The 60,948-nt window shown below is 47.1% G+C and overlaps 1 pseudogene; it reads left to right on the forward strand.

The window, feature by feature from the left end:
- Positions 1-27,672: 27,672 nt before the first annotated feature.
- On the forward strand, positions 27,673-60,051 carry LOC144160759 (uncharacterized; annotated as a pseudogene).
- The last annotated feature ends 897 nt before the right edge of the window (positions 60,052-60,948 follow it).

The following is a 60,948-nucleotide window of genomic DNA, read 5'->3' on the forward strand; positions in this document are numbered from 1 at the left end:
TTCGCTCTCGAATGGCGTCAACCCCCTTTTCAAGAGTAGCAAGAAAACCTAATCTTTACCAGGAACACATGTGGGGGTTCCCATTGTTCGCAGGTGCCTTAATATCCTTCACGTGGTTTCAATGCTTGATTTGTGTTTTTTTATTTACACAAACACTGAGATCTATGCTGTATGCCTGATTAACCTGGCGCATTCGCCCGGAGTCTTGAGCGAGAACTTCTGGGTCCTGCCTGAGTATTTTGTTAACGACACGAAATTTTCCAACCAACGACAGCCTAACAGCTTCGCCGTAAAAGGCATAGAGGCATCGCCGACCGCTACTGCATCACAAGCAAATCTTTCCCACGGGGCAACGCGGCACAACTTCGGTTGCTGCTGCCGTGCCGGGATGTGTATGACGGTTTGAAAAATCACTCCTCATTCACCTTGCCTGGACCACCGCTCTTCCTTCTCCGCGACTTCCAGCGGCAAGTAACGCAGTGTGTCTGGCGCTTTCTGCCAGCTCTTCAAACAGTTATCACAGTATCACCCGTACGTTACGTGGGACCATGAGCGGCGACTGCAAACGGGCCGTGCTCGCTTCTGTACTGCGTGTGAGTAGCCCGCGCCATTGCCTCGCCTTCCGCAGCTCCGCACAAGAACGCCATCCACGTACACGGCACTAACAATACCACCGAGCACCGAAGCAGTTTCTCCTAGCTTCTTTGGGGCGGGATGATATGATTGACTTTTTCTGTTCCAATCTATACGTTCAACTGGGGTAATTTCACGCCTAAGAGGAGGTTCTTAAGTAAAAACTCGTGATTCCAACCCTGCTAATTACCTACCTCGATCATTCGTGACAAACTGCTCGCTGTTCTTCTATCCCGTACTCTATGCTGAAACAAGGGATCCTCTAGCCCTCCAGCTATCAGCAGCATGACGGGCGACCTCGTTGAGTGCTGGGGCGATGTCGTTCCGGGTGATCCGTGCCGGGCGATCTCGTCGCCACCGACACCCCCGCAGCCCTGACTAGCAGTGAAAACGGAACTGCGCCAGCGGATTCTCCGTCATGCCTTGTTCCCGTCGTACGGGTCACTCAGGCATGCATTCTCGGTCTGTCTCGGCCGCATCCTGCCTCAGCAAACCGCTCTTTAGGACTACTCAGGCGCAATGTGAAACAAGCCCCATCTCATGTAAAAAGACTTTCATACGTCACCCTTATTCTTCCAAAAATAGAATATGCCTCTGCAATCTGGAATCCTCATCAAGCTTATCTCACAAATAACCTCGAGTCATTGCAGAATCGGGCTGTTCGCTTCGTCTTTTGTGATTATTCTACATTTTAAAGCCTCAGAGAATGAAAACAGCCTTCTGAACTAGATACGTTGTGCGTTCGTCGCGCATATGCTCGCCTGTCCTTTGTACATAAATTCTACTTCCACCCAACACTTCAGAGCGATTTCTTTCAGCCTCCATCAGCCATTTTTCTACGCAGGGATCATCGTACAAAGTTAAGCGCGCACTATGCCACTCGTTCTTGTACGCAAACTCATTCCATCCCCACACCATATCTGACTGGAATGACTTACCCTCACATATAGCAACTCAAACTGACATAGCTAAATTTCAAGAGTTACTTCACCAATTGTGATTTGATTTCTATTGCTCATTGAAATGTAATATTGTGCACCCACCGCTCTTCTCTTTTTTGCCCTTCAACGTGTATTTCAATGTAGTTAACTAGTTCCGTAGCCTAATTTTCTTGCCATCTATAAGTGCCTTCTTGCGCAGGCGCAATGCGCTTATTTTTTAATTATTTTTCCTGAAACACATTGCATTCCTGTCATTTTTTGTAGAAATTACATTCTCTTTTTTCGTTTTTTTTTCGTCTGTCTTCTTTTTTATTGCACCGAAGTTTTCTTGTTTCGTTCTTCACTATATCTTTTCTCTTTTTTTCTATTTTTATATTACGTCTTTCAACATGTGTATTTTCAGTGTCTGTTGCCCCCCCCCCCCCCCTCCGCCTGTGCAATACCCTCAATTGAGAGCCTTTAAGGGTACTGTGAAATAAATGAAGATAATAAACAAGTAAATAAATGGAACTGAAAGCGCAAATTAGAAACGAACAAAGAAAGGGGACAACAGGACGAGCGCTTCCCTGTAGCACTCGTCCTGTTGTCAGCTTTCTTTGTCCGTGTTTAATTTGCGCTTTCAGTTCCAATTATGCATCACCAACAGGCCCAAACCATGACACTTTTAAATCAATAAAAAACTGAGAACGAGTTTTAGCCCTCAAAACTCCAACAACACATGGACATAACCCCTCCAGGATGTCTCACGACTGATCCCTCACTCATGACAGCGCGATATAACTGACGTACAAGACCATGCGAGCAGCGCACCGCCAGCTCATCGCATAATCATAGCACCTGCTGCGATCCACAGTCGGAACGCTGACCCCTGTATCTCAGCTGGTGCACCAGGCCGAGTGACGTCCACAGCCAGTGAGGGTGCGCTTTAGTTATCCCGCCTTGACTTCTGCTCCACGCGATTCCACGAAAACTGCAAGCACCCCGTCTCTAGTTACGCAGAGCAGTAAGATGTAGCTGGTGGGGGGACTCTTCTGAATATAGCAATCCCTGCACTCCGGAAGAGGCTCCAGCATCACAAGGATCAGCAAACTTCCCCAGGGAAACATTTCGCAACGGCTATCGTGTCACCAAAAACAACTACTAGTACTACTCGCCGCGGTGGCTCAGTGGCTAAGGCGTTACGCTGCTGAGCACGAGGTCGCGGGTTCGATTCCCGGCCGCGGCGGCCGCTTTTCTGATGGAGGCGAAAAGCAAACACGCCCGTGTGTACGAGATTTCGGCGCACGATAAAGATCCCCAGGTGGTGAAAATTAATCCGGAGCCCTCCACTACGGCGCGCCTCATCGCCTGCGTTGCGTCGGCGCGTTAAACCCTACAATCAGATCAGACAACTACTAGTACTGCGCACTAGCAGCTCATTTGTCACTGTCGAAAATGATTGCCGTCACCAGGCTGCAATTATTAGTGCCAACGGAAATTCAGGGAAACAGGCACAAATTCGGAAACTGGAGCCGAATGAAGCCCCTTTACTCCGAACGGCCTCCACTGAAAGCTTTTATGAGGATGTCACCGTGCCCATTGAGGCGTGTTTTTTATCCGGAAGCTTAATGCTATTGAGACAGCATGCGCTCGGAACCAAAACAGCGACGTTTCATAAGCGTAGCCACTCAGGTGCTTGGTACATCACTGCACCGTACAAGAATCCCTGCGTCATCTAACTCTTCGACTCTTCCTGCGTCCTGTGAGTGGCCGACTCTTGAGCACCCTGGCACAACCACACGAAATAATGGCAATTCAAGAGACATCTTCAATGGTCTGATTCGGACTGGGCAACAAATTTGTAAACAGCGTACAGTTCATCCTTCCCCTCACTTCTTGACTATGACTGGAATGAGCTTATATAGAGTGCATTAGGGCATGCGACCACTTTTGTTGATTTCCTGTTCTCTCCCGATCAGTACCGCGACCAAACCGAAGGCGTAGAAAATGTAGGAGATCAATGGCGTTTGCGAGGGAGCTCGCTCCACCGGACCAGTGCAACGCGTGATTGCACATCCTGTCACGAGACCTGAGCAACGAGGCATGAGTCTCGAGACCAAAAGCTGAAATCCAGCCACCTACCCGCCAACACCCTGCTGGCATTCTGGCATTCAGAAACAACCACCGTAGCCATGACTCGCCGGTCTTCGCCTTAGTTCGCCTTCTGCTCATTGCTGGGCGCTGCCGACTAAATAAAGGCGGCACGTCTTCCGGTGTCCCCTTCATACACATCTAACTGTTGTGTAACCGTCTGACTGAAGCTTGTTTTAGTTTAATATAACTCAGGTAATAAATTCCTGTGTATAAATTGAAACAAAGTTTTTTTTTTATTTTAGTGACAACCACGTATTACGTTAACACTGGGTGCATGAGATATATCGCGTCACAATTCTACAAAAATCTCGAATGTCTTCCCAATTGAGTTGCGAAGAGTGATAAAACTGAGGATCAGGTGGTCTTCACTAGCCTTAACTTGACTTGAATCGAAATCAATTCTTCGGTGTGCCCTTTTTTATAAATAGGATGGTTAAAACGAAAAGCTTTCGCCATAAAAACTGAGTTAAATCAAACTTCAAAATCAATCTTCCTAAAGAACAAAATCTGAACGGCGAAACTACGAAGCAAACACACACAATGAACCTCCCCCAAACTGCTACACGTCCCGAATGCCATGACCGCGCAATTCGAAGGACGCCAGTTTCATAACGCAAGGGACCCAGGTTTGATTGCGACAGTGGGGAGCGTGATTTCCCTGGTTTGTTTCATGCAGGGCCTGTTCCCGAATAGTTTTCGGTTGTGCCTATTTACAAGGGTCAGTTTATCGCTTTTTATCCAGACCGATCACTGCCTTTTCTTCCCGTCTTGTAATGGGGCTGCCTGGGAAGACGTGATGGAATGGCTTTTGCAGGATATGGGTGCATAGATTTATTGTTAGGCTCGTTTATTTTCAATCGCAAATCTGTTGAGCCAATCGTTTGGATATGGTGTCACCAGTTTTAAAATACCGAGAAAAGGCCGCGCGCTCGTGCACGTGTTCGTCGACCGCTCGTGCACGCGTGCAAGGAGCGCACGTTTGTCAGGCTAAGCATACCAACTTCGGGAGAGTAAACATTGGCAACAAAAAGCTCCAGCGTTCGCCTTATCCCGGCAAAACTTGCTCGGAACAAGACAGACACGTCATGGCGTACGTTCTTCGTTCGTTCGTCCTCGTGTCGTCGTTCGTATGCTCTCGGTATCGTAGAAGATCCGCGACTATAATGTTGACTATACTGTAGGTGATCAGACTCCACATGACGCGGCGGCGGATAGTTCGCTCGGCTCAGGAAGAGGCCGCGCTTCAAGAGGCTCGGCGTGCAAAGTATCCGGTACAGTCGATATGTCGCTCTTCCTGAGTTGCATGAGAAAACGTCGAAAAAAAACGACGAGCTCACTCTGGACTTGGTCAACGTAAATTTTTTGAAATGGCATGCCGCCGATGTCAATAACGAGCCCATAACTATAATAAGAGCCAACTCTGTGTCTGTCAACGATCACCTACAGCAGCTTCGCCATTTACGTCTTGCCCGTTAGTGCAAGCTTTCCTGTTTGTTTTTCTTCTAAATGAGCCGATTTCACTCAATAACGTTTCTAAATCTGGCATTTCTACCTTGGAGGTGTGGTGCACTGCCTCCCAACCATTTACTTCTCTCCAATTGGCTGCACATGTTGTTGTTCCGAGACGCTGCGGTCCCATACACCTCGTGCCTTAATGGTGGCAGAGTGGTTACGTTGCCGATTTCACGGCGTAATGGTTTCGTGTTGGGTTCCCGCGACCTACCTTACCTGATTTTCCCTTGATGCGCACGCTCTCAACACCTGCTCGTGGGCACCTTGCCTCCTCCTACTCCGCTCACACCTTTTGATTTGCATTTTCCTCCTCTTCCATTCACACCTGATGATAGCTTTCTTTTAACAATCGGGATGGACTGAAGAAGCCTTACACAGCTCCCCCAATAAAAGAGCACTTAGGTTTAGGACCCGCAATAAAATAAATCGCAGTTATACTTGTTGCGACCGCACAGCCGTGGATGGCGGCCGACGATTTATTCCTACTCAAGAGGTAGGAACACTGGCAGTAGTTTGGGCGTCAGAGAGAGCAGTGGCAGGGTTCGACGCGTGAGGCGCGCTCGTACCACAGAACACAGTCTCTGTTTCGCGCGAAAATCATCGTTGTCGTGTTCTGGCGACATATCAATTCTTCCCCCCTTAGAGAAAACAACTGAAAACAAAGTCTCGATAGCGGTCTGGAGGCTGCCTAGGTTCGGGTGGTAGCAGTTCCCGGGTAGTCCCTGCTTGACACGTCTAGGTCGATGGTTGCGAGGGAACGCCAGGAGTATCCAACAAGTCCGGTAGCAGTGGAACAGCAGAACTCGACGGCATCTCGTGCGTTGTGTCATCGAAATCGTCTGCTGTGCTCCAGTCCATTAGCGTCCTGCACTGGCTCGCTATCCTCATGTGGTTGAGATGGCGGTTAACATTTCCAAAGGCGCTTTTTACCAGCCAGGATCGCGGTCATACGCGGCGCAGAAGTTTGCCTTCAATCGAATCTGGCTTTCTGAAGAACTGTCGGATGACCACCCTATCCCATTCGGCGAAACGACGTGATTGTTTCAGTGTCAGCTGGTGATCAGAGGACTGCGTTTCCTTCTCTGGCTTGAGCAGAGCGAGGGGACCAAAAAGTTGGCGGATAAACATCGCTCTCGCACGTGTCACTCCTGTAGCTGTGTGCACCGTAGCATGCTGCCGATACGGGAACCTTGCAAAACGACACCGTATGGAGCAGTGTTTATCCATTACGAGTGCTCTCTTCAGTTCGTCCACGTATCGTTCCGCTTGCCCGTTTGTTGCAGGGTGACACGCTGGTGTCGTAATAGCTTTCATGCCATTCAATGCGTATAACTTTATCTCGGTTGAAATAAATGTTTTTCTGATGTCCCAGACGACTTTTCGAGGAATGCCGAACGCACCCAAAAGAATGCGAAGGACGTCAAGGACAACTGCGGATATTTTCTGGGTGACACGATGGACTTCTACCTACTTGTTATATGCGTCCACAACAACCAAATTCATGCGCCCGAGTAGTGGTCCGCGAACATGCAGTGTGTGCCATTGTGTCTGAGGACGATCTCATGTGGGAATCGGAGCTTTTTGTGGGCTCTCCTACGTTGATTGGTATTCAGAGCACTGTCGCACCGTTTCTTCGATCATCTTGTCGATACCGGTTATATCGAACACGGGTATATCGAATTATTGTCTATATCGAACTCATAAATTATCCCCTTGAAAATTCTGTGTAAAAGTATAGGAATTCGTACGTTTATATCGAACCGTATTTTTCCCGAGATTGGGTATATCGAACGCCGCGCGAGCTGGAAGGTGCTCTTCGGCGGTCGCTGCACCCCCGATTGACGTTGAGGTCTTGAGGAGGATGTGGAGGAATGCGCGGGCATGGCGAAAACTGGCTCGTGGAACTAATCCCCCCTACCGGAACGAATTTGCGCTTGCCCAGTCGGGCCCCGCTACCGGCCGCCGTAGGGTTAGCGGACGGAGCCCGGTATGCTAAATCTCTCTAGGCACACAAGCCCGAACTCTCAGAAAATGTGACAGTGCGAGGTAGGGATGCCCGGACTGCGCACGTCCTTTTTTTTTCGGCTGCGTACGTTCCCGGCTTGCGAAAAAAGTTTTTTTTCTCTCTCTCTGCGTCTGTCTTCCCCGATGTCGTCTCTGGAAAGGGAAGAGGGAACGAAGGCGCTGACGGCATCCTCCTTCTTTTGCATTTTGCTGCTGTTGCTGCTGTTTGGCGAGTTGTCCCGCACCTTTCGGAGATCACTGTTTCTCTCGGAGATGACCATCGCGAGCGCTTTGTTGGAGTCCGTTCAGAGAGCCTTGGAATTGTTACCTTCAAAGTTCTTGTGGTACGTGCGCGCTGTTCTTCTTTTGCGTGCGCGTTGTGCATGGTGTGCGACGGCGCAGCGTACTGCTGGAATTTCCTAGTTGTGCAGCCTCGAGAAGATCGAGACCAGCGTATTCAATTTCATTTCCAGGACGAAGAAGCAGGCCAAGATCAGCGATTTTTTTTCACGGAAATAAAGCGTCCTGTTGCGTCGTGAGTGCAGAATTAGTTGTCATTCTTGAATGCGACGATCGGTAAGTGATTGTCCGCCATAGGTGAGGTCTCAGAGCCCATATTTTTATATCGAATTTTTCATATATCGGACTATTTCGCGATCCCCTTGGAGTTCGATATATCCGTGTTCGACTGTATTCCCAAATGAAGAGACCAGTTTCGTCCGAGGAGGTTACATCCTGATCCGTAGACTATCACAAGTGGTAATGTCAAAGTCTTGCCCTTGTGCGCACTTCTACCATTGCACAGCCGAGCACTGAAAGAGACGCGCCTGACCACTTCCGTTGGAGAATGTTGCTCGTCCGAAGCCGAGGTGGGTCATTCGTCCACGTGGCTCTGAACGTTGCCTCACTGATAAGAGTGCAGGCTGTACCTGAGTCGACTTCAAATTTCAAAGATTTGCCATGTACGCGTAGCTGCATCGCGACTTTCTTTGTGCTGGATGTGTCCAATAAGGTGTTGAGCTCATAAAGTGGCTTGCTTGGCGAGTCTTGAGAGGTCGTGACCTGGGCTGAGGCTGTTGTCGAAATTCCTTCACGTGGATATTCGATACTGTTGCTCCCCTTCGTTCTTGCCTGTTTTCGCTTTTTATTACATGCTTTTCCGATGTACCCGCGTTTCCTTCAGGAGTGGCAGGAAGCTGTCTGGAACTCGCAAGTGTCCGGACTATGTTGTGCGTCACAGCGCCAACAACGTTGTTCCTATCGACGTAGCTGCTGAAGCGACCTGTCCTTTTCGGATTGCCGGTACTTGCTCTGACTTTGTGGATCTCTCCCCATTCCACCTTCACGTTTTTCTGGTCTTCAACGGCGTTTTCAGCTCTCAATGGAAAGTCAAAAGCTTTCTTGAACGTCATGTCCTTCTCTTCAAATAGCCGCTCTTGCACCTGCTCGTGCCGAAGACCACAGACAAAACGATCACGCAACATTACGTCAAAGGGAAGCATAGACGGATTCGCAGCCGTATCTGTGCTGGTGCCAAAATTACAATCCGCTGATAGTTTTTTGAGCGCTGCCACGTTCTCAGTGACCGTTTCGTCGTACCTCTGGTCTCGTCGTTGGAAGCGTGCCCTGCAGAAGACTTTAGATGGTTGCGCATCAAAGCGAGCCTTGAGCACCTCAACGATTTCATCGTAGTACACTTCGATGGGATGCTTGGGTTGAACGATGGCGCAGACGATGTCGTATGTCAGTTCCCTGCACAGCGTTAGCAGGTGACCGCGTTTCTTGGAAGCGTCCTTGGTGTCCCTGGATTCGAAGACGAATTGTAGCCTTCCATACCAGGGTATCCAGGAGCCGGAGCTGGCGCGGAATTCGGGTAGACGACCGAAGTCGCACGCCGCCATGTTGTTCCGTTTCTTGACGTCGGTGAACTGTCTGTGAAGAGCCGGTGAGTCCGCATCCCATCCTAGTCACCAAATTGGTGCGTCCGCACAGCCGCGGATGGCTGCCGAAGATTTACTACAACTGAAGAGGTAGGAACATTGGCAGTAGCTCGGTCGTCAGAGAGAGCAGTGGCCAGCGTTCGACGAGGGAGGCACGCTCGGGCCACAGAACCCAGTGCCTGTCTCGCGCGCACATTATCGTTGTCGTCTTCTGGTGGCATATCTATACTATTGCGTCTTCGCATTAGGGCATACTGTCTCTACATAAGGGAATACATATTAGATGACATGCAATAAAGAAAATGGTAACCTGCATGCGGCAACCTGCATGCGGAGAATATATCCTTGACCCTACGGCCGAAGGGACAGCTGCTTTGAATCGCTCGTTCGGTAGTGGCCACTGAGGTGACGCAGTGTGCTTATATCCTCCTGGAGAGGGCCTGTTGGCGCAGCGACGCCGGTTGCCCAGCAGAAGTAACTGCAGCTGATGAGGCCGCAGATGCCGAATCGCTGCAAATCCATGAAAAGGCATGCGCAGCTGTGACCGACTTTCCAGGCAGTAAACTCGGTTGGGCAACCTGCGTGCGTAGATTATATGCGTGAGCCCACGGCCGAAGGGTCTGCTGCATCGAATCAGTCTTTGGGTAGTGGCCACTGAGGTGACACAGTGCGCTTATATCCTCCTGGAGAGGGCGTGTTGACGCAGCGACGCTTGGTGCCCGGCAAAAGTTACTGCAGCTGATGACGCCGCAGATGCCGAGTCTCTGTATATCCGTGAACAAGCATACGACGCTGCGACCGACTTTCCAGACAGTAGACGCGGTGGGGCAACCTGCGGGCGTAGATTATATCCATGACCTCACAGCCGGAGGGACTGCTGCCTCGAATCACTCGTTGGGTAGCGGTCAGTGAGGGGACGTAGTCCACTTGTATTTTCCTGGAGAGGGCCTATTGACGAAGCGACACCTGCTGCCCGGCAGAAGTTACTGCAGCTTGTGACACCGTAGATGCCAAGTCGCTGCAAATCCGAGAACAGGCATGGGCAGCTGCGACCGACTTTCCAGGCAGTAGACTCGGTGGGGCGACCTGCGTGCGTGGAATATACCCGTGAGCCGATGGCCGAAGGGACTGCTGCCTCGAATCGCTCGTTGGGCTAGGCCGGACTAGTGTCACGAAATAGAGCAGTTCTTGCCCAAGACGCCGAAGCATGTGTAAGGCGAGCAGGGCCCCGCTTGTGCCGCCGGACAAGCCGGGCGTAGTGTCAGTAGATAACACCTTAGAGTACCGCCACCGAGACAAGCAAGTCGGCAACGGCGGCCCTTTTTTCGTTCCTGAGTGTGGTGAGATAACGCATCTACTGCCGAGCTGTTAACTTCGTCCATGTCGTTTGTTAACAACACTACCGAAGACGCAGCCAAGCGGCATCTTTGGCCAAACTTAGGCCACTGAAATGCTGCTACAAGCGTTGTCTTTCATTCTCATTCGGAACGACCGCACTCGCGCGCAGCTGCAGAGCAGGGAGGACAAGCTGAAACTGCCCCAGTTGACCAACAAAAACGCATAAACAACAAAATGGCGCCGCACACGAACCAACGCAGTGTAAACAAATGTCACGTAAAGAGATCAAAGCGGCGAAACGGAACAATACGAGAAAAGAGTGCCGATAGCCTGTGCTTTTATCAGGTGACGCTAGGCGAGCGCACGCGACAAGCCCACCCAGATGGCGAGAAAAAATTCATACCTTCCTCCATCACCGTTCGTGGTGCTTTACCACAGCTTTGCTGGACATCCGCTTCCTTGTGGCGGGATGGTGAACAATTCGTTTACTTTTTTTGGCGTCCTAGTTTGGCGGCTCTCTCCTGCAGTCCACACTGCCGACAAAAAAGTCTTCCGCTCTCTCTCCTTTTTTTTGCTTTTGGTAGCTTGGTCACCTGACTCTTTTTTTTTCTGACTTTTCCCCATCCCTCCTGGCGCAAATTCGGTTTTTGCTGCGGTTTACATATTTGTTTTCCTGTGGTCGTGTGAATGCCCCTCGGCACCCGCTGGTGGCCTGAATGTCCAACGAGACGAAAGGTCCAATTCTTCACGTGATCAGCAAGCCTGAATGTCCAACGAGACGAAAGGTCTGATCGAGCCTGAATGTCCAACGAGACGAAAGATCCGCCGAGTCTGAAGGTCCAATCGAGCCTGAATATCCAATGAGACGAATGATCCAACGAGACGAAAGGTCCAATTCTTCACGTGATCAGCAAGCCTGAATGTCCAACGAGACGAAAGGTCTGATCGAGCCTGAATGTCCAACGAGACGAAAGATCCGCCGAGTCTGAAGGTCCAATCGAGCCTGAATATCCAATGAGACGAATGATCCAACGAGACGAAAGGTCCAATTCTTCACGTGATCAGCAAGCCTGAATGTCCAACGAGACGAAAGGTCTGATCGAGCCTGAATGTCCAACGAGACGAAAGATCCGCCGAGTCTGAAGGTCCAATCGAGCCTGAATATCCAATGAGACGAATGATCCAACGAGACGAAAGGTCCAATTCTTCACGTGATCAGCAAGCCTGAATGTCCAACGAGACGAAAGGTCTGATCGAGCCTGAATGTCCAACGAGACGAAAGATCCGCCGAGTCTGAAGGTCCAATCGAGCCTGAATATCCAATGAGACGAATGATCCAACGAGACGAAAGGTCCAATCGAGCCTGAGGATCTAACGAGACGAAAGGTCCACTGAGACGAATGGTCCAAAAATACTAAGGCCCCACATTTTCATTCAAGATATGCACTTTTTTTTAGATTACGTCGATAGCGATAGGTTCAAATGTGTTGTGCCAAACGTTACACTACGTTAATGAAATTAGCGTTGTGACAGTGCAAGTAATCGTCTGCAGGCCTCACGTTTGCGTCAATATAAAGCGTTGGACATGAACGTGCCGTACCATATGGCTTCCGTCAACCTCCTCAAAATAGTTTCACCACAAAACAAAAAAAGTTGTATTCCGAGTATGCAAAATTTGAGTAATATTTTGAGTATGCTCGCGGCGCAGAGCACCATCGTATGTGTAAATGGCGTGGGAAACTGACCCAGAAATCAAAACCTTTCACCAATTACTCTTAAGCTAGAAAAACGACCTTCTGCTCAGTTGATTTTTTAGCAACGTATGGGCTAGCTGGAGTTAGCTGGAGCACTCCTAATGGTTGACAAGAATCAACGCGCACACAAAATCATCTAGACCGCCTTAAGAATAAATAATTGCTTTCGAGCAGCATCAGCGGCTGGCGCTCTCTCTCATGTTCACTCCTTCATTTCAAGTATTGTTGTCCATCCCCCAATAGTTGTACGTCACTACATCCGAGAGCGATCTGAGAGTGACATCCGACAGCGGTATCCATTATCCCGATATCCATTGTGTAAATATTAAACGTGTTAAAGCAGGGATTTCGGAACAAAATATACAGCCAGTATTTTGCGAACAGCCGTGCATGCTGGAGAGCTACGGATTAGTTAATGATGCCTAATGATCTATAACGTGTGCTCAAATGCAGACACACTGATGCTTTCCGTCTCCTACGCTACCCTGCGTTGTCACCAACCGCAAGTTTGTGCTCAGTGCCGCAGTCAGTACCTTGCACACTGAGTAAATGAAACACAAAGGGGAGACGAGCGTAGTAAATTAAACGTATTGTGGGGATGTGCGCAATGAAGCACTGTGGTGATCTTGAACCGAAGAGGCCGGGTATTTATCTAGTACGTCAACGCTGTCGTCGTGTGGCGTAAAATTTGAATGTTTTTTCAATTGCTCGTATTGCTTTTCGGTTAAAAAACGTATGTCAGGGCTGGTATGGAGTTCAGTGGGTGACCAAAGGCTGGCTCCATCGAATTTTGCGGATGTATTTGGCCTTCCTAACCCCTTTAAAAAGAGACCGCTAAAGACCCGAACAACTAAAAATGAAAGAGAATTATGAAGACGTGGCAGAACGTGACTGAAATTCCGAGTATGTATGTGTACAAGTTGCTATTTCCTATAAGTGTTCCCACTTGGCGCACAATTTTCTACTAGTTTCTTTGTTACGCTGGTCGACTGAACACAAGCTAAAGGTATCTGCCGTTAATTCAGCTTTCCGATGCGTAAGTGCTAAATATGACGGGTAAGCGTTAAGGACGATTCCTTCTTTGTTCTAAAGCTCATACCTCTCGGTTACGCAGAAGTGTAAATAGATAACACTACTTCAAAAAAGTATTTACCGGCATTAGTGCAAGGCGTGCAATATGCACAATCAAGAGCAGCAAATATAGTTTTACCGAAGGCTTGAAGCAGCTCTGAGCCTATATGATCAAAATGTTTGCCTTTTGAGCTTCCTGTGTGGTAAGATGTCTAACGTAGGAACATATTTGAGCCTAAATAGAAAATATCTCTTGTAGCTGTCTATTTTTGTTCCTTTTTCTAGCATGCATTTTACGGCTAACTCTGGTCATCGCATTTTTCAATTAAATGTTTTTGGTAAAGCTATAGTGTAAAACTTTTGGAAAGATAAACGCAGACTGTTGGTGTACACCATAAAGACTTTTTGGCCCAAGGGAGCCTTAGAAAGTTTATCATTTCTTTTATATGTTTTCTTTAAATATTATTTCAGAAGTTGCTATTATGTGAACACTATATTTCAAGTTCACTCAATAAAAAGTGGTTGGTTAGGAAATAGGGCAGGCCTTAACACGTGAAATGAACCAAAATATAGCGACACATTACTGAGATACCATGAGTCCGCCTTGGTGAGAACGGGAGCCATATCAAAATTTGTGGCGCGATTATACTTGTTGAGTTTTCTTGCGCACCCCATAATGAGAGAAAAAAAATTGTGTTAAGTTTTACTAGAAATCAGTATCACGCAGAACTTACGCCGAAACCACCTACGCCGAAACCACTCGCCGAAACATTCATCCTGGGAAAGACAACAATAAAGAATTCAAAGAAGCGCAGCGCATGCACAAGATAAGCGTAAATTGCAGCATGTTCTGTCTTCGGTCTTACTCTTGTTCGATTTATATAATGCTTCATTCCACTCGCTGAATAATGACGCCTCTAGGTCAGTCTCGCTGCTCGACTTTCTTGTACTGCTTGCTGGCAACTTTTCATTTGTTTGCCTACTGTTATATACTTACCATATTGTGGATGCCCATCAGAACAGCTAGTAGACAGAGTAAGCCATCAATGAGCTGCTTTTCTGACGCGCCCTCAAAGTCTTCTGAACTCTAACAACGCATCCAAAATATTTCGCGTGCGCATGATCAGAATCTGGGCTCGCTCTTGCGACAGCGTGAAGCACAATAACATTATTTGTATAAGAGGACGCGAAATTTAAACAAAATACCAGATATTCAAGTTAGATGTGAAATTCTGGATGACAAATGACACATCAAACTGACGCCTTGATGAGACCGAACTGAGATATACAACCCTCATGCGCAACCCCCATACGGGCTGCGAACAGTTGACGGACACTCGCGCGCCTACGCGGTGGGTGTCAGGCGACGGTCGCAGCACCCTCCTTTTTTTATTGAATATCACGTGACTGTTTGCTCGTTTGCTTAGCGCTCACATGCCGGCGATGCGGATGAAGCTCGGGAACATTACTTTTTCGCTGCTATTGCACACCAAAAAAACAAAAAAACCCTAGTATGCCGGAATGGTAAAACAGGTCCTAATAAAAAGAACTTAAGTCCTATTTAGACAGTCTCAGCAACGTACTCGCGACCAAGCTTAATTTCGTCAATAGCGTTGCAAGCACACTCAAAGTTTACGACGGAAATCAGAGGTGCCAGGCGTACATTTTACTTCAAATTTCCGTGTAAAAGTTATTGAATGTGAAAATGCGGAATGTCCCACAACCATATTGCGGTAGAGGGCATTCAAGGTAAAGTTACAATGCTCCGGACATTCATTTAACCGTAAGAGCATGAATGTCCAACAAGACGATAGATCTAATGAGACGGAAGGTCCAATCGAGCCTGAATGTCCAAGAAGAAGAAAGATCCAACGAGACGAAACATCCAATCCAGCCTGAATGTCCAACGAGACGCAAGATCCACCGGTATGAAAGGTCCAATTGAGCCTGAATGTCCATCGAGACGAAAGATCCAATGAGACGGAAGGTGCATTCGAGCCTGAATGTCCAAGAAGACGAAAGATCCAACGAGACGAAACGTCCAATCCAGCCTGAATGTCCAACGAAAAGCAAGATCCACCGGTATGAAAGGTCCAACTGAGCCTGAATGTCCATCAAGACGAAAGATCCAATGAGACGGAATATCCACTGTTGGACCTTTCGTCTCGTTGGATCTTTCCTCTGGTTGGACCTATAGAACCTGAATCCTTCCACCCTGCCAAAACTACTACGTTCGCTCCCCAGAATGGATGGCAGTGGTGGTCACCCCGAAAGTTGTTCGTTTCTACCGATGAATACATGCAAGGCTTTTCGCCTTAAGCGGATCTTTCCGCATTGGACCTTTGCAAAACCAAAAAACGGTCCCACCTTGTTGAGCATAAGCGACAATTAGTCTTAACCGAGTTTTTCTCAACGGGATTTAACTGTATACAGTGCCGTTGAACTCGGGTATAGCTAATTTGCTCCCTACAGCGTCGACGCGTTTCTTGATTACGTAATGTCGCTTCTACACTCATCAACGCAATCTAGCGATGTGGCCAAAGAATTTTTTTATTATACAGTTACCTTTTCTGTGTATGCACTCAAATGCCAACGACAAACAAGACACAGGGCAATGGGCCTCCAACACGTAGTGGCTACTCCTAATAGTTCGCAAAAAAGTGTGTCTTGGTCGGTGTGCTTTCGTCCAGACTGGTTAAACACATGAACGTTCTACCCCTGGAGTAGTAGGCGTCCATGGACCAGTCGTCCGAACGGAACTTATAGTGACGCCAACCCGCAAAAAGCATGTTGGTTCGTCAATACAGCATTATATGCAGGGTACAAATTGGCCGATTCCTCTTTCAGAACTAGCGGCCGAATTTGAGGGAAGGTTGAAAGCTGGGCTAGTGGGAATTTACATATTCTTGGATAAAGCCAGCGCGAAGTCAGACGAAGACAAAAGAAGTAACCACAAGGACAGCCAGCGGCTGTCCTTGTGATTACTTTTTTTCATCTGCGTCTGAATTTGCGCTGGCTGTATCCAAGAATGCCTAATTTGAGCATATTTTCCTACACTGAGCAGCTCGGTGAATAGTACGACAATACAAACGACGTTCGAGACAGATTGCCGAAAATATGAGCCAGTCCTACAACAACATGTTCCTATTTTGTGCTGGGTTAAGCAACTAGATGACCGCACGTCGCATGGCTGCTACTGGGAGCATAACGTTTACAGATACGACATGGCATAATATAGGACGTTTGCGGGCAGCGAAACGGCCATTCGGTTAATTTGCATGTCAGCTGATGTGAGGAACGTGAGGTCCTATTCAAATTCTGAAGGTGAGTCGGAAAATTTGGTAAGAACCCGAAAACGGACAATGTCGTGTAAGTAGCAGAAACACATTTGCCATTTCAGGCCGTGATCATATTGACCTTAATCCAATGAAAGGCCGTTGGCGCTTTACGTATACCAAACGGCATAATGTTGAATTCCTAAATTCCGCCCGGAATCAATATTTTTGTGCGTCCGGAAAGACACAAATGCATTTTGCGCCTGTCAGTAAAAGGCATAGATTCTTTCGAGCGCAAATATAATGCAAGCGCATGATAATGCAAGCGCATGATATAATGCGAGCGCAAATATAATGAACAGCATGTTGCACCTTCAGGAAGTTCAGCGCGTCATTTATTTGAGTTAGTGGATAGACGTCCTTTCCCTTAATATTCTTTAAGCGTCTATAGTCAATGCAAAACGAAATAGAGCAACTTTGCGCCGAGCGCAACTGGAGAAGTGCAGGGACTTGTGGAGAGTCGATTAATGTCTCCCCGAAGCGTGCTGTTCACTTTTACGCCGTGAATGTATTGTGCCGGCAGAACAGATTACACAAATTATGGTTTCACCCAGGAAATACTTTTCATGAAAATAGTTTTTTCTTTTTTCCTCGGAGTTTTTTTTTCATCAAGAAAATTACCGTATTTACTTTTCGGCTAACTTCACTTAACTTAGTGCTAGGAAGTAGTGCCTACCATTGGCTTAAGAGCAACCTCTACACAATTCTAGCCTTCAAGTGTAGCCGTACGCACAACCATGGACGGAACCTGTCTAATAAATGACATAAACCGAATAACTGGCACCTTGTTGACCTGGTTACAAGGAAGTCTTTCCCACAGCTTCTTGCCCCCACCCCAGCGCCAATTCACCTGAATGGTTATGAGGGTTGTGTCCAGAAGAGTTCTAATGTCCAAAAAAGTATACCAAGGAGCAGAAAATGTTAGGCTGGTAGACCTTGCCCGTAATCTTGTGGCACTGGTCAGATTTATATACTTACAACTGAAAAAATGGTTAGACTAAGACAAACAGCGCAAAATACAGGACGCAGAAAGGGATGACAAAACCACAAGCGCTGACGAACAAGTGAGTGCTTTATTGCAGCAGAAAACATATATTGTGCTTGTATTAGTGATCTGCCAGTTTCACTTCTAGAAAAAGAAATGCTTTACCTATCTTGAACATTTTACGTTGTATCGGTAGGTGGCGTATTATCCTTTTTACAAGACGTCGTTTTTTTTTTCGATGTGATATCTCTCTTAGGTCTTTATCGGTTCTTTTGGTGTTTTAGGTTTTCTATATATATGTTTTCTGCTGCAATAAAGCGCTCAGTTGTTCGTCAGCGCCTTGCTTTTGTCATCCATTTGTTCGTCCTGTCGTTTGCGCTGTTTTTTTTTATTTTAACAATGTTCGAACTAGCCCGTCAGCAAATGCTTATAAAAATTTGCATTTGCTGCGACCCTAAAGAGTAATGAAAAATTCTGACAAATCCTTATCTAGAAACTAACCAAATTCCAACACCGGGATGGGTTCTGTATGTTGTGATTGCGTTGTTCCTCCACTCAATGAGTACGCAAATGCTTTAAAATAGACGCAGTGCACCATACTTTATTTTAAGTAAAGGAGGCATAAAATAAATTTATTGTTTTCATTGTTATTGTTGTTGATGATATATTGAGATGAACCACGTTACAATTTCTAATTGACAAATAAATTCGTGCTAACTTTTAAATACTTTAAATGTCATTCAGCAACCTGGCGTTTATTAAACAGAGGCTGTGACCTGGCAAGGTATCTAAGAAAATGTTAGGTTGTCGAAGTACAAATGTCAGGGGAGCCCAGTATTGCGGCTTTGCTGCGACGTGACAGCACATGGCTGTTCCTGGGGCAATGCGGTTGTTTACACCAGAAAGGCAGGGGTACAAAATAGCTGCTTGCGCCAATCTTTGGGGGATAGCCAGATGTTTAGTGCCGGCTCTTTTTCTTTTTTAGAGCTTTGCTAGGAGCCGATGACTAGAGCGATTTATGAGGTGCACGGCTGCGAAAGAGACACTGGCGTTGACTGGTAGCTTTCATTGCTGTGGTTCTGCTTTGTGTTGCGGCTTTGTTTCCTTTTGTGCTCCCACCTAAAAGTGTACAAGTATGTTTAAACTTTGTAACCGCGACGGCTTTCCCCTTGTAGTCATTCCGAAACCACAGAAAAATTATTTTACAAGTCCCGCCAATATAATTTAGCAATTTTGTAACACTAGTTCATATCACGCATAAGGAAATGTTGCGACAATCTTTGTGCCTTGGCCCAAATGACGGCCGCAACACTGGTTAACTTAGGCAAATTGCGTGGATCTCAACTACATCGTGAGCATATTCTTGCACGGTGGATGGGGCATATAGTATAAATTAGAGGTGTTCGCCTTGCAGTTTAGTGTGTGGCCGTATTTTTCATATAATTCTGGTATTCCAATGTATTTTTAAGGCCGTTTTCATCGCCGTTGCTCGTTTCTTCAGTCATATATTTCCCGGTTGATTTTTCAATGCCTTCTTGCATAGCTGCTCTTCTGCACAAGTCAGTTTTGCATGAAAGTGAGGCGGTGCAAGCGATACACAGCTACTCTGGTTAATGCTTAGTTGAAATCAATACTGCGACGAACACCGGAGTAAATCAGTAAGATAAAGTTATCTTTACTATAATATCGTGCAACTAGCATGGGCTTATAACGCAAATGCAAGCACATACTTTTAGAAAGGTTGTTATAGTAGCTTGCAAAAACAGCAGAGACAACCGCGATTTATTATTCTTTCGAGAGCATTTCCTAAAACGCTTCCAGCGCAGAACGCCCATATTTTTTACTAAGCGGTTGCTTGTGAATAAAATCAGCTGAACCTGCAACTGTTTTGGGCGATTGCACGGTGGGCCGGGTAGAGAGGGTGTAATTTGATCAAGTCGGGCATGCTGCATAACTTCCAAAGTAAGAACTCCTTGGAGTTGAACCTGTACTTACCCGCGCTAGTCCTTTCCAACGCAGGGCAAGATGTCACGCCGTGTGCTTCCACTGCGCGCACCACCTGGATGCACCGTACTTATATGGCGCGGGTATATAAAAAGTGACGTGTATATATATATATATATATATATATATATATATATATATATATATATATATATATATATATATATATATAAGAGAAGAAAAACTTCGAACAAGATAAAAGCACGATTGTGGCCTACGTTTCAGCAAAGAGAACTTGCTTTCCTCAGGGACACGGCCAGGGACACGGCCCTGAGGAAAGCAAGTTCTCTTTGCTGAAACGTAGGCCACAATCGTGCTTTTACCCTGTTCGAAGTTTTTCTTCTCTTGTGTTCTCTACCATCTTCAAAGTTCTACTACTCCCTATATATATATATATATATATATATATATATATATATATATATATATATATATATATATATATATATATATATATATATATATATACTTTGATTGCGAGAAGGGCTGTCTTTGGTTGCCGTAGCAAATAGTAAAAAATGGGTATAGCTTCTAACAACACTGTTTATTGGTCGACGTTTCGATCTGGATGCCGTACTTTCTCAAGACATTTCGTATTTCTGTGCACGTATTTATAGGCTCGTCGTCCAACGACGCCGAAAAAAGAGAGAGGGGGAATTGGTGAGAAAGGTTGCAACAAACACGCTCTCGGCGAGGTGAGGTGAAGTTTGCAAAAAAGAGAGAGAAAAAAAAAGGAAAAGAAAGAAAACGCAAAACAAAAACAAACCTAAACATGCAGAAAAGAGAGAGGAGTACACAAATCTTTCAAAAACGCCGTCCTCCATCGTTCGTCAGCTTGTAGAACGAGTGACAAGTAGCGCCCGCTTCAGAGGGCGGCCGCTCTGCTTAAGAAACGAAAGCGCAAAGCAGTAACAGGGACGCTCTCACACCATCACTGGGAGGCACAGAATTCAAATGGTCACTGACATTATGGGAAGAGTTGACAGGAAGCGGTCGCAGCCGCACACATTTCTCAGTGACGCCAACCCTACAAAACAAACAGGCAGGCTCGTTAAGAGTGTAGGTACGATCTCCGCACTGTGGCTCAAAGCATGCACGATTCCGCCTACCGGCAGGACGGGCGAGCGCCATTCATCATTCTTAGCTCTATTCTTCTGCCCTGTCCGGGCAGCCGACAAGGTCGTCTTTGACCATGAACCAGGGAGATGGAGGTTAACTCATCCTCTAACCGCACGCGGGAGTCGCGCGGGTCCTTTGTTGGAGTAAAAGGCGGCGGGCGCCTCGATGTTGTTTGTGGCATATGCCGCCTGTGCGGAAACCCCAGGAAGGGAATAAATAAAATAAGAATAGCTTGATTACTTGTTTAAACAACACATAGACTTACAATTTAGATAGGGGATTATTCTGCAGCCAGATTATCAACAGCATGCATAGACGACATAATGCCCGGGCTAACATTCATTCCTGCCTTTACGGTATTGAGTTTGTAAATAATGTAAGATTCACGTTGTTGGCGTTCTCTTGTAGTTGAAAATCCACTCTGTAAAAGTGTGGCCCTGATGGAGCCGAACGGGTGGTTTTCGGAGTCAATATGTCGTGATAAGGGTAGATCCGGGAGTGAACGAACATGTGCGCGATGGTTGTTGAAGCGCATGCGGAATGCCGTGTCCGTCTGGCCAATGTATTGGATGCCACAAACACCGCACTCCAGAAGGTACACCACATTAGAAGAGTCGCAGTCGAGTGTCGCGTGAAATAAATGCTTGAAATTTGAGTTGGTGCTTTCTGCCACCGTGGTTGTCTGCATGTGTTTACATATGCGGCACCGTGCCTTTCCGCATGGTCGACACCCATCTTGGGTGCCCTTTCAGTTTTGTCGTGTACAAGGTAATCTTTAATATTTTTGGGGCGCCTGTACACGACCCGAGGAGGGGTGGGGAAGATTTTCGAAAGCCGTTCACTCTGTTGTAGCATGTTGAAGTGCTTTTTCAAGATTTTGTTTATGTTTGGGGAATTGCCCCCGAACGTCAAAACTAGGTTGCCTCTCCCCTTCTGGTTTAGTTCCTTTTCATGGTGCAGCAACTCTTGGCAATCAAGGTTGACCGCTTTGCAAATAGCGTCGTTGACTATGGGTAGCGGGTATTGTTGCTTCGCGAGTACATTGCGCAAGTTTTCTGCGTTTGCCTCGAAGTCTTCGATGCGGGAACAAATTCTCCCAAATCTGTGGGCCTGCGAGTATGGGATACTCGTTGTGCAGTGGCGCGGATGACAACTGTCGAAGTGCAGATACTGCTGCCTATCGGTAGGTTTTTTGTACACGGTAGTGATCAGTTCTCCTTTGCCTGTATTTATATGCACGTCAAGGAAATTGATTTCTGTGGTTGAATAGGTATAAGTGAATGCGATGCTTGGATGGGCCTAGTTGAAACACTCGATGAAGTCGATTAAGTCGTCCTCCGTAACGGTCCAAATAAGGAATACATCATCCAGAAAGCGTTTGTAAAAGAATAACTTAATTTCCCGGGTTGATAGAAATTTTGTTTCGAGATCGCTCATGAATATATTAGCGTAGTTGGGTGCCATTCGAGTACCCATCGCCTTGCCGTTTATTTGTAGGTAATACTGATTGTGGAATTCAAAGCCATATAATTCCAGCACTAGCTTGGTGAAAGTTTCAATGACTTGTGGGCTTGCGACTCATGGTCCCGATGTATGCTATAGGATTCAACCAGGGCTTCAATCCCATCTCGGTAAGGTAGATTTGTGTACAGAGAAGTTACATCTAGAGTTACAAGGAAGGCGCCATCAGGGATGTTTATGTTGTCGATTTCCCGTAGGAAGTGGTTAGTATCACGAAGATACGACGAATGGGTAGCGGGTATTTTCTTAATCAGGGAGTCTATGTAGCTTGATATTGGTTCAGTGAGATTGCCTCTTCCCGAAATTATTGGCCTACCAGGGTTCCCTTCTTTATGAACTTTAGGCAGCATGTAAAACCTTCCTGGCGTTGCGTGTGCAGCTGTAAGTGCTTTACAGAGGCGTGGATCTTTTCCCCCAATTTTGACAAGATTATTTAGTGTTATTGTTATTATTTCCTGATGTTCAACAGTTGGATCCGCGTCAAGTTTTTGGTAGAAAAATTCGTTATTTAACTGACGGTGGCCGTCTTGAATGTAGTCTGGTTTACTAAGTATTACAATACCTCCACCTTTATCAGCCGGTTTTATGACAATGTCTGTTCGATCACCCAGTTCCTTAAGTGCCTCGCGCTCCTCTTTAGAAAGGTTCTGGGCCCCTGGTTAGCGAGCGTTATAAGCCCGCAGGACGTCTCTTTGAACGGCCTCAATGTACGAGTCCAAGTGTTTTTCCCGCTCTGATTTCGGTGTCCACTGCCGCCCTACTTTGACGGAGGTTGGGGCAGTGCGCTCTTTGTCCGGCTTATCGAGACAATATTCTCCTAGGCGTAAATTTCGTGAAAAATTGTCCAGATCTTTCAGCAAGCTAAACTCATTGTATCGGCAGCTACTTGGGCAAAATGTCAGCCCGCGCGAGATTAACGACCGCTCATGAATAGTAAGCTGTACCCCGGAGAGGTTAATTATGTTTTCATCAATGTTCTTTTGAGCTTTTTACATTTCTTTCGACATGCAGGGTGGAATTGGGGGTGTAATTTTGGGATTTTCAATGTCTGTGTGGTGCGGAGCTGAATTGATTTGAGAAAATTCGTTTGAGTATGAAACTTTATCCCTTGACAATTTTTCAATTCTGATTCTCATTATTTCATCTGTCTTTTTTTACTCGAAAAGTTCCAGTTCGCTGGCCTCAAGCGCAGAAAGGACAAAATTATTCTGAGCACGAAGCTCCTCCGCCCTCAGAGACGGGAGTGTATTATCACAATGATCCACTACGATTGTAGTTAGTTGAAGTGATGCGGATTTAAGAGTGTCGTTCCAATTTTGTGTTTCACGTTTGTTAAACGTATGCATCGATGGTGTTAATGATAGAAGAAGGCCCCGGGGGGCGATCCCAGACTTTAGATATATTTTGAGTGTACGCACATGTAGATCATGGCGCACCCGCTTGTCAATTGTTTTCCTTATCTTAAAAAATTAGGCGTCAAAATTTTTTTACATGTACGTACACTGAAAATATATCTAAAGGCTGGGATCGCCCCCCGGGGCCTTCAACTATCATTAACACCATCGATGCATACGTTTAACAAACGTGAAACACAAAATTGGAACGACACTCTTAAATCCGCATCACTTCAGCTAACTAAAATCGTAGCGGATCATTGTGATAATAGACTCGCCTCTCTGAGGGTGGAGGAGCTTCGTGCTAGGAATAATATTGTCCTTTCTGCGCTGGAGGCCAGCGAACTGGAACTTTTCGAATAAAAGAAGACAGATGAAATAATGAGAATCAAAATTAAAAAATTGTCAAGGGATAAAGTTCCATACTCAAACGAGTTTTCTCAAATCAATTCAGCTCCGCACCACACAGACATTGGAAATCCCAAAATTACACCCCCAATTCCACCCTGCAAGTCGAAAGAAATGTCAAAAACTCAAAAGAACATAGATGAAAACATTATTAACCTCTCCGGGGTACAGCTTACTATTCATGAGCGGTCGTTAATCTCGCGCGGGCTGACATTTTGCCCAAGTACCGGCCGATACAACGAGTTTAGCCTGCTGAAAGATCTGGAGAATTTTTCACGAAATTTAGGCCTAGAAGAATATTTTTTCTATAAGGCGGACAAAGAGCGCACTTCCCCAACCTCCGTCAATGTAGGGCGGCAGTGGACACCGAAATCAGAGCGGGAAAAACACTTGGACTCGTACATTGAGGCCGTTCAAAGAGACGTCCTGCGGGCTTATAACGCTCGCAAACCAAGGGCCCAGAACCTTTCTGAAGAGGAGGGCGAGGCACTTAAGGCACTGGGTGATCGAACAGACATTCTCATAAAACCGGCCGATAAAGGTGGAGGTATTATAATACTTAGTAAACCAAACTACATTCAAGAAGGCCACCGTCAGTTAAATAACGAATTTTTCTACCAAAAACTTGACGCGGATCCAACTTTTGAACATCAGGAAATAATAACAACACTAAATAATCTTGTCAAAATTGTGGAAATAGAGTCACGCCTCTGTAAAGCACTTACAGCAGCACACGCAACGTCAGGAAGGTTTTACATGCTGCCTAAAGTTCATAAAGAAGGGAACCTTGGTAGGCCAATAATTTCGGGAAGAGGCACTCTCACTGAACCAATATCAAGCTACATAGACTCCCTGATTAAGAAAATACCCGCAACCCATTCGTCGTATCTTCGTGATAGTAACCACTTCCTACGGGAAATCTACAACATAAAAATCCCTGATGGCGCCTTCCTTGTAACTCTAGATGTAACTTCTCTGTACACATATATACCTCACCGAGATGGGATAGAAGCCCTGGTTGAATCCTATAGCATACATCGGGACCATGAGTCGCAAGCCCGCAAGTCATTGAAACTTTGACCAAGCTAGTGCTGGAATTAAATAGCTTTGAATTCCACAATCAGTATTACCTACAAATAAACGGCACTGCGATGGGTACTCGAATGGCACCCAACTACGCTAATATAATCATGAACGATCTCGAAACAAAATTTCTATCAACCCGCGAAATTAAGCCATTCTTTTACAAACGCTTTCTGGATGATGTATTCCTTATTTGGACCGGTACGGAGGACGACTTAATCGACTTCATCGAGTGTTTCAACAAGGCCCATCCAAGCATCGCATTCACTTATACCTATTCAACCACAGAAGTCAATTTCCTTGACGTGCATATAAATACAGACAAAGGAGAACTGATCACTACCGTGTACAAAAAACCTACCGATAGGCAGCAGTATCTGCACTTCGACAGTTGTCATCCGCGCCACTGCAAAACGAGTATCCCATACTCGCAGGCCCACCGATTTAGGAGAATTTCTTCCCGCACCGAAGACTTCGAGGCAAACGCAGACAACTTGCGCAATGTACTCACGAAGCAACAATACCCGCTACCCATAGTCAACGACGCTATTTGCAAAGCGGTCAACCTTGATCGCCAAGAGTTGCTGCACCATGAAAAGGAACTAAACCATAAGGGGAGAGGCAACCTAGTTTTGACGTTCGGAGCAATTCCCCAAACATAAACAAAATCTTGAAAAAGCATTTCAACATGCTACAACACAGTGAACGGCTTTCGAAAATCTTCCCCACCCCTCCTCGGGTCGTATACAGGCGCCCCAAAAATATTAAAGATTACCTTGTACACGCCAAAACTAAAAGGGCACCCAAGGGTGGGTGTCGACCATGCGGAAAGGCACGGTGGCGCATATGTAAACCGATGCAGACAACCACGGTGGCAGAAAGCACCAACTGAAATTTCAAGCATTTAATTCACGCGACACTCGACTGCGACTCTTCTAATGTGGTGTACCTTCTGGAGTGCGGTGTTTGTGGCATCCAATACATTGGCCAGACGGACACGGCATTCCGCATGCGCTTCAACAACCATCGCGCACATGTTCGTTCACTCCCGGATCTACCCTTATCACGACATATTGACTCCGAAAACCACCCGTTCGGCTCCATCAGGGCCACACTTTTACAGAGTGGATTTTCAACTACAAGAGAACGCCAACAACGTGAATCTTACATTATTTACAAACTCAATACCGTAAAGGCAGGAATGAATGTTAGCCCGGGCATTATGTCGTCTATACATGCTGTTGATAATCTGGCTGCAGAATAATCCCATATCTAAATTGTAAGTCTCTCTGTTGTTTAAACAAGTAATCAAGCCATTCTTATTTTATTTATTCCCTTCCTGGGGTTTCCGCACAGGCGGCATATGCCACACACAACATCGAGGCGCCCGCCGCCGTTTCCTCCAACAAAGGACCCGCGCGACTCCCGCGTGCGGTTAGAGGATTAGTTAACCCTCTTCTCCCTGGTTCATGGTCAAAGACGACCTTGTCGGCTGCCCGGACAGGGCAGAAGAATAGAGCTAAGAATGATGAATGGCGCTCGCCCGTCCTGCCAGTAGGCGGAATCGTGCATGCTTTGAGCCACAGTGCGGAGATCGTACGTACACTCTAAACGAGCCTGCCTGTTTGTTTTGTAGGGTTGGCGTCACTGAGAAATGTGTGCGGCTGCGACCGCTTCCTGTCAACTCTTCCCGAAATGTCAGTGACCATTTGAATTCTGTGCCTCCCAGTGATGGTGTGAGAGCATCCCTGTTACTGCTTTGCGCTTTCGCTTCTTAAGCAGAGCGGCCCCCCTCTAAAGCGGGCGCTACCTGTCACTCGTTCTACAAGCTGACGAACGATGGAGGACGGCGTTTTTGAAAGATTTGTGTACACCTCTCTCTTTTCTGCATGTTTAGGTTTGTTTTTGTTTTGCGTTTTCTTCTTTTCCTTTTTTTCTCTCTCTCTTTTTTGCAAACTTCACCTCACCTCGCCGAGAGCGTGTTTGTTGCTACCTTTCACCCAATTCCCCCTCTCTCTTTTTTCGGCGTCGTAGGACGACGAGCTTATAAATACGTGCACAGAAATATGAAATGTCTTGAGAAAGATCGGCATCCGATCGAAACGTCGACAAATAAACAGCTTTGTTAGATGCTATACCCATTTTTTACTATATATATATATATATATATATATATATGTATATATATATTGTGAGCATCAGGGATGTGCATTGAGACGGTCCTGGTATCATCATCGTCCATTCTGGTCACCAAAGGGTATGCTCCTCAATCACTCACAGCTAGCCGCCCATCGTGATTATCATCGGCGGGTAATCATCTTCATCGTGGGTTCGGCCTCCTCGGAACGGTCGGAGTCAGCAGCTAATAAAGGCGGCCTTAAGGAACAACCCGTCTCTCTCAAGTGGTGGAAGGTGCTTTTCGTCCCGCTGTCTACCTCTCGCAGTCGCACCACTGGAGCTCCGTTCAGGTCGGAGGTTGCTTCTGCCCACCACCCCCATGCAGCACGAGAGCAGCCAGTCGGGCAGCACCGCTGCGGCCACGGTCCAGCCAGTTTTTGTCCTCACCGGCCGTGAGCGCGAACCTCCGTTTTTCTCTGGTCTCCGCGGTGACTTTGTTGAAGACTGGCTTGATCAGTTCAACCGGGTAAGCGCATTCAACCGATGGGACGACAGATTCAAACTTCAGATCATCTCATTTTCTCTGATCGAAGCGGCGAAGACCTGGTTCCGCAATAATGAGAAAGACATGTCTGATTGGGCCTACTTTGTCTCAGAGCTGCGTCGTATTTTTGGGACGTCCTCGAACCGGTCGGATGAAGCCAAAAGGCAACTGGCGGTCCGTGTGCAGCTCCCGAACGAGGCGTACGCGTCGTACATCGAAGATGTCATCGCACTGTGCCGTCGGGCTGACAGTAACATGTCCGAAACAGACCAAGTGCAGCACATCATGAAAGGGATCGCCCATTTCGCCTTTAATGCTCTGGTGGTTCAAAACCCTACCACCATTGCGGATGTACGCACGATCTGCCAGCGTTTGGACCACCTGCAGTCTATTCGCCTTCAACATGATTGTACGCGTTCTTGCTCCCTTCCGGATTCGGAGCTCCGTACTCTAATCCGAACAATCACACGAGAGGAGCTACAGCAGCGTGACACTACCTGCTCCCAGAACACTCCCGTACAAGCCCGTGGGCTGCGTGACTTAATAAAACAGGAGCTAGCGTGCATGACCGACGTTCCACAGCCTTCTTGTCCTGCTCCTACGCACGTCCATTCGTACTCCGAAGCTGTTACGAGACCATCCCAGCCCATGGAGCGAATTCCACCTCCTACTACTCATGGCCACTTGACGGCTATTTCTGCGCCTTCGCCGTCGCCCCCTCCATTCCCAGCGTGGCGACCACCGTCTCCAGCAAGCGAGCGTCCAGTGTGGTATTACTGTGGCAACAGAGGGCACATTTCGCGGTTTTGTCGGCGACGCCAGCTGGACAAACGCCGGGGCTACGCACCGTATGAGCGCGACGCCTACTTTGGATACGCCCCTCGTCAGCGCCTGTAGTCGCCACCTCCGCGCCAACCTTCGCCCGTTCATGACGGTAGAAGCTTCCCTCGCGATTCCCGCCCGACACGACGTCGTTCCCCTTCACCCTTCCGTCGTGCTCTGTCGCCTCTCCGTCCTGTCTCCAACTCAAATGTCCCCACCCAACACCAGGAAAACTAGACGATGCTGTTTTTGGAGAGAAAACTGCATTTTGTGGACCGACTACAACTCCTCCCGAACTTCCCTCTAACCTGTTAGCTGTTCTCGTTGAAGGAATTGAAGTGGAAGCGTTAGTGGAGACTGGAGCTAGTATTTCTGTGATTGATGCTGATCTGTGTTCCCGTCTGCGAAAGGTCAAGACTCCGTATGGTGGTCCCTATTTACATGGCGCAAATAATCAGGACATCAGGCCCTCCACTTATTGTACCCTGCGCGTATTCATTGGAGAACTCCGCCATTCTATTCAATGTGCTGTTCTTTAACCATGTGCTCACCAGCTTATCCTCGGATAGGACTTTCTTTCCTCTGCCTTTGCCGTTATTTCCTGCCGTGAACCCGCCATTCGTATTGACGACACTGAAAATCCCAGTTGCCTAGATTCGCCACAGCACACACTCAAGCTGAAATGGGATCATGTTTCGGAAGCTGGTTGTGAGGGAATTCTGTCGGTCTCCTCGGATGAAATTAACGCTGGTGATGTTGTGGTGGTGCCCTCTACCCGGTTCTTACACCAGGGAATCGCCATCCCAACCTGCCTTGTTTGGTTTGCGCGCGGCTGTGTGGTGCTTGCTACACTGAACACTACGAATGAGGCGATATTATTGGCCGAAGGAACCACTATAGCTTCAGTTGCCGACCATGCCCCTGCGTCAGTAGTTTCCGGTGACGTGCCCCCTTGCAGTCAGAACTTATTTGGCCCGCTTGATAATAATTCGGCTCTTGCGTCGACTATCAGTCAAGACCTGACGCCTAATCAGAGAAAGTCATTACTGGACGTCCTAACGAAGCACCAAGCCTCTTTCGACGCACACTCATGTAGCCTCCCACAAACACCTGCAGCCGAGCACAGAATTAAAACGGATGGGTCAGCTGTGAACCGCCGCAGGCCATATCGCGTCTCCTCGTCTGAACGGAAAATCATCGAAGACAACGTCGCTGACATGCTCAAGCGCAATATTATTCGGCCGTCGACTAGCTCCTCGTCTTCCCCAGTGGTACTCGTTCAGAAGAAAGACGGTTCTGTACAGTTCTGCGTCGACTACAGGGCACTCAATAAGATCACGCAGAAAGACGTCTACCCTATGCCCCGCATAGACGATGCCTTCGATTGTCTACAGGGGGCCGAGTACTTCTCTAGTCTGGACCTTCGGTCGGGGTACTGGCAAATCCAGATGCATGAAGCTGACAAAGAAAAAACCGCATTTACCACCCCCGATGGTCTTTACGACTTTAATGTAATGCCATTTGGACTATGCAATGCCCCGGCTACATTCGAACGGGTGATGGACACTGTGCTTCGTGGCCTAAAATGGAAAACTTGCTTATGCTATCTGGACGGTGTTATTATCTTTTCGTCCCCATTTTCACAGCACCTTGAGCGCCTTGACGAGGTACTTAATTGCCTGTCCAACGCGGGACTTCAACTTAACACAAAAAAATGCCATTTTGCGAGCAAGAGTATTAAGGTGCTCAGACACGTCGTCTCCAGAGATTGAATACGCCCGGATCCGGACAAAACAGCTGCCGTTGTTAATTTCCCTCGACCCCTTGAACAAAAAGATCTGCGAAGCTTCCTTGGCCTAGCATCATATTTTCGGCGTTTTATACGCAACTTCGCCACCCTTGCGTCTCCCCTGCATCAGCTCTTGCGCACCAACGTGCCCTTTATATGGACGGATGATTGCCAAGCCGAATTTGAAGCTTTGAATGATTCACTTACGTCTGACCCCGTGATGTGTCATTTTGACGACTGAGCGCCTACTATATTACACACTGATGCCAGTGGGTGTGGCATTGGTTCCGTTCTTCTCCAGCGCGACGCTCAGCTTCGAGAAAGAGTCATAGCGTATGCCAGTCGTTCACTGACGTCCGCTGAGAAGAATTACACCATCACGGAACAGGAATGCCTCGCTGTCGTCTGGTCTATACAAAAGTTTCGCCCGTACCTCTATGGTCGTCATTTCACCATCGTTAAAAATCACCATGCCCTCTGTTGGCTATCCACGATGAAAAACCTATCTGGGCGCCTCGGCCGATGGATACTGCGTTTGCAGCAGTTTGACTTAACGGTTACATTCAAGTCCGGCAAAAAGCATTCGGATGCGGATGCCCGTTCGCGATGCCCGTTATAATCCCCGTCGCAAGCTGCGTCTTCCGGGCCACGGCCGCCACGTTTACCCATGGCACCCCTCAACCATGCCGCAGTAGAGACGGTCACCGAGCTGCCTTCGCTTCAGCGGGCCGATACATACTGCCGAACTTTATTGGACCGCCTGAGTGGCTTTGCGCGACCACCCAATAGCCGGCTGCGACGCCAACTGAACAACTTTCGGGTTATTGATGGCGTGCTCTACCGCGCCAATCATCATCCTTCCGGCCATAAAGGGTGCCTGTCGTTCCTCGTCAACTCCGCCTTCGCATACTCGAGGCTTTTCATGATGACGCAACAGCTGGGCAACTTTGCTTTCAGAAGACTTATGACCGTGTTCGGAGTCGATTTTTCTGGCCTGGCCTCTCCACGAGCGTCGCCAAGTACGTCGCCTCTTGCGCGTTGTGTCAACAGCGCAAGCGACAAACGACACCTCCTGCCGGTTTTCTGCAGCCGGTTCCTTGCCCTTCTGTTCCATTCGACACAGTAGGCATAGACCTGTACGGGCCGTTACTATTAACATCGACTGGATGCCGCTGGATCGTGACTGCTGTCGATCACTTGACCAGGTACGCAGAGACCGCTCATTTACAGTACGGGTGTGCTCACGAAGTCGCCGACTTCCTCCTGCGCAACAGTATCCTGCGACATGGAGCACCTCGAGTTTTGCTCAGTGACCGCGGCAAGACGTTTCCTTCACAAATTGTTGCAGAAGTTCTTCGCGCTGCCAATACCATCCACAAAACTGGTTCTAGCTACCATCCGCAGACGAATGGACTTACTGAGCGGTTCCACCGCACGCTCTCTGATATCATCTCCATGTACGTCAGCCCCGACCACCGAAGTTGGGACATCATTCTTCCCTTCCTTACATTTGCTTATAATACCGCTGTCCAGCGCACCACCGGTTACTGGCCCTTCTTTCTCGTTTTCGGCCGCCTCCCCTCTATTGCGCTCGACACCGTTTTTTTCTCTGCCCCAGTCTCCGCTACTTCGCCACTTCATGAAATGTTCATCGATCGGATCGCCCATTATCGACGTATGGCGAAACAAAACACAGATGCGAGCCAGCAAGACCGAAAGGGCAGATATGACGACACCCATCCATCCGTTAAGTTCTCGAAAGGTGAAGAGGTCCTGCTTTGGACACCTGTTAGAAAACTGGGACTTTGCGAGACGTTTCTGCACCGGTACATTGGTCCGTACGTCGTCATCGACCAGACTTCTCCAGTCAATTATTGCGTGTCACCAGTTCACCCTTCTTCAGACCGTCGCTGTCGTGGGACAGAGATAGTGCATGTCTCCCGCTTGAAACCGTTCAACCGGCGCCAAACGTAACCTTCGGCGGGCAGGCGCCCGCTTTCAGCCGCGGGGGGAAAAGTGTGAGCATCAGGGCGGTTCCCTGATTGAGACTGTTCCCCGTGAACCTGGCATCATCATCATCCATTCAGGTCACCAAGGGGTATGCTCCTCAATCACTCACAGCTAGCCGCCCATCGTGATTATCATCTGCGGATAATCATCTTCATCGTGGGTTCGGCCTCCTCGGAACGGTCGGAGTCAGCAGCTAATAAACGCGGCCTCAAGGAACAACCCGACTCTCTCAATATATATATATATATATATATATATATATATATATATATATATATATATATATATATATATATATAGCGAATCAGAATGGGGAATGAGGGGCTCGTCGAAAATAAGACAGAAAGACGAGTTGGCAGTCAAGAAAACCTCGGAAAGCAAAGGGGAGGATGTGGTAGGTCATTTCACTGAAAGAATTTGGAAAGAAAGAAAGAGAGTGGAGCAAAAATGCCCGCTAGGTGGGATCCAAACCAACGACCTCCAGAATGCTGGTCTGGTGCGATAACCACTACGCTACCGGTGGGGCGATTTTCCCCTCCACTTTCTGGGGTATTTATGTTAAGGTATTTTTGTTTCCTGTGCTTGGGGGTGGTAGCCAGTGCCACTCGGACTACTCGGGGTGAAGGTGACCTTCTTTTGAACCCCAGGGCCGTGACTCGAGTGTCTACGACATGTCAAGAGTAGCCGACCAGCATTGAACCTTCTTAAGCTTCATATGGCACCAAGACTGCCAGAACTGAGGCCCTCGCTATGCATGTAGCGAATCAGAATGGGAAATGAGAGACTCGTTGAAAATAAGAGAGAAAAAAGAGTTGGCAGTCAGAAAAACCTGGGAAAGCAAAGGGGAAGCTGTGGTAGGTCATTGAAACCGATAAGCAATTTGGAGAAAAAGAAAGAAAGTGTAGGAAAAAAAATGCCCGCCAGGTGGGATCCGAACCCACGACCTCCAGAATACCGGTCTGGTACGATAACCACTACGCTACCGGCGGGGCGATTTTCCCCTCCACTCTATTTATTTATGTTATTTATGTATTTATTATGTATTATTTATTTATTTATGTATTTATGTTAAGGTATTTTTGTTTCCTGTGCTTGGGGGTGGTAGCCAGTGCCACTCGGATATATATTTTTACATATATATATATATATATATACAGGGTGTTTCACCTAACTTTAGCCAGACTTTAAAAATATTTTGATGCACTCTAAGATGTTGCAACCAAATGCATGTTGCTACCTTTTCTATGTAGTTTCTCACGCTATTTTTTGTACGTTGCCTAATTGGGTAATTAGTCAATTTTAATTAGCCAACTTTCTAACCAACGAAGCTAGGCAAAAAATCCCAATTAGGAAGTTGCAGAGCGGTATTCAAAACCTCAGAATAAATACTTTCTGTCATTATATCCAGTAGGCGTTAGTTTTTTTTCAGCGTATTGAACATGCCCGCGAAATACAAAAAAATACCACGTGATGTGCCGGCGCGCGCGTCTTGATAACAGCGCTTCCAAACTTTGCTCGCACAAACTACCATCCGCGCTCCGCCGTTTAAAAAGTGACAGCGAAGATGATGAGCCTGTTGTTCTGGCAGAACAAGCGATAACCGCGGCGTCTGCTAATCGCTATCGGCGGTCTGTCGCGAGAGAAGCACATCGCTGGCGCAAATGGCACAGCCAACGCCTACGTTGCTGCCCTGCCGCCTTTTAAGCGGAGGCTTGCCTGTGGTAGTTCGTGAGCGCAACGTTTGCAAGCACTGTTATCAAGACGCGCGAGCCGGCACGTCACGTGTATCTTTTTGTATTTCGCAGGCATATTCAATACGCTGAAAAACAATAATACCTAATGAATATAATGACAGAAAGTGCTTATTCTGAGGTTTTGAATACCGCCCTGCAACTTCCTAATTGGGATTTTTTGCCTAGCTTCGTTAGTTCGAAAGTTAGCTCATTAAAATTGGCTAATTACCTAATTAAGCCACATACAAAAAATAGCGTGAGAAACTACATAGAAAAGGTAGCAACATGCATTTGGTTGCGTGGTCTTAGAATGCATGGAAATATTTTTAAACTTTGGCTAAAGTTAGGTGAAACACCCTGTATATATATATATATTTACATAAACACGTATATTCATTTCAAACCACGCGCCGTATAATGCCTGCCCCTAATGCATATGCCTGATTTTATCGATGCAAGTCCTGTGCTTCAGTTCGAACTTCCCTCCAAGGCATTGAGTTGCGCATTACATTTGGCCATTAGCAGTTGTTTCAAGGCAAGTAAAATGAACATAAGAGTGCTTGGAAGTGCAAGGAGAAGGTCAAGACCATTTGGTCTTTCAGTTTATTGGTGTGTCAATGGTTGTGGGCACAAGTTCGCCCTCTGAAGCAGACGGCAGTTAGCGTCTAGGCATTTCACTCGCAACCGCAGTTAGCTCTTATTGTAACATTTTGTACCTCAACGTTATGGCACATGGAATAAGTTTTGTTGATCAGTAAAAATATATTTTTCAGCTTCTTCAACTATACAAAACCTTCCTATGAGTGGCCATGGAGAAGTGCGGTTTTGTACGTGAATCCTAACGAAAAAAAATGGTTGATGTTTGCACGGATTCTAAATGCCATTGCAGGACTAATGTTTGAGCATCAACGAAAAGATCGAGATAAATATGTAGAAATTATGTGGGATAACATAATTGATGGTGAGTAATGGCGCCATTTATAAATAGTTCTGCCATTTCTTTTCTCTTTTTTTAATTTCTGTTGCAAGTATTTTGGCACTGCTATGTTGTATTGGACAAAATGCGAAAAATTAACACGAACGGATAACTCGCCGTTGAGCGAGAAAGTTGTTAAAGATCAAAAGATAATGCATTGGCAAATTTGTCAGCTCCATGCCGTAAAATCTGATTATTTGTAAATGCTTTCGGGCCTCGACTAACCAGCAATTCGTTTTCCACATGGAACGTGGCGAGTTACGTTATTTATACTAAGGACCGAGAAAATTGCCTGTCTCACTCGTTTCAGAACTCTTATTGCACCTATATTTCCACCTGTGTGTCGTTAAGCGGCACTTGATTGGTAATACAATTATTTGGCACGGTAATATAATTACGGGATCAATAATTTCTACGCTAGTGGTATAGAACGGGGTGAAATCAATGCCCTCATGTTGGGCGTTACTTGAAACACCAACACAAAGTAGCCATTCGTTATATACTTGTTTAGTACATTGTAGCGCAGAATGAGTTCATTATAATTGGTGCCCGTCATCAAGGCGGTGGCTCTTGCTTGAGTCGTGTTATATTTCACACATAGCCACCTTGAAACAGAACCACCGCATCATAGTGAGGACATGGCAGCCCTCCCCTTATTTGGAAGTTTCCGTGCAAGAGTTCTATGGAGGCTGCGTTCACTACCCAAAAAGTAATAGCGAAACAGAGGATTATCTCTCGAGTGTTCTGCAGACATGGAATATTATTATTATGACTTAGATAAGAAACTTGCTACCGTCCTGGAATGTTATAATAAATTTATTCACATCAGGGCCAATTTTCAGAATTACGCTGTCTTAAAGCATTCAATTTATCTCGAAGTTCAGGAAGGTTTTATGGTATTTGTAAAGGCCAAATGAATAGCCTTCTGAACGAGAGCGAGATTGGGTGCTCTTTGAGTGCGGTAACACTGGCACAAGTCCGCAATATAGTAGTTTCCAAGCATGAATTCACAAACGCTAATTGAAAGATTAGAAGATCAAGATGAAACCCAAAACTTTGTAACAAATAGGCAAGAATTGCACGAAACTAGAGAGTGGGATCCCGGTGGCTTCGTAATGCATTTTAAAACAGATTGCGGTATTACTTACCTACGTACCCGACAACGCATTCTAAAGGACATAGTATGCAGAAGCACCGCTTTTAGACCGCCAATTATCGCTTCGGGAAGAAGACGACGCTAAAAACGTTTGTTTAGTTCGCAATAAATAAATCAGAACAATTCACCTTTAACGCTACACTGAAGGCAACAAGCCGCTGGACTCAGACGAAAGTTCAACTACTTAAAAGTTCAACGTTCATTCGGCGGCGAAAGATGCTTTAATTGCACCGAAATTTGCAATTTAAATAACCGTTTCTTCCATCGCGCCTTTTCATGACGTTTTCGCGTGACGTAAACGGAAGCCGGAAGCGCGTGATACGGTGGTTTGGTGTAGCAGGAAAACTAAAACCTACTGAGCGTACCGTCACTGCCGCAGCAGCCATTGGTCGCACTCTCGGCGTTTGCGATTTTACTGTGGCGACAAAACGTCTAGCGGATAGCGCAACCGCAGTGATACTGACGATAGCTAGGATAGTTTTATTTGCATTCTTGTGATTTATTGTCGGGTTGTAGTCGCTCCGAAGTACTCAGCCTGAAAGCGTGACGCCATCTGTTAGTTTAACATGTAACAGTGCCCATTGCCTAGTGGGAAAACGACGCCTAGGGACACCGTTGTACGAGCACCTGAATGACAGCATGTGTGACTGCGCGCTATTACTATGCAGACGCCCGTCTATAGTTTCATCAGAAAACTCGCCAGTCTTAGCATACCTTTTGATGCTGCTGGTTTTGCGTGCGTGCAACGCTAAATGTTTTGGCCCGCTTCTTCGGCGCCATGATGCGAGAGTTTTAGAATGTTTCTTCTGTTTTCAATCACGATATGGTAACGCCTATTGCACCTTCTTTTTAATGGTTTGAGGAGCGAGTTGTTTATTAGCCAATCTGCGGGAGCTGTGTCTAGAGCACGGTGTAAGAATATTTTCAGATGCGAAATGCGACCTGTAACTACGGCGTAAAAATTTCGACAAAAAACCGTGCAAAGACCAGGGCGAAGAAAGGAAACCACAAACAGGATCTCTTGTGGTTTCCCTTGGGGTCCACAAAGTCCCGTTACCACGCCGACTGGAATTATTCTCAACTGACACCAGCCAATCCCAGTTTAGAGTCACGTAAGGGTTTTACTTCTCCCTATCGTACCTGTGTTTTCGCGATATATACAACCGCTCAGCACCGTCGGTATCGACGTGAAAGACGAGCTTCACAAGAAGAAACGATAGGGACATTTTCACTGACCCTTTTCGCGTCAAGTAGGCCTCAGTCCGTCGCCCTACCGATTGATTGAAACGTTGCATATTTATTCTTGGTTTCGTTTCAGACTAAGCCGCCGCGTGTATACGCCTCGAGCGCGTCTTGTAGGTGCGCCACTGACATCCCCCTAGCGGCCCGTTCGAAAGTAGCCGCGTGAGTCCGCGTCCAGCTCCCCACTGTCACCGCTGCTTTTGCGGCACGTTCACGACCGAGATTTACCGGTTGCTGGCATTACAAATCCATGCTTATATGGAAAAGTCACTCTATTCGCAAATGGGGTGTGTTTACGAGAGCGTAAATGTTTCTGCGCGATCTTAGTGTAGTATATTCGGTCTGTATAAGCGTCAGGTGTGTGTCACCGGCCAGCGTCGCGGAACCGGCGCATGATGAAACCGATCGTAATAACATTGACCTTAATTTACTAGCAGTGTCTCCATAACCACCAGTTTCTCAGATGTTCAAGCTACAGCTATACACTACGCTGTAAATCAGTTTTGTGCGCATATATAATTAGCGGAGCACTCATACGTGACAGCACGCCAGTTACGTTTGCCAATATTATACCTCAGATAGGGATCACCACCATTTACAAGCCAGCCTTCATTAATTTCGGGAATATACAACAGAAGTACGATGGGCAATGCATAATTATACTCCCGAATCAGCAAACGACAGAGTCGTCTCGTCGTGAGGTGAGCACCTGCAAACATTCATCTGCTACATATATCCTCGGCGAGAAGCGTGGAGACGGGCTCAGAATATAATCCACGTCAGCGACTGAATGCTTCTTCGAAATATCGTAATATGGCCCAGGGAGCCTGCAGAATAAAGAAAACTGAAATCAGAGGCCCTTATCCCATGCCACACTCTTCCAAAGACACCTTTCATCGCTTGTTGAACTGCCTACCCTGTATACTTCCAAAATGCGTTCGCCGTACGATCAGCTCTTCGTTGAAGTGGAACAAAAGGAAAGTGAACGCGAGATTTGCGTGTGTGATTACTAAGGCGTCCATTGCTTGATTCCGCTCTGCATTTGTACACAGCGCCCCTTGCCCTCACCCGCCATCCGATGTCGCGAGAAACAGCAGTGCATTTCGCGTATAGTTTGTCTGGTGAACCCTACCTGGCTTAAGTTTCGGCGAACGTCCTTAGCATGTTAGAAACTGCAGTGTATTTTTTTTTTCATTTTCGTTACAACTGTTATGTAAATTCTTCCCCACTTAGACAGCATTTATTTTTCCGTAGTTTTATTACCTTCCCTTGGTTCTTGCTAAGGCATGTGCTGGCCAAGATTTAACGACGCACAGGCTTAGAATATAATTAACTTGCATGGTTTACATCCTTATAAAAGGCATAAGTTATTGTCCGTGATTGGGTAATCACATCCCCGAAACATGGTTTTCTGCGACGTATATATTCGAAACGAAGCCGCATTCGTAGTCCACGCTGCGAAATGAAGCCAACCTCTCCATGTGCCAGTATTACGACTAAACGAGGCAACAATAGATTTCATTGGTGCTTGACCATAGCCTCCTTTATAAGTAGGTTATAAAGGAGGCTATGGCTTGACCTATTTGGATGTGACAGTGGTGACATGCTGCTACCGTCGCCGACGCCCGGAAGAGCGGCGACAAAGCGCGCAGAAGCGTGTCCCCGGGTAGCTCTTGCAGGCGGTCGCGTACGCAGCTTCTTTTTAAGTGACCTAAACGTGTTCCTTGCTCATAGAGGTCACCATAACAAGTTTTAGATACGACGCATCTCATTCACCTGCCTTGTCCATGCATGCATACATCCTTCCATCCATCCGGCGTCGCCGTTGTCCGCGCCAGCTCCGCATGCGCTCTTCGCCGCTCTCACCGCAGTGTTATCTGCGGGTTGGCGCTCGCTCCTCGGAATGCCAGCTGTGCGTCGGCGCGCACTAGCGCTCGGTTAACGCATGCGCATGCGCTGCTCTCTTTCGTTCCCCTCACCGTTATGCGGCGGTATACAACGCGGTACCTGCGCCGGTGCTCCGATGTCCAACGCTGTTTTGAATGAGACTACCAAGCCTGCTATCGCAACGGTCGGCGCAACCGCAACAAGCACCAGCCAGCCCAATAACAGAACTGCTAGCACCTCCGAGGATGAGGCTGCAAAACGACGGCACGGGATGCGGGAAATCCGTAGTAGACGGAAATGCATCGTACGCGTTCATGGCACGTTTCACGCTATGGGAGAGTCCACCCAAGAGAAACACCGAGGGAAACACACGATGCGTCGCATCTACACAGGGTTCCCGCGAGGGGAGAGGTGGGCGTAATTTTATTTATGGCGCGGAAAGGCGAAAAGAAGTGAAACAGAACCAAAACCCTTCACGTGCCCCCATCAGCCACGCAGCGCAAATCCCGTCAACGCCGCGGAGAAGCGGCGGCAGGAGGCTCAGCGATCGCGAAGCTCGAGGCGTATAGGGGCGGAGCCATCCGGCTTCACAGAAAAACAGTGCGCGTTGTGTCACTACCACATGCGGTAAAACGGCGGGCATTACCACCTCACAGCTTCGTCGCATTCACTGCTCAAGTTTCATAGGCTCCTCGGCCCAAATGGGCGAGCGTGCGTGTTTAGGAGGACCCTTTTTTTTAAAAGGCGGTAAGGTAACTCTGCTCTCCGGAATCGTCCGCTTGAACGAAGAGAGTTCTTTGCAATAAACTCATTTCGATAACGAGCTCGGAAAGGTCGCACGGTCGCGTTCTCGCTGCTGTTCCGCGCACTCCTGCAGTTTCGACGAGCAAAAATAAAAGTAGCCCAAAATCTTATGGTGTCGTAAAAACAAGTTTCTGCATTTTTGCAGCCGCCCCTTTCCATACGGGCGATTTGCCGTGCAAGCCGGGGGAACTTCCCAAGCGTTGTCGTCCGACAAAATGGCGGAGCACCAGGCCGATGAGTCACTTGTACCTATTTTCCCGGAAGGTGCCCGGCGCCACCAAGGCACACGAACGCACATGGTGCCTTCCACAGTCATGGTGGACGCTCAACTCGCAACCGCCAATGGCAATACATGCCGCCAGACTTTTTCACCCACGGAAATAGCTCAACACGTCATGATGGCCGGTAGCCCCGCCAGATGGACAAGGTTCAAGGGCCCCTCTAGGGTAAAGGCAGCTTTGTAGACGTGAATTCCCCTTTCAAGGGTCCGCACTCGACGATGGACGCCTGTACCCATTAAAGAAACCGGTGGGTGCCCGGCGGTGCCGGGATTTGAACCCAGTACCTACCGCATACGAGGCGACTGCTGTACCTCTGGGCCACCGCTGCGGTTAAAAGATCCTGCATTTTTGCAGCCGCTCCTTTCTATAGGGGCAATTTCGCGTGCAAGCCGCGTGAACTTCCCAAGCGTTGTAGTCCCACACAAGGGCCGAGTGCCAGGACTGGGAGTCGCTTGTACTTATTTTACCGGTGGGTGCCCGGCGCCACCAAGGCACACGAATGCACATGGGGCCTTTCACAGCCACGGGGGACGCTCAACTCGCAACCGCCTGTGGCAGGACATGCCGCCAGACTCTTTCACTCCCGGAAATGGCGCAACGCGGCATGATGGCCGTTCTTCCCGCCAGATAGACAAGGGTCAGGGGCCCCTCGCAAGGGTAAAGGTAACTTTCCAGGCTGCCTCTACCCTTTCAAGGGTCCGCCCTTGACCAGCGACGACAGCACCTAATAAAGAAACCGGTGGGTGCCCTGCGGTACAAGGATTCGAACACTCTACCTTCCACATACGAGGCGAGTGCTATACCTGTGAGGCATCGCTGCGATGAAGTAAAACACTCCTCTCGTAAGCGACAGGTACCAGGTTCGAATCCTGGGCCGCCGGATAACCACTGGTTTTTTTAAAGGGTACAAGCATGTCCACACCGTGGCTTGTCTCGACGGTAGAACAAACGCTTGGAACTGGACCACACGCAGCAATGAGAGGCCATGTGGTAGGTCCCTCGAACCCCTCCGGGCGGGGTGTGGGACAACTGGGCGCCCACTAGTTCAGCGGCTACAAGCGCCTCTCTTCTCGGCGGGAAATGAAGGGCTTGGACACGCACCACCACTGCGGCAGACGTGGTATGTTCCTCTGAAGCCACTCATCAACCACCAGAAGAAAAATAGGGACAGGCGCTCCTCCTACGCAAGATCCAGTGTAATGTAAAGCATTCCACCACGTCGGTTTCTCCCATGCGGTACGAGAATGTGGGAGGTACTTCGGTACCATCATCATCATCATCAGCCTATCTACGCCCACTGCAGGGGAAAGGCCTCTCCCATTATTCTCCAATTACCTCAGTCGTGTGCCAACTGTGACCAATTGATCCCCGCAAACTTCTTGATCTCATCTGCCCACCTAACTTTCTGCCGCCCCCTGCAACGCTTGCTTTATCTAGGGATCCACTCTGTTACTCTTAATGACCAGCGGTTATCTTGCCTTGGCAATACATTCCCGGCCCACGTTCATTTTTTTATTAATCTCTACTAATATGTCCTTAACACGTGTTTGATCCCTGACTCCCTCCGCTCTCTTCTTGTCCCTTAATGTTACATCTATCATTTTCCGCTCCATTGCACGCTGAGTCGTTCTCAATTTAAGTTGAACCCTCTTAGTGAGCCTCCAGGTTTCTGCCCCGTAGGTGAGTACTGGTAAGATGCAGCTGTCATACACTTTCTTCTTCTGCGACAATGGTAGGCTGCTATTCATTATCTGAGAATATCTGCCATATGCACCCCACCCCAATCTTGTCCTTCTAATTATCTCTGGCTCATGGCTGGGATCTGGGGTCACAACTTGGCCTAAGTAGATATTTTCGCTTACCCCTTCCACTGCCTCGCCGCCTATCTCAAACCGCTGTGCTGCCCCGAGGTTATTTATCATTAGTTTAGTTTTCTGCATATTAATTTTCAGGCCCATGGTTCTACTCTGTTCCTCCAGTGCGGAAAGCATGCTTTGCAATTCGTCCCCCGAGTTACTTAGCAAGGCCACGTCATCAGCAAATCTGAGGTTACTGAGGTATTCTCCATTAACCCTTACTTCCACCTGTTCCCAATCCAACGTTCTGAATACTTGTAAACATGCTGTGATTAACATTGGAGAGATTGTGTCTCCTAGTCTGACACCTTTCCTTATAGGTATTTTACTGCTCTCCTTATGGAGGATGATGGTAGCTGTGGACCCATTGTAGATATCCTCTAGTATTCTTAGATTCCCGGCCGCGGCGGCCGCTTTTCTGATGGAGGCGAAAAGCAAAAACGCCCGTGTGTACGAGATTTCGGCGCACGTTAAAGATCCCCAGGTGGTCAAAATTAATCCGGAGCCCTCCACTACGGCGCGCCTCATCGCCTGCGTTGCGTCGGCGCGTTAAACCCCCACAATCAATCAATCAATAGTATTCTTAGATAATGCTCATCTACCCCCTGGTTCCGTAATGCCTGAATAACTGCTAGGGTTTCGACCAAGTCAAATGCTTTCTCATAATCTATGAAGGCTATATATAGGGGTTCAGTATACTCAGCGCACTTCTCTATCACGTGATAGACGGCGTGAATATGGTCCATTGTTCAATAACCTTTAAAGAACCCTGCTTGTTCTTTAGGTTGACTGAAATCTATGGTTGCAGAAATTTTATTAGCGATTACCTTGGTAAGTACCTTGTAGACGACTGACAGTAAGCTAATCGGCCTGTAATTTATCAAGTGCTTCATGTCGCCTTTCTTATGGATTAGGCTGATGCTCGCGTTCTTCCTAGATTCCGGTACACTTGCGGTCATTAGGCATTGCGTATACAGGTTTGCCAGTTTTTGAAGTACAATTTCTCCGCTATCCTTCAAGAGGTCTGTTGTTATCTCATCCTCACCAGGTGCTTTTCCCCCTTTCATTTCTTTCAAAGCCTTCCTTACTTCTTCGGTGGTTACTGGTGGAATGACTATCTCCTCTGAACTACTGTCTTGTTCGCCATTATCCTGGATGTCCTGGCTACTGTACAGGTCCCTATAGAACTCCTCGGCCACTATGACTATTTCATAACTGTTTGTGATGACAGTGCCTTGCATATCTTTGAGTAAATACATCTGATTTTTCCCTCGCCAAGACGCCTTTTCACTGCTTTCTGGCTACCTCCCTTCTTTACAGCGTATTCGATCCTCTCCATATTATACTTCCGTGTGTCACCTGTCTTACGCTTATTGATTAACTTCGAAATTTCCGCTAGTTCTATTATGTCAGCTGCGGTAGAAATTGTCATGGTTTGCCGTTTCCTAATTTTATCTTTCGTCTCCTGTGAAACTTTACCAGTATCCTGTCTAGCCAGAGTTCTCCCGAATTCTACTGAACACTCCGTGATAATGAGTGTAAGGTTGCCGCTGGCTTTCTGTGTCGTAAGCTCGGCTTCATCGTTAAGAGCTGAATATCGGTTCTGCAGCGCGATCCTGAATTCTTCTGCTTTACGTCTTACGGTTAGCTCATGTATCGGCTTCTTTCGTGCTAGCTTGTTGTGGTCCCTCCTCAAATCTAGCCTAATTCGAGATCTTACCATACCGTGGTCACTACACCTTACCCTTCTGAGCACTTCCACATCCTGCACGACGCCAGGGTTATCGCATAATATGAAATCTATTTCATTTTCATGCTCCCCATTCGGGCTCCTCCAGGTCCACTTCCGAATCTCCCGTTTAGAGAAGAAAGTATTCATTATGCCTAGGTTATTCCGTTCTGCATACTCAACTAGTAGTCCTGCTATTTCCCTGCTATTTCTACAGCCCAGTACATAGTTCCCAACTGCCTTGTCTCCAGCCTGATTCCTGCCTACTTTAGCATTGAAGTCCCCCATAACTACTGTACACTGTGTTTTTACTTTAGCCATTGCCGATTCCACATCTTCATAGAAGCGTTCCACTACTTGGTCGTCGTGGCTGGATGTGGGCGCGTAGCCCTGCTCCACCTTGAACTTCGGTACCACTGGGCACCAACCAGTAAAAATTGGTAGAGGCAACCCCTGCGCAGGGGATCTTTGCTTGGGAAGTTACCCCACTTTGTCAGGAAATGCCCAGGTGTCAGGGATGTCTCAGAGGTTCAGCGCTCGCTTCGTATGCAGGAGGTACTGGGTTAGAATCCTGGTACCGCCGGGCACCCACCGGTTTCTTTAACGGGTACAGGCGTCCCTGGTCGAGTGCGGACCCTTTAAACAGGGAATCCACGCCTGGAAAGCTGCCTTTACCCTATCGATGGGCTCCTGACCCTTGTCCATCTGGCGGGGTCCCCGGCCAGCATGCCGCGTCGCGCCATTGCCGGGGGAGAAAGAGTCTGGCGGCATGTCCTGCGACAGGCGGTTGCGAGTTGAGCGTTCATTGTGGCTGTGGAAGGCACCATGTGAATGCGTGTTCCTTTGGTGGCGCCGGGAACTTACTGGGAAAATAGGTACAAGCGACTCATCGGCCTGGCGCTCGGCCCTTATGTGGGACTACAACGCTTGGGAAGTTCACCCGGCTTGCACGGAAAATCACCCCTATGGAAAGGGGCGGCTGCAAAAACGCAGGAACTTTTACCGCAGCGATGGCTCAGAGGTACAGCACTCGCCGCGTATCTTTAATGGGCACAGGCGTCGCTAGTCGAGTGCGGACCCTTAAAGGGGGAATGTCTAACACGGCAGAGGGCCTGATTCCAGGATGAATGCCGGCAAAGCATGGCAAAGGTCCCCGTGGCAGAATCCCAGTTCGTTCGCCCCGAATGGCAAAATAAGTGTAGCAGACAGCGCGAGGTTTAGCCGGCTGCATGTGCTTTCTAAGTATCTTCATTTTAAAGAGAAAATCCGTCGAAAGGAGAATAAGGAATGGTAGAATGAGAAGGAGAATGGCCTAGTGGGGTCTAATCAATCAGCCATCCTCACTCTCAAATTGTGAAGTCCCTGTTCTGGGTGGAGTTTTAGGGAGTTAGATGTTTTTGAAAACAGAAGGAGGCGGAGCCTCGCTCGATGCGGGCCTTTCCCGACCTCTTGTATGCGATCATGAAGTTGATAATACGTAGTGTAAACAAACTGTACACTTTCCTTTTCTCCCCTTTGCAATAAAAGCAAAGGGGAAAATGTGGTAGGTCATTTAAAACACATGAAGAATTTTGTAAGACAGAAAGAAAGTGCTGAAAAAAATTCCCGCCAGGTGGGATCCGAACCCACGACCTCCAGAATACGCGTCAGGTGCGATGACCTCTAGGCTACCGGCGGGGCTGTTTCACCTCCGCTTTCTCGGGTATTTATGTTATTGTAGATTGATTCATGCGCTTGGAGGTGGCAGCCAGCGCGACGCGCACTGCTCGGGTGAAAGGGACCTTGTTTTCAACCCCCGGGCCGTGACTCGGGGATCTACGTTATGTCGAGAGTGATCGACCAGCGTTGAACCCTCTTAAGCTCACTATGGCACCAAGACTGCGAGAGCAGAGGCCCTCGCTAGGCATGTAGCGAATCAGAAAATGGGAAATGAGGGGCTCTGTGAAATAAGACAGAAAATAAGGGTTGGGAGTCAAGAATGCCTCGGAAAGCCACGGGGAGGATGCGGTAGGTCAGTGAAACAGATGAAGAATTTTGAAAGACCGAAAAACAGAGGAGAAAAAACGTGGGTTCCGATTCCAACCAGCTGGAATTTTTTTCCCACTTCTGAAACTCGCGTTTCTTTGTTTTTTTTTTCACTTTCGTTCGATGTGCCCCAACTACAGCCAGATATACACGCCGACAAAAAGCAGTATGTTTATTGGTGGGAAGCGATAATAGCGTTCAGGATTTACAGGTATCGTCGAGTAAGCAACACTTTGGTGCAGACATTCCAAGGCGGACGGTGGTGTACCAGTAGTGCCGAGGCTCACTTTTTTGGGGAGAACCTAATGATAGACAAAAATAATTACGGATTCAATATTATGTGCTCTACAGCTAAAGCACATGCTGCGGCCCACAATGGCACTTTAACTCTGCATAATAATGGACGGAAATAATTTAGCCAACTCATTTTAAGAGCGGTGAACCACCGTAATTGGTAAGCGACACCATTTTAAATCAATTTTGCTGAACACAAGGTTTTCAAGAATAAAGCGCGTGCATAGAAATTTTGTTACTTACCTTTACATCACTTTGTAGAAGTATCATCGATCTTGTAAACCTATTGTAGAACTATTGTATAGTGCAGAAGTATTGTCGTGCGGTGACCATTTGACCGCATGCCCACAGCACAGGGTTGCTTTTCATACACTTCATACATCTGTCTTTGGATGTCTTCATCTCATACATTTTTGTGATATTTTGCTTACCCAGACGGCAGTATAGTCGATTGTAGTGTCTATAGCACTCCTAGCACCTCAGCAGAAAATAGTGCAATTGAAATTTGCTGAACAAATAAATACCGTTTATCCGTCCTCGGGGTGAAGCCAACCGTGAAGTTCGAAATTTTATTGCCATTAAAATGCAGTGACGATATCAGTTTGCCATGCCACTGCTTACGCCTCCAACCAGTGATGTCGAAGGTGTACGATGCAAATTCTTTGGAAGATGCCCACATCCAAAGTAGCCTGCACGCTGAGTAGTTGTTTTTGAAAAATGTATATACTTCATCGGTACCCGCCGCTGATATTCAGAATCCTTGTACGGGACACGAAGAGCTCAAAACACTCTTCAGAAAACCATTAAAATTGTATTTTATAGCTGCGAAGTAACCTTAAAGATAACACTAAAATTTTTGTTTCATTTCTCTAGTAACATTATAAAAAGTTCTGACTTAGCATCTTTTACTTCTTCCAGAATACAGGGACCTATTTGAAAAAGATTACAATTACCCACCTGCGGAAGAAGCATTTTCGCCATATCTTCACGGGTACGGAAGACACACCCAGTCGTATCTGTTTTCAAAAAACCAGAAACCCACTGTCGTACCGCGTAGGGACTTAAAAAATATAACACTTGGAACCTCCAAAGCCTATATGAATCGTGTTAATGCTATATACAGCAAACTAATATATCGCGCGTATTTTCGAGGTATCTTATTTGTGCACAAGGGCCCTGTTCAATGCGGGCCTAAAAATGAGAAACTAGATTTCAGCCAGTGCCCAAATTTTGTTTCTCGACACCGTGAATAAAGTTCGCAATTTTTGTGAGTACCCCCCAAATTTTTTACCACTCCCATCTGATGCTTGCACAAATCGTATAGAGAAGTGACTGCTTGGTATTATCTGTTCTTCAGTAAAGCACTAATAAACCTCGTTTTACCATGCAAATTAATCGTCTGTTTTTCTCCTCTAGAATACGACCATATATTTGTTTTTATTTCTCATTCGGCATTGTTACGATAATAAGTCGTTTGGAAAGTTTCAACCATATTTTTCCACAAAGCGACCAGACTAAAGAGTAACGTAAAAATAAGCTTTGAAAGTACCTAGAATTTTTGTGGTTCCAGAAAACAGTTCTCTCAAAAGTACCATCGCTGGTCGCAAGCGATAGTTTTACACTTGATATGAACTTTCCGACTTGGAATGGTCACATTTCCAAACCTACATGAAATGCTTTGTACCGAAACACACCATCGCAACTTGTGTCATTGGGAATGTGTAGAATTTTAGTTAAAGTAAACTGAAGTCAAAATTTTGAGTATACCCAGAATTTACTATCATGGTCCCGGTCAATTATATTTCATCAGAATTTATTCTTGTTCCAATAAATTTCCGCATTACTCCATACTGATAAATATTTGGGGTGGGGCTTATTCGGTCTACTTACAAATATCGAAAAAATATTAGCAGTTGATACCACACGTTCGTTCATTTTTTTCCGCATGTAACATTTCAAATACCCTTAGTACACTATAAAGATCAACCGTAAGTATAAAGGGATACAAACGACTTTTAATGAGAAAATATTGCAATAAAGTGGATCATCTTTCTTCGAAACATTGATATTGTACTGTAAACTTTATTATTGTGCCAGACTTTGAACCGACGTGGCACAGAATTCAGCATTGGTTCGGTTTGTGGAAATACGATGAGCCCACATTGCATGATCCCCTCGCCTGCCACGACTAGTCTTGTGTTCACTACAGAGACGTAGTTCTTGCGTCTATGCTTCGAAGTACTCAATTCTCACGTGTCTCTGTGGCTAGGTCCCCATTTCGCTTATAAATTGTGCCCAATGAGAAGCTGAAATAAATCAGTTGAAATAAATCTGAAATAAAGCTGAAATAAATCACAACTGAAATAAATCAGTTGTGAGTGCAGCGCTGTCCTGTCTAACTCTCGTTCTTTTTGTGCCGTGTTTTCGCGCGCTGGATTGTCAATCATGAACTTTCACCAACTCGCCCAAATCACAGTCCTCTTGAAGCTTAAAGGGGTCTTGCAGACAAAACACAAGTTTGGTTCATTCGAAAGACTGTCTCCTTAGAATCACACGGACATAACTTTTAACGCACACTTCGCTCAAATAAAGTAAACAACTATGAAAAAAGGAGACGGCCGTGCGACCCACTAGCTCATTTCCCGCTAAAGACAATATGGTGTCATTAGCTTGGCTGTGCGATTGGCCGATGCCGCGAAAAGCAAACGCAAATTAGACAGGTCTTATACGCTTGCCGAGCGAGCTATTTGCGCCTAAATGTAATGCATGTTCATTTTACAGCAGTAAAAATGGTGGGATAAAAAATGATCTGCGAAAATACACGTAACCATACAAGTACCGATGCACACTGATATTGGTACTGGGCGCACTATCCTTGTTTTAGCTGCACAGCAGTCCACGGCTTTGGAGCTTTCTTACACGATACTGTCCGATTAGCGTAAGCGTCGTTGTCATACGGGACCCTGTTAGTCTAGTATACCCCATGTTTGTCGAAATGATTTCTTTCTACAGTAACAAAAACAAGCCAGGCGCAAATGCGGTCAAAAACAAAGCAACGGCGGACAACCGTCAAGGCTGCAGAGCCGAATTACGCAGTGGAAGTTTGTTCGAGTACGCGCGCTTATTAATTCATAGTAGCCGTCCTTTGAACATACGATTTAGCAGGAGAATTCAAATTTTAGCCTAAATTGTTTAATTTCTCAGGGACGACGGCATCATTTGCTGCCGGACAAACGCTGAGGGCACGATAAAAAACTTAATCTTTCCATTTGAAACAAGCTTGTATTTTGTCTTCATGGCCTCTTTAAGAACGCCTTCTCTTGTTTCCATCGCAAACCCCATCATGTGTAGTGTGCGCTGACCAGAAAACCACTCTCGCTTTTATCGCCTGTGAGAAACGTTTTTGCATATCATGCGGTACTCATTTTCTTAATAACTTACCCGCTATCACGGACACCTATGTCTTGCCTTTTTTGGTTCGTTCTTCATACCAAGGGGGTCACATTGGTGTCACAAAAATACAAATATAACAAAACATATGAGTAAAAGAACAAATATGCAGAGAGGAAAAAAGAAAATAACAGTGAGAAAACGTATGTGTACAGTCTCTAAAACGGATGACGCGGGCTATTAACTGCGTCATCGAGACGTCATTTATTAGTGTTAGAACTGTTTCAAAGGAAGCAGTGAAAGGGTATATGTAATATAAGAATATCATAGCGCAAAGGACAAGTAAATGTCATGGCATTTGGTTTAAAAAGAAGAGGCGATGGTGGCTTATTTCATTCTATTGTGGTACGGGGTATAGAAAATTGGCCAAATGAAACGGCTTGGCGTGTGATGCGTTTGAATTTGCATGAATAGTCCCGAGGTAGAAAACTGACTCTGAATTTACAGATGCAGTTGTGACGAAAGGGCACATGATATTAGAGTTTATGAAGTATTGTTTGTACGATGCGACAAGAATTCTAGCTCAGGAAGATTTTTTGTTTCTGTTAGTTATTAAAAAAGACGAAGCATCCCGCATGGTTTTGCGGGGCTTTTAAGACATTTATTAAATACGTCTGATCAGCGTCCGAAAGGCTGATGCTCATAAAACTGTACGGCAACTTCGGTACAACGTCGGTCATTGTACGGCAACGTTGTTAAGAACGCGGAGCATGTCTGCGGATGTATTTATGAAACCCCTTGAACGGTTAGCAGACGCGATTGTTTGGTTAATGTGCTTATACTATGTCAAGTTACTGCTTATGTTTAGGCGAAAGTATTTGTATGTAAAAGGTTTATTCAAGAGGCCTTCGCCTAATACGTAAGATTCATTTTCGGAGGTTTAATTAAATAATGACACATTTTGCTTCAGCAACATTTCGATATATTAGTGTAGTGAGACGCCAGGTACCTGTGAAGAGTAAAGAAGGGCAATGAGAATAAGGAGGAGAAGGCTAGAGAAAAACTAGACAATCACCTGCTAGCGGGTATGTGCCGGAAGGGCAGAGCTTGTCCGAAGTTCGTGCAAGACCGGGAAGACGTTAGAACAGGGAACGCAAGAGCGGCTAGAGTCCTCAGACAGGCGACATTCACCCGAGGGCGACGACCATGCAGCAGCGCTGGGTCACGTTTCCAGTAGCGGGCTATATCGCCGATCGCCTTTCCGTGTGTGCTCCTTTACCTACAGCACCCCTTAAGCACACCGTCATGCCAGTACTGCTGGTGCTTTTGATAGCGACCGAGGCGTTGGCGCTATCAAAGTGAAGTTGATTTTCGCACCGTCGGACGCCGTTTGTTGAGCTCCGCGAAAAATAAATGCGACGGTGAAAAACGGAGGAGGGAGCGCAGGAGGAGCGTTATCCATTATCCATGAAGAGTTGTGTCGAAAATGGATTCGCGCTATACCGCGGGAAAACTTCTTACCAACAGAGAACACGAGGGTGAGTAGTTCTTCAGTGTTTTTTTTTTTTGCATATTCCATTCAGGGCACGATGCGCTGCACTTATTAGAGAGGCATTAACAATTTTTGAATGTTTATTTGCTAGGCACAAGCTCAGCAGTTCTGCTAACTATTAAAATTTAAAGCAGATGTGCAAAGCACTAGCCACAAAGCGTGTTCAGTTACTTACGCGAAGACTTCGTTTTTCTTCAGGTCTGTGAGCTTCACTTCCAACTGGAAGACATCACAACCGAAACATCGTATACAGACGACTCGACTGGGCAAACAGTCACTGCCCCCTTGCCGCATGCGCGCCTACTCCCAAAGGCAATTCCATCGATATTCCCCGACTGTCCCAAATATCTGACCTCACAGCGCAGCGCGCGAGAAGCTCCCGAGGCTAAACGATTGCGTCTGGAGTCAAGCGCACTGCAAAAAGCCCTTCGGCAATCGGCCGAGACATCCCAACATGAAGTTGAAGAGGACAGAATTCAGTCGCTCAAAGATCTTGCGGATTACGTGAGATGCAATTCGTCGGCTTTCTGGCACGCAATAGAAGCGAACGAACGCCTCATCCTGCTGCACGTTGTTGACGAGGATGCCCCGAGCATTACATATTCCTCCACGATCAAGCCGGATTTGAGCAACGTATTTCATTATTTGAAGGCCACGTTTCAGAAGCTCGGACGTAACATCTCGATTCCCGATGTAGCGTCACGGAAGAGAGAAGTTATGGATGTTCTTGAGGCTATTGAGAAATGGACCGCGACCTGATTTCGACAGCTACCACCTCGAAGGGAGATACTGTATAAATTGTGCGTTCGCTGCTTGCCAAGCTGTGTGAAAAAGAAGAGGACGATGTCGACACAGTCAAGTTTTTGATCGAGCAGCTCAAACTTTTGCCTGAGGAAAAGATGCTAAGACGCTGCTCGCCCGACGTCATGTTGTTCGCCCGCCGACTTTTTACCATTTCGCCTCGCGCTTACCGGTACATACGCAGCTCTGGACACATCATTCTTCCGCATCCTGTAACCATCCGATCAGTATGCTCGTCATTCAAAATTAACCCTCAGCTTGAGGACCAGCCGTCTACCTTTCTGAGATACGTGGCGAAGAGGATATCGGACCTGGACGATCGCCAACGCGTTGTTACGCTAATGGTGGACGAAAGCCACATAAAGCCTTTTTTTGAGTACAAAGGCAAAAACATCTGTGGCATTGCTCACAACTCACCAGAGGCGGCAAACAGCGCTCTTGTTTTTTTTGGTTCAGAGCGTCACGTCAAAATTCAAAGGTAGCCTATATAGGGCCTGTCCGCTCTGCGGACGGGAAGTTTCTGCACGAGGTGCTGAAAGAAGTCATTTTTGGTTTGGAGAAGATTGGCTACAAAGTGGTATCCGTTGTAACCGGCAACAACAAAATCAACAGGAAAGCTGTGGAGCATTTTGATCTGTCTTCTTCAACTTGCTCGTCTTCGGAGACTCGCTTTGTCTATGAGCATCTGTGTGATCCTGCAAGAACATCGTTTTTTGTGATAGACCCAGTTCATATTTTGAAGTGCATCTGAAACAACTGGCTGAAGCAAAGTAATGAACAGTCGTGCTTTTTTTTCCGAGATGGATTCAGAACACACAACCAAGCGGCGCTTGTTGAGGGCATCATTTCAAACCATCCGAGATGTGTACAACGCTCAGGTTGGTCAGCTACTCAGGCATGCTCACACGCTGACTCGGAAAGGGCTCTTTTCTACGGACATTGAAAAAGAAAATCTAAAACCTGCGCTGCAGATATTCCACAGCTCCCTCCCTCCCGCCCTGCGAGCCCTTCAATCGAAGCACAAATTGTGAATGTCCAGACACCATGCAAGGGGAAAAGGCTGAGGGATGAGCTCCAAATCCCGGTGTCTGCTCTAGATAACCCGCAAGTGGACTTCCTATACAACCTTTTTGACTGGCTGGACGAGTGGAAAAATCGAACTGCGCAGTACGACTGCGGCAAGTTGACCAAGGAAACTCCCGCTGCTCTCCACCGAACAACTCATGAACTCGTGGAAATGAAATTGCTATGTACTGGCTCACCGAGCTCAACGTGCTCTACGTCCTGTTTGGCAAGATCCAAACCGACAGCCTGGAAGACCGCTTTGGGAAATACACGCAACTCGCTGGCTCGCAGTATCACGTGTCCATACGACAAATCTGCGAGGGCGAAAACAAGATGCGCTTGCAAAGCACGCTGCCGGCTGTCAGTAAACCTTCCCAGCACGAGAGTCGCAGAGACGAACAGTGGGAAGATCTTGACCGAGACGAGGGTGCAGCACGCGCCAACTACGATGTGGTTGTCACGCAAGACACGTTGTCTAAGATGACGGACATCATTCCGGTATTGGAGTACGTGGCAGGATACTTGTTTACTCCACCTTGAGAAGGCTGAAATGCGAGAAGTGCAGGGACATCTTAACCATTGACGAGGAAGTCGCTGTCTCCGTGGAGGATCCCAACTACGACCTTGTGAAGGAGCTTGACCGAGGAGGACTCGTACATCCCTCAATATTTGCTGTAAACGGCGTTGCACACAGCTATGCAGTCGTTGAGGAATCGTCAAGACGATACTACTTCTTAACCATTCCCAATCATCGTCAAGTGGCGACAGATGGCACTGTGGATCTACTCCCTGAGTATGACCCATCTGATTTCGATGGATGTGATGCTAGACACATGAAGGAGATTGTCCTTAAGTACATTTTGTGGTGCAGTTTAAACATTTTGCTGAAAAACTTCTGCTGTAGAATGATGACATTCGTGACGCCAGTGATAAATCGAAGAAAAGGAAGCCTCAAACACTGAGCAAAAAGTATAATGGGTGTGGTTTTCTCCCCGGAATAAACCGTACTTGATAATCAAGATTATGAAATTATTCGTCTGATGCTCTCGATCGCCGTGGCGGTAAAGCTAGAACATCAAAATTTCACAAGCCGGATGAAGTACTTTGTTACTCCGTGGAGCAATGCTAGGATGCTCAGTAAGATTTTTTCGCCAAATCCTTTATTCGGTATAATTTAGCCGCAGCAACTGCGAACGCGGGAGCGCTGGTTCTGCTAAAACGTGCACGAAACACTGGTTTTCCGCCGCATTCGACGGCGTGAATGGGCCCCCACCCTCTGACGTCACCGCGGCAGCCCTACGGCCTTGAAATCTTGGTCGTCCGCGATACGCTTGCTCTTTCTCTCTCTCTTTCTCTCTCTCTTTCTCTCTCTGTATCTCTCTCTCTCTCTCTCTTTCGCATTACCCGACGATTGCTCACGCAATTCGAGTAATCGACCCAACGGAAACACACAATGGAACCCCCGTCAGCGTCGCATCACACCAGGGTTCCCGGGAGGGGAGGTGGCCGTAATTTTAATTTTTTTCTCTGGGGGCTAGGATGGCTGCAATAGCCCCTCTTGCTCATGCGAACAGCCAGCGTGGGTTTCAGCGCAATGGGATTTCTATTAGGAGAGTTAAGTACCAACGACCGACCGAAATCGCACTCGTGTTTGCTGATATCGGCAACCTATACGTATGTGTTAAAGCTGTTTTACAGTGTTTTCCCCTAAACACCAATATGAGGGTTTGGTGTAGATTACGTGTTTTTAGGGATTACTCAAAATGTGTTCACCCAGTTAAAATGTCCAATTGGATTTTGATTACAAAGAACTACTTGAGGATTACCGTTCTACTAAACAGGAAACGAGCCAGGGCGATCTTGGAATCGACACTCCTAACAAAGTGAACACTGGTAGGATGAGATATCATTGACCAGCCCAAAAGTGCTAGACCTACAGTTTTAAACGTTTTCAGTACATTGCTATTATGGCGCAGGATCCTATTAAAGGTCCATCTTTAATTACACTCCTACAAAAAATTGTCCACGTGCACTTAAAATGACCCCAAAACACGTTTTGAAGGTGGCAATCAAATGCATTCAGCTGGTAGAACGGATTATTGGGAGCATTTGAGCCAAACTTGAGCCCCATACGTTCTATATATAATTCATAAGCAATTTTTTAAACATAGCCTCTATCAGCCGATGAGGCTGGCTTAACATTCCGCGCTGGCTACGTCATTTAAAAGCCCTTTGCTGTTCGTTTTCCAAAGACTTCACGCCGCACGCTACGTCACGATGGTGCGTTTCCGGTTTCCATTCGTGTGAGGGCGTTCCTACCGACCGCCGCTTCCACCGCGCTGTCTCCGATTCAGCAGCGAAGTTCGGAAACGGGCGATCCGCGTGCTACGGACAGACATGAATTACCCGTGCTGCGTCGTTGGTTTCAAAGCCGTAATATGAAAACGGCGTATTGTGAAAACGAGGCACGCTCTGCGAAAGATCGTCTGGTTGCTACTCATCGGACTCTCGGAGTCGACGGTGCCAAGATGTTTTTCGTGCTTGTTGCAGGTAGTTCTATCTTTTAGAATGTCTGCGATATAATGGCCTCTTAAAGGTTATAATCGCTTGATCGCGAGATTCCGCCGATAGTTCGGACACTTAAATAAATTCGGTAAACGCATTTTACGCGCATTTGCAACCTAAACAAACCGTCCTCGTCGCAAGCCTAACCGGCAAAGCCGGCGGAGAAAAAGTAACAAAAAGTAATCAATGCACTCGGTAGGTACCAATAAACAGTTGAAAAAGGTTCGAACACATTTTCGCCGCCCCCGACAGTAAGTTAGAAAGGCGAAAACCTCAAATATCCAAATGGTAGCGTCCGCACCATCCGGCCAAAAACTGGCTACGAATAGGGCGCGACCAAGGGTGGGGTAGGCAGGCAGACGTAAAGTTGAACACCTCGGCAACCCAAGGTCCTACAGAAAACTATAACCACAAGTTGCGGCCGGCAGAGCAAGGGCTACCGTTCTTTAAGGTTCGGATCCATAGTGGCTGAGATAAGCAGGATCAACGCACAGGCGGCGTTGGCAGGATTCACAGACGGGAAGTCGAGCGTCCTGACATCACGTGACTATTTACAGTGGGGCTCTTCACTTACCGTCTCAGACATACCGCGGACTCCCCGAGAAGCAATCCGGCATCCGTTTTTCATATGCATGCCTATGGCATAGAGAATTTTTGGATTACCTGCGGACTATCCTCGGTGAGTGCGAGACGGTAAATCGTACAGTCCCAGTGTTTCCAGATCTATCGAAAGAAGCAAATAGGGAGGAGGAATCGATCGGCGGAGAAGGAGGGGTACTTTTATCGCTCGTTGCATACCTAATACCGAACGTAGGGCAATAATTACAACGGCTATGCGTTTCTACATTGATTTATCGAGGCATCACAGGGTTTTTGTAATATCCTAGAAATGTGCTTCTCGGTCCCTTTCACCCATTAGGGACCGGTTTCTTTTTTTATGAAATTTATCAAACCTGAGGTCATTTTTCAACGTATATGCGTCCAAATAAGTCACTGTGAAATTATCATTGTGAATGTGCTCTTCGTTCTAAAAATATGGCCCGTGACCATATGGCCACCACGACCAATGTTCACGCTCGGCTCTAAGGCTGCACTAAAAATAACAAAGCGACAAATTTTATTTCAGGCCTTGACACATAACGAAAAATATGAGTATAGATTTTTCGGGCACTTGTTTAGTGTGATATCGTATGAAGCACGGGATGCACATGCCGACGTCGCATTTAGTGCGCTGTGTGCGCACTGTACTGTAGCAGTTGTCTGCAGCTCACATGCGCCTTTTGCCGTTAGGCATAGTTCAAACGAAGTGGGCTGTTTGGTCGTACCTTGGACCGCAAAACGCATTGCCCCCGAGCGCCGCCGTTCGTCCGCGACCTGGTCCTTTTGGCTTGTTGTCCCATCTTGTGAGGTAGGTTCGAGCGATTTGCCTACGGAATTCAAGTTGAGTGATTTTGGATCCAGTATTGCGCATAAGCGCCGAGCAGTTGCTTATGGCTACGTCGCAAAGCCAAGTGAATATTGGCCACCACCATTTCTTGCCCCGAACTGCGATTCGGTAGGCGCCTACGTTTGCGTCCATCCGGTCAGTGCCTCCCATAAAGCAGTTATATTGGGTAACGGCATTAGGGCGAGGCACTTCGATCCTCTTTTTCTGTTCACGCGAATACCTGTGTGCTGAGGACATGGGTTCTATGCCGTGCACGGTGCTTGCGATTGTGACAACAGAGTTGTCCATCCAGCGCAGAATTATTATGCCGTCATCCGAAAGCGCGTGCTCTTTGTACCCACGGGTGTTGTGTTTGATAATATCAGGCCGAGCGATGGGGCATTCTTTCCGCACACGGTTTTTCATCACTGTGCCTGTAGCTTCGTACTTTTTTTCTTTCAGGTGCCTCAGTAGATGCAGGCTGGCGAAGAGGTTGTGTAAATGAAAGTGATACGGCAAATTACGAACATCGACGGGAAGTTCATACACCATTTCGAGTAGTGGTGCAGCGGCTTTTCCGAATTCCTTTTCATACTGCGTGCTTGTTCCACTGTCTTTCTGCTTTCCTTGGTAGACTTCAAAGTTTTCAAGGTAGCCGTTTTTCGCATTCAAGCACAACACCTTGTACCCGAAGCGAATTGGTTTGCCGCGTATGAATTGCTTGAAACCGTGACGACCATAATATTCTATAATGCTTTCGTCATTTGACGCAACTCAATTGACGCGCAGGCTGAAAGTGGTGCTGGAACTTTGCCTTCAGTAATGTCATCACGGGCCGCAACTTTGTGAGTTTGTCGCTTAGAGTAAGGCTCGCATTGTCGGCACAGTGAAGAAACCTCATGATTTCTACGAAACGGTTTTTTCGCATGGCGTTGTACACCATTTCATTCCGCATGTCGGTGCCACTGTCCCAGAAGCACTTCTTTCCTGGCAAGCGGTTGTAACCGGGGAGAACCAGTACACGAAGAAAGCACTTCATCTTTTCCTTTGTGACCTTGGGGTCTGGCATATTCAAAAACAAAGCATAGCTCCTTGTTTGTACGACCAACAGATCTATGAAGCCTTCGTCAAAAAAATTCCCCGCATTTCCCTGAGGGGAAGAATGTGAAAGTGCGAATGCACGAGTTGAATTTGCGCGGTTCGGTAATGTTCGCGAAAGAGAGATCACACACACACACACAACTACAAAGAAAGAAAGATGCATTTATTCACAGACACCTATTTGTGTTGTCGTTGTACATGATTGCTAAAGCGGATCTCAGCTTTGAAAGTTCGTGTCAGTACTCCTTTAAGCAGGTGCATTAGCCCTTCTCACGCCCGATTCTTGGCCAATCCCCCACGTGGGTATGTGCCATGTCAGCGGCCAGGCAGCGCGCGCCCATCTCCCCCCGTTGCCAAGGAAGACGAGGAGATTCCTGGCCAATCCCCCACGTGGGTATGTGCCATGTCAGCGGCCAGGCTGCGCGCGCCCATCACCACGTGCGCGGACATCGCCGGTGGACGCAGGTTCAGGGTCGCTTAAGAAGTGCATTGCACTTAAATAAGCTTAAACAATTCTACAGGTGAAAGGTGTCTGTAAGTGATGAAGTCTGGTTTCGGAAATATTCCATAATTGTTCACAAGGTCACTATTCTTCCACTTGGTACTTGAAGATAAATTCGCGTCAGCGCTTTTCTTTTTTACGCATGAAGAGCCATTTGGTGATTCATCGCTTTGTTCTTAACACTCTGCTTCGTCTTCATCACAATCGTATCTACCAATACGACGGCCGTCAGCAAGAATCGTTTCAGCACCTGCTCTAAGCTGCCTACTGCTAAGGTTGTCTATAAGGCCGCCAGAATCCTCATCTGCGGAACCTTCCTCCGAGTAAGTGGTAGCCTTCAGTGGCTCAATGTAAATAGCCGACACATCTTCATCAACCTCTTCGAGTATTCTGGCTATTTCTTCTAAAGTCAACCTAGGCAGAGAAGAGATTGACGCATGAGTGGTGCGGAATTACCCTACAAGGAGCGTAAAATCAAGTAACATAATTAGGCAAAATACGGAGCCTAGAGGCCCAGCGTGACCATATTGCAACACCTAAAATAACACACTTTTTCACTAACAACACGTCGATCAATCTCTCTCAAAATTTCACCGCAGATTGCATACAGCAAGTGCTCTACGTGGAGATGTACATCACGCTATTGCAAGAAAGAATATTACAAAAAACTCCGCTTACCCTCGGGAGCGTTGCATGTCGACATGCCAAAACGCAGAACCACTGTTTCGCGCCTCTCTTTAGAAACTACCAACTAAAAATGGACAACCTCTGCCACATGGTGTCTGTAAGGGGTACCCTATCCTATTAAAAAGCATTGCGCCGTAATTTTGGCGCGACTTTGTAAACCTGCATAAATTGAAACGCGCCGCGGGGATATGCGTGACCTAATGGTCACGCTGGTACCTAATGGGTTAAGTCTGCTGGCGTGCTTTCAACAGAGAGAGAGGGAGAGAGAGAGAGAGAGAGAGAGTAACTTTATTGAATAGCTTGCAGTCGGTAAAGATGTCTACCCACTGGGAAGACGGGCCTCCACCGCGAAGCGGCCATCACGTCTATCTCGGGCGTCGTGCTCCTCGAGGCCTTGCTCACTCGCTACTCCTTCAAGTCAAGAAAGCCGCCCCACCCTTCCGGGGGGTGCTTCCTGATTCCCCTCAGTTTCGCTCGGTCGCTGCCTTTCCAGAGCTGCCGAGACCTGCTGCACGGCCTGAAGCTGTGCTTCTATCGTACGTCTTCATCGCCGCCTCAATTTCCGGCTGAAGCGTCGTCAACTTGCTTGCCTCTTTTGGGTTCACCCTGCAGTCCCACAGGATGTGATCCGCGGTGGCTCTCTCCTTCGCACACCGTTTGCATACATCACTTTCATAAACACTGGGGCACACGTGGCTAGCTAATGGCCCCGTGGATGGACCCGTGGAGCTGTCTACTTATCGAAAACTTCGTTACTGCAATATCGTGTTTGCGTCTCTTCCTTGACTTTCGTTTCTTCGTCTTTTGGCGCGAATAACCACAACAGACAACTGCGACACTTCAAGCCTCACCTTCCGCAGAATCGTAGCTCTCCGTAGCTGGTGTGTACATTCTCTACTCACGTGTAACGCAAGTTGACGTCAGCGAGCACGTACTAGGCTAACTCTTGTTCCTCGCCTTGCAACGTGTTGTGGTAGCGCGGTAATAACGCACTCAGCTCATACTCCGGAGACCCAGGCTCGACTCCCAATCGCCGTGAAATGTGTTTTAAAAGACGATAGTCTTTCTTGGGCTATTTAAACCCAGAAATTGGGGTCTGTTTGTATGTCTGTCTGTCTGTCTCTCTGTCTGTAAGTGGATTCAGCCACCCGGCCAAAGTAAAATTGATATTGCGCAAGAGTCATAAACTCACAGCCAAATGTAAGCGTCTAAGCCCGGTTTATGTGTTCATACTTGTCAACTTTGTTGAACAAGAACAAGACATTACGCAAATATGAGACAGGAAATTAGTACACCAGGAATATTTAGAGTGTTCCTTTATTAACTAATTCATGGATGCTTGGTTTACCGATAGCAAATGATATTCTACATCTACTACAAGAAACTGCCGCCTCCTGGCGGCATATGAAAAATCACAC

The sequence above is a fragment of the Haemaphysalis longicornis genome, unplaced genomic scaffold, assembly GCF_048455015.1.
Source record: "Haemaphysalis longicornis isolate Haplotype H1 unplaced genomic scaffold, Haemaphysalis longicornis Haplotype H1 scaffold_11, whole genome shotgun sequence".
In the NCBI taxonomy this organism is placed as follows: Eukaryota; Metazoa; Arthropoda; class Arachnida; order Ixodida; family Ixodidae; genus Haemaphysalis; species Haemaphysalis longicornis.